Source organism: Homo sapiens, chromosome 13 (assembly GCF_000001405.40).
Source record: "Homo sapiens chromosome 13, GRCh38.p14 Primary Assembly".
Lineage (NCBI taxonomy): Eukaryota > Metazoa > Chordata > Mammalia > Primates > Hominidae > Homo > Homo sapiens.
Window position 1 is genome coordinate 68,619,300 of NC_000013.11, and position 72,089 is coordinate 68,691,388.

Here is a 72,089-nt window from a genome sequence, read left to right on the forward strand (position 1 = left end):
CATTCCTAGTCTCTGATAAAGTAGACTTTAAACCACCAAAGATCAAAAAGGACAAAGAAGGTCATTACATAATGGTAAAGGGATCGATGAAACAAGAAGAGCTAACTAAATATATATGCACTACATACATATATATACTGTATATAACTAATATATATATACTACATATTACTATAATAGTATATATATATATACTATATATAACTAATATATATACTATATATAAAATGAAATATATATGCATCCAATACAGGAGCAAAGCATAAAGCAAGATTCATAAAGCAAGTTCTTAGAGACCTACAAATAGACTTAGACTCGCACACAATAATAATGGGAGACTTTAACACCCCACTGTCAATATTAGACAGATCAACAAGACAGAAAATTAAGGATATTTAGGACTTGATCTCAGCTCTGGAACAAGTGGATCTAGTAGACATCTACAGAACTTTCCACCCCAAATAAACAGAATATACATTCTTCTCAGCACCACATTACACTTACTCTAAAATTGACCACATAATTGGAAGTAAAACACCACTCAGCAAATACAAAAGAAAGGAAATCATAACAGTCTCTCAGACCATAGTGCAATCAAATTAGAACTTGGCATTAAGAAACTCACTAAAAACCACACAACTACATGGAAACTGAACAACCTGCTCCTGAATGACTACTGGGTAAATAACAAAATTAAAGCAGAAATAAGTAAGTTCTTTGAAACCAATGGGAACAAAGACACAATGTACCAGGATCTCTAGCACACAGCTAAAGCAGTGTTTAGAGTGAAATTTATGGCACTAAATGCCCACAGAAGAAAGTGGGAAAGATCTAAAATCAACACCCTAACATCCCAATTAAAAGAACTAGAAAAACAAGAGCAAACAAATTCAAAAGCTAGCAAAAGACAAGTAATAACTGAGATCAGAGCAGAATTGAAGGAGATAGAGCCACAAAAAAACCTTCAAAAAGTCAATGAATCCAGGAGCTGGTTTTTTGAAAAGATTAACAAAATAGATAGACCACTAGCCAGACTATTAAAGAAGAAAAGAGAGAGGAATCAAATAGATACAATAAAAGATGATAAAAGGGAGATCACCATTGATTCCACAGAAATACAAACTACTATCAGAGAATACTATAAACACATCTATGCATATAAATTAGACAATCTAGAAGAAATGGATAAATTCCTGGACACATACACCCCGCCCCCCAAGACTAAACCAGGAAGAAGTCAAATCCCTGAATAGATCAATAATGAGTTCTGAAACTGAGGCAGCAATTAATAGCCTAACAACCAAAAAAAGTCCAGGACCAGATGGATTCACAGCCTAATTCTACCAGAGGTGCAAAGAGGAGCTGGTACCATTCCTTCAGAAACTATTCCAAACAATAGAAAAAAAGGGAATCCTCCCTAATTCATTTCATGAGGCCAGCATCACCCTGATACCAAAACCTGGCAGAGTCACAAAAAAAAAAAAAAAAGAAAGAAAGAAAATTGAAAATTTCAGGTCAATATCCCTGATGAACATTAATGCAAAAATCCTCAATAGAATACTGGCAAACCAAATCCAGCAGCATATGAAAAAGCTTATCCACCACAATCAAGTCAGCTTCCACCCTGGGATGCAAGTCTGGTTCAACATACGCAAATCATTCAATGTAATCCATCACATCAACAGAACCAATGACAAAAACCACATGTTTAGCTGAATAGAAGCACAAAAGGCCTTCGATATAATTCAACACCCCTTTATGCTAAAAACCCTCAATAAACTAAGTATTGATGGAACGTATCTCAAAATAATAACAGCTACTTATGACAAACCCACAGCCAATATCATACTGAATGGGCAAAAGCTGGAAGCATTCCCTTTGAAAATCAGCACAAGACAACGATTCTTTCTCTCACCACTCCCATTCAACATAGTATTGGAAGTTCTGGCCAAGGCAATCAGACAAGATAAATAAATAAAGGGTATTCAATTAGGAAGAGAGGAAGTCAAATAGTCTCTGTTTGCAGATGACATGAGTGTGTATTTAGAAAACCTCATGGTCTCAGCCCAAAATCTCCTTAAGCTGATAAGCAACTTCAGGAAAGTCTCAGGATAAAAAATCCATGTGCAAAAATCACAAGCATTCCTATACACCAATAATAGACAAACAGAGAGCCAAATCATGAGCAAACTCACATTCACAATTGCTACAAAGACAATAAAATACCTAGGAATCCAACTTACAAGGGATGTGAAGGATCTCTTCAAGGAGAACTACAAACTACTGCTCAAGGAAATAAGAGAGGACACATACAAATGGAAAAACATTCCATGCTAATGGATAGGAAGAATCAATGTTGTGAAAATGGCCATACTGCCCAAAGTAATTTGTAGATTCAGTGCTATACCCATCAAGCTACCATTGACTTTCTTCACAGAATTAGAAAAATCTACTTTAAATTTCATGTGGAACAACAACAAAAAAAAGAGCCTGTATAGCCAAGACAATCCTAAGCAAAACAAAAACAAACAAACAAAAAAACAAAGCTGGAGGCATCACGCTACCTGACATCAAACGATATTACAAGGCTACAGTAACCAAAACAGCATGGTACTGGTACCAAAACACATATGTAGACCAAGGGAACAGAACAGAGGCCTCAGAAATAACACTACACATTACAACCATCTGATCTTTGACAAACCTAACAAAAACAAGCAATTGGGGAAAGGATTTCTTATTTAATAATGGTGTTGGGAAAAATGGCTAGCCATATGCAGAAAACTGAAACTCCTTCCTTATGCCTTATACAAAAATTAAGATGGATTAAAGACTTAAATGTAAGACCTAAAACCATAAAAACCCTAGAAGAAAACCTAGGCAATACCATTCAGGACATAGGCATGGGCAAAGACTTCATGAGTAAAACACCAAAAGCAATTGCAACAAAAGCCAAAATTGACAAATGGGATCTAATTAAACTAAAGAGCTTCTACACAGCAAAAGAAACTATTATTAGGATTAACAGGCAACCTATAGAATGGAAGAAAAGTTTTGCAATCTATCCATCTGACAAAGAGCTAATATCCAGAATCTACAAGGAACTTAAACAAATTTACAAGAAAAAAACAACCCCATCAAATAGTGGGCGAAGGATATCAACAGATACTTCTCAAAAGAAGACATTTATGCTGCCAACAAACATATGAAAAAAAGCTCATCATCACTGGTCATTAGAGAAATGCAAATCAAAACCACAATGAGATACCATCTCACCCCAGTTAGAATGGCGATCATTAAAAAGTCAGCAAACAGATGCTGGAGAGGATGTGGAGAAATAGGAAAGCTTTTACACAGTTGGTGGGAGTGTAAATTAGTTCAACCATTTTGGAAGACATTATGGTGATTCCTCAAAGATCTAGAACTGGAAATACCATCTGACCCAGCAATCCCATTACTGGGTATATAGCCAAAGGATTATAAATCATTCTACTGTAAAGACACATGCACATGTATATTTATTGCAGCACTATCCACGACAGCAGAGACTTGGAACCAACCCAAATATCCATCAATGATAGACTAGATTAAGAAAATGTGGCACATACACACCATGGAATACTATGCAACCATAAAAAAGGATGAGTTCATGTACTTTGCAGGCACATGGATGAAACTGTAAACCATCATTCTCAGCATACTAACACAGGACCAGAAAACCAAACACCACATGTTCTCACTCATAAGTGGGAGTTGAACAATGAGAATACATGGACACAGGGAGGGGAATATTACACACTGAGGCCTGTTGAGGGGTGGCGGACTAGGGGAAGGATAGCATTAGGAGAAATACCTAATGTAGATGACGGGTTGATGGGTGCAGCAAACCACCATAGCACGTGTTTACCTGTGTAACAATCCTGCATGTTCTACAAGTGTCCCAGAACTTAAAGTATAATTTGAAAAACTGTAAAAATCATTTCCACATTTTATAATTCAAAACTATTTATTTGGGAATAGGTAAGTGTCTATTTTTTCCTTGGTTTTGTATTTAGTGTTTTGTGTACTTTGATTTTCTTTTCCTGTTTGTTCCTTTTATTTCAATCATTTTTTAAAAATAAGCAAATTTTTTCTTAGTTTCCACTAAACATCTTGATAGTAACACTTTTTAATCTCTTGATTTATTGCTAAGGACTTAGTACTGTTCGTGTTCCCCTACAATTCATATGTTTAATCCCTCATCCCCAGTGTGATGGTATTTGGAGATGGAGTCTTTTATTAGTGTCCTTCTAGAGATCCCAGAGATTGCATCTCTTCCTCTGTGTCTCTCTGTTTACCACGGAGGTGGTTAACCAATAAAATAAATTTTTAGACAAAATGCACAAGAAAATAAAAACAAATAATTTACACTGAGATGAACAAAAGTTTAATAACATATAAAAAGGAAAGTTTATACAATTTAGGAGATGGCTTTCTGCAAACCAGAAAGAGAGCCCTCACCGGGAACCAATTACCCAGCACCCTCATCTTGGACTTTCCAGCCTCCAAAATTGTGAGTAATAAGTGTTTGTTTTCTAAGCCACCTAATTTACGGTAATTTGTTATTGTAGCCCCAGATCACTAAGACATTCATTAATTTAAATAATTTTCCTGATATAAACAATTGTTTAATTTGTTTTGTTTATAAATCATTATTGAAATATCAGCTCTAAAATTATTTATAAATCTACAGATTTTCTTTTAACTTAATTCAGCACTTAAAAATATATATACAGTCAACACCACTTTCTTCCTGGTTCACTTAATTTTATTGTATTGTATTCCTTTTCTAATCTATTTAAATATTTTAGTTTGTTTAAATGACTTAAATGCTTAACCAGTATAAGTTCCAAGTGCAAGACTATGTAGGGGTAAGTAAAAGCCAGTTCATGATGCATACAGAGTGTGAGTAAAAACAACATTTTGTCATTTTGAGTTAAAAAGATTTGGGAGTTATATTACTCCCAAAGTTGAATGCAGTTGAACATAGCTAATGATGCTAAAAGTGTAGTTTAAATTGTAAATGCTTTTCCTCTTCTTTCTCTGTCTCTTCCTCATCTTTTTATTCTTTAATTTTTGGCTATTTATATCAGTAGGCTTTTTTATTTTATAGTCTGTATTTAGTTCTTCTAATGATTTTACTTTATCTGTCTCTTCCTCATTTTTTTATTCTTTAATTTTTGGCTATTTCTATCTGTAGGCTTTTTTATTTTATAGCCTGTATTTAGTTCTTCTAATGATTTTACTTGTATCTGTATTCTTATAATATAGTTCATCCTCATTTTTGCTATGCATTATGTTTCACTGCCTTGCACACACACACACAGAGAGAAAACACAAAAATTATTTCTGAATTCTTTATTCTTTTACATATAATACATTTGAACCTGCACTCATATCTGAATTTTCACTTATTGGAAAATATACACTAACATACCAACAGGAATAAGTAAGCAGCTCTTAGTTAATGCTGGTGGGAATGCAAAATGATATAGCCACTTAAGAATAGAGTTTGTCAGTTACAACACTAAATATATTCTTACCATATCCAGCAACCACTTTCCCTGGCATTTACTCAAATGAGTTGAAAACTTATGTCCATGCAAAAATTGAACATGAATGTTTATAGTAGATTTATTCATAATGCCAAAACTTGGAAGTAACCAAAATGTCCTTCACTATGTGAATGGGTACATTAACTTAGATACATCCATAGTATAGGTTATTATTTAGTAATAAAATAAAAATAAAACAAACCACAAAAAAGACATGGAGTAACCTTAAATGCATACTGCCAAGTAGAGATGGTAAAAATATCAGTGGCTGCCAAGGGTTGGAGTGAGGGGATGAGAGAGAATAAGGAAGTGCTGGATAAGTGAAGCACAGGGAATTTTTAGGGCAATGAACTACTTTGTATAATTTGTAATGGTGGATACATGTCCTTATAGTTTGTCAAACCCCATAAAATGTACAAAACAGTGAACCATGGACTTTAGTTAACAATAATGTATCAATATTGGCTCATCAATTGTAGCAAATTCACCACACTTAAGCATGATCTAATAAAAGAGGAAACAGGGAAGAGAAAAATGGTGTAAAGGAACATACTTTTGCTCATTGTCTTCCAAACATAAAATTGCTCAAAAAATCAATTCTATTGATTACAAAAAAATTCAATTCAACATGCCAGTGTCTTCTGTTGTTCCTCATCTACTCACCCACTTTAAAAAATAAAAATGCACGTGTATATGTTCGTATAAAGACATTATATGTATTTCTATATCATCATGGTTTAATTTGTTTCAATTAACATATTTCTTGAATCCTTTAAAGATGTTTAATTGCATTTTAAAGTATTTTACAAATAATTTAGGATATGTTTCAATAGGTTCACAATCAATAATATATTTATACAAGGTTGTACTTACCTGAAGAGTTTGAAGTTATGTTATATTAATAAAATAATTTTTAAAGAAAAAGAAATTTATGGAATATCTGGAATCTCCCAGCATATGGTCTCTAATACTTACATGGGTCAAACAACATCCAGGGGGTTTTCCAGCTATATGTGTATGGCCGTATCAAGGGCAAGAGAATTATGTTTCCTTTAGATCATTTTAGTAAAATTTTAGAAATTAAGTTTTTACATATTTACCTTGCTTCCTGTTCTGTCTTCTCAAAATACCTTTAGTTATATATGTATTGAATCTCGATTTTCCAATTTGTCTTTGTTCTACAATTTTTTAATCATTTATAATTCATCTTCATTCATTTTTTTGTCCACATTCCCCAAGATTCTTTCACATGAATGTATATCTACAATTGCATTTTTAGATGTCCCTACCCTTCCTACTCCCTTTTTTCTGTGACTTCTAATAAGTTATTTTTTCTTATTCCTTGCTTTCCTTATACATGCCAGTTGATGTTTTACCTAGTTCTGTAATTTTCTTTCTTTCTTATATATTGTAAGTAAAATCAGAATTAAAATGCAATATTTATTTACTAGGCTTTGGATTTCAGAGAAAACCTCTGGTCACATTTTCAGAGAAAACCTCTGGTCACCAAATGTATGGTCATTTTTAAAATTATACTGTTTATTTACTTCTTGTTAATTTTCTTCTTTATTTTACACCTTCTTTTAAACTGTCCTACTTTTGTATTATTCATATTCCAAAGAGGATCTTTTTTCCTGAGTTATTTGTAAACGAATATATTCTGAGAGGAGTCAGCAGAATGTTCCTGAATAGGCAGGTGATCTCCATAAATAAAAAGTGTGTTGATGGGTGTGTGTGTGTGTGCATGTATGCGTGTGTGTGTGTGTGTGTGTGTGTTGATTTTGCCTCTACTATCTGCTGATGAAAAATATCAGCAAAATAGCTTCTCATACATATGGATAACTCTTAATCCTCTTCTTCTGCTGTTCTCTGTTACTTCAGAGTAATATGAAATGAATCAGGTCCATTCATTCCGATCTATCTGTTCAAACAACAGACAGATCTGTTGTTTTTGTTCACTTTTTGTTTTCAGGGTGTGTCACCTACTTTGGAGAACTTACTTCACCCTCCGCCCCACCGCCATTTTATTATTTCTAAAACATAGGTGTCTACCCTTCATCATCTCTTATTACAAAGTGCATTTTTCTTCATTGAACTTGGCATTTTTCATTATATTCTAATGTTCAGAATAAGAGCTTGGCCTACTTCCCTTGAAGATGAAATTACTGTTCATATTCCTCTCATTTTTGACGAATTCAGAGAAAATGAGGCACTGCTATTGTTATGGCATTATTTTAAACTCAGAAATTTTATAACACTTAATTACATCTTGAAATGTTATTAGTTCTACAAGTTTTGGCCATATTTAAATACTCAAAATGTACTGAGTCCCTTCAATACACAAAGTATTCTGTGTCGTGAAAAATGAGTATGATACAATTCAATTCCTCAAGTTGTTAACAATTTTCTCAGTGAGAACACATATACATCTAATCACAATACATGTCAGAGTGTGATAAGGTCTAAAATCATAATTGATTAAGACATAATGTGATTTAGTAAAATAAAAAGATGACTGTTAAAGCTATCGTATTTCTTTTCTGAGTTATGAAATTATGACAGTCCACCATAAATATTCTTTTCAGTTTTTCCACATCAGATCTTAAAATCTTTCACTGTAGATTTACAGTGGTCTGGAAAGACTTGCTTTGTATTACTCTGAATACTGTAAAATATTCATGAATCAGCATTTTTCATGTTAAACCGAAGTTGTAAAATTGTCTGAACTATGGCAATAATTAATATCTTACTACAAAAGATATTTGTCTCTAACCCTTTAAGTGTGATTACTTTTATGTCTCAGCCATATGTTAGTAAGCAAAGATGGCACATATTTCCAGGTAAAGGACCATAATCAGTATTCGTTAATATCTTTAGCTTGTCACATAATAACTAAATGAGATTAATTTTAATGACTAAAATTTTAAGTCACTTTATATTGTGTTAAAATGTTTACAAAATGACCTCACAATTCTATGTTCTCCTTCAGAGTCCTCATGAGCAAATGTCTAAGCATGAATTTTGTTTATAGCCTTATTCTTTCATATAGTTACCTTACTGCCCAAAACATAGTGAACCTTTTTTCTCTGAAGACATATACAAACGTTCATGTTTTCTTTACTCAGCTAGTACACATTTTTCTCACATAGTTTTATATTTTTTCAAAGGTTTATAAGCATTGCAGAAGTATAGTTTATTGTTCTCTCAGTTCCCCCTACCCATATCAAGATATTACATACTTAATTTGCAAGATATTTTACATCATGTGTTTTAGGTTAAAGATCAGAGATAACGTTGTAAGTACATTATTCTAGAAAACAAAGACTGATACATCTAAGTAATCTTAAATTAATGTAAAAAATGAGGTGACTATAGAGAACAATGAATTTAATTTAATAAATACAGTTGTCAAAGGTGAATAATTTAGAACTTCCAACTCACTTTTTCTCTTAATTAGTAACAAAAATATAAAAGACTGTTGAACATTTCCTACATACTGTACTTAATGCTCAGAATAGATTTAAAAAAAGACAGAAACTTTCCATTTCTTATTAAACTGTAGAAAACAGATATAAAAACAGAAGTTTACATATAATTATTCACATACTTTCAATTGGGCAATGATGAAGTGACTTTTTAATCTTAAACCAGAAGAATAAACTGGGATTTAATGAAGAAAGATTTGGCATAGGAAGGAGGCAGATGCTTTCTAGAGAGAGGATATAACATAAAGGAATATTGGGAACAGGATGAAACTATTGATTCAAAGACTAGAAATAGATTTTAAAAAGGTGAATCCTACAGAGAAAAAGGCAATAGTCAGAAAATGAGTTTATATAAGATAGCCAAGGATATACCACAAAAAAGCATATATAATAATCTTGGACTGTATTTGAAGGGTTTTAAATTGGGAGGGTAACATTATTCACTGTTCATCATCCAAATTTAGAAACAAGGAGATTTTGAAATTGTTACTTTTGAGTATTATCAACTTGGAGGAACTGCTACTCTTTACTGAATCAAAGAACACAAGAAGAAGGAAATGTATGTGTGTGCATGAAGGAAAAGGTCTTGGACTCAATTTTAGAACATGGCTATTCAAAGAAGCCAATGAAATACTCAAAAAGAGATTTAATAAATAATATATTTAATGATTGGTTATTGAATTTTTGAGTTTTTAAGACAAAAAACATACAAAATAACTCTCATGAAGTTTATATTGAAGTGAAGGTAAAAAAACAATGAATAACAAAGTGAATATGTAGAGTGAAATGGTTGACTTCAGAATAATGCTGATTTGACATTTATTGGCTCATCTCTGCAAGGTAAGTCCTGAGATCAGACAATATGACTCACTCAAGGATGAAGCCTTAATACTGAGCTCTGTACATTTTTCTATTTAATATCATAATCAGTCTCTTAAGATGTTAAAGTTCTTCAGGATAAAAATTTTAACCACTGCTTTATTTAGGGTCTTGGAAGGAAATGCTGACACAGTTTGGGGGCAAAAAGAACCTTTTAGAATATTCCAGGGTAGGTTATTAGAACCCACTTTTCCCAAGTCAGGTCATGATAAGACTCAATGTTAATTATTGACTTCATTTTTGGCCATGAGGGGAGGTAGTGTCTCGAGGCTGTTATATTTTAGTTTTAAGACCTGGGCTCAGTTTAAATTGCACATTCTTTATGCATGAAAGTGATGTTCTACCCTCTAGCAAGGTGAAGATGCCACCTCAATAGAGCCAAAGGGTTCAATTGGTTCAGAGTTTAAATGTTTTTGAGCATATTCACCGGATACCACCATCTCAAGTCTTACAGACTCCATCTGGACATTGTGGTGTAAAAGGCTTTTCTAATGCTACTTTTTTAACTTTCTTTGAAATCTGGTTCTCACATGTTTAGGTTCTGGTCTTGATTTTCATTACAATCCGAATGTCCCATAGGCATTGTAATTGTGTAGCAGTCTTCCTGCTCCTTAACTCAGCGAGGTCCAAGTTCTTGTTTCATGACCAGGAAGAATTAGGCACACGGAAACTGGAGAGTGAGTGGAGTAGAATTTATTAAACAAAAGGAAAACACTCAGTGGAAAGGGGGTGTGGGCAAGTGGTTCCCCTACCCAAAGGTGGGAAAGTCTCCTGTGTGGCTGGGTCCGGGGCCTCGTATGGGCTCAGAATGGGAAGTGTGTGCTTATTGGTTTGTGAGTATGCAAAAAAGATTAAAATAAAGATACCACTCAAAGTTGGGCACAACAGTGTAGAAAACCAATTAGGAAAGGGTAGGTATATGTAAAATAGGTGAAGGGTGGGGATCAATCAGAGGAAAGTGTGTGAAACAGGAAGAGAAGTTCTCAGTCTGGTCCCAGGATTTAACCTGTAGCTTGGCTTTTAGGCTTAAAACTTTCTTCAGCTTGGAGGTGGGGTTTCACCACGGACCTGTCTCTAACTTCCTGGGCATTTGACTGGGCTGCCTCCTGCCACTCTCAATTACTGTATCCTTTATATTCAGAGCTTGGGTTCTTTCTTTAGTCATATCTTCCCTGAAACCCTAATAAATTTGACTCTTCTCCAAAATTGCCATTTACTAAGTTTCTCGGATTTTCCTATCTGAGAGTAAAACTTTGGCAGGATTCTACCACCATCTCAAAATCCAGCTATAGGATTCAGGTTAGGGAACAAGACACAGATATAAAAGTACTGTGTATGTGCGTGCTCCTTTCCCTTTCAAAATCTTTCTCTCCTCCTGAGTAGTTCAGATGGTATAATTTTGGGAGGCAGCAGGAATGTTGTGCAGGCAACAATTCAGATGATATCATATACTTTAAAATCTTCTTAAATATTGGCCCCTGCTTTTAAAATTTGGATTAAAATAAAAGAGAATGTTATGGAATAATTATATGACTTTTTTTGCTCCCTCTTTATTATCTTCTTTAACTGTTCCCTAGAGTAAGTCAGTTATAAGTGTGGCACATGGGATTTTAGTTTTTCCAAGAGTGTTGTTGTCACAAAATCCAGCAAGCAAAATGGCACATATTTTAGATTCTGAGATCAAAAGTAACCATCTGTGTTTGAAACAGAAATGATTCAATGTGCATGTTAATATGCAGAATAAGATATTATGCCTAGCACTGTTAGTAAATAATATTCTCAAAAGTTAGAGAAATAGGCTGGGTGCTGTGGCTCATGCCTGTGATCATAGCACTTTGGGAGGCCAAGGTGGGTGGATCACCTGAGGTCAGAAGTTCGAGACCAGCCTGGCCAACATGGTGGCAGGTGCCTGTAATCCCAGCTACTCAGGAGGCTGAGGCATGAGAATCGCTCGAACCCTGGAGGTAAAGGTTGCAGTGAGCCAAGATCACGCCACTGCACTTTAGCCTGAGGGACAGAATGAGACTGTTTCTCAAAAAAAAAAAAAAAAAAAAAAGTAAAGAAAAGAAAGAGAAAGAGAATAAGGGTAAGAGACGAACATGATGAACATTTGCATACTATTTCCTGTTAATATTTCACCTGAGTATGAGAGTCAGAGACCATTAAGACCACTAAGGAACTCTTCTAAAGGCAATAAACTTGAGAATACATACAGTTGGCACCTTGATTCCAGGTGAGGCCAGGATATGCAACAAGTATGTAGCAAATGCTCCCTAAATATGATGGTAGAGCAACCTATATTAAAATGGTGGTATAATGTGAAAACATGGAGAATAGTGGAGGTCAGTTATGAGAAAACTCATCATTTTCAAGTTATGCTCTAGTTGTATCAGGCTTCAGAGTGCCATAATAGAACATCCAGAATTTCCTGTGACTCAAACTGGAGTAAAAAAAAAAAAAGTTCAGAATTTTAAAGGATGTCTTGTTAAGTATGCTGGGGGTCCTGAAGATAGGAGGAGAAGATCCTCAGTGAATCAAATAAACTGTTCTCCTCAGGAGATCTACAGCACTACAAAGCTAGGAGGGGCTGAGTTCCTGTCTGCAGATAATCCATTTGTATTAATCCATTTTCTGTTGCCTATAACAGAATACTTAAGATAGGGAAATTTATAAAGAAAATGAATTTATTTCTTACAGTTAGGGAGGATAGGAAGTCCAGGGTTGAGGGGCACTTCTGGTAGAGGCCTTCTTCTTGGTGGGGACTCTGAAGAGTTCCAAAGTTGGCACAGAGCATCACATGGCAAGGAACCTGAATATGCTAGCTCAGGTTTGTCTTCCTCTTGTTATAAAGCTCCAAGTTCCACTCCCGTAATAACCCATTAATCCATTAATCCAAGAAAGAATTCATTCATTCATGAGGGCAGATCCCTCATGATCCAATCATCTTTTGAAGTTCCCACCTTTCAATACTGCCACATTGGGGATTAAGTTTCCAACACTTGAAGTTTGGGGGACACATTTAAACCATAACACCATTTTATTTATTTCAAATATAATAATTCATACTTATCTATACTAGGTTAGAGGAGAGCATAGAACCTTGACAAAATAGGACAGAAAGTAGGCATTCCCATTTTAATCACCAATATTTCGTATTTTTCATTGTCTTTCAGAAAAGAGAAACAAATCCTTCAGCTCAATCTTTCCAGGGACATTCTTAACACAAACTACATGTTGTATTAGGTCATGGGAATTGTAATAATTTCAAAAATTAGAATTTAAATAGGCCTAATTTATAAAATATTAAACAGGTAAAACAATTATTGCAAAACACAAGTAATGCAATGTCTAGGAATTTGTGCAAAATAGGTAGTTATAAAAAACACACATATATATTTACTATATATATACACATAAGTTGTATTTATAAACATAAATAATTATATTTAAAACAAACATTTGTACAAATTATAGTCATAATTTGTATTGCAGATTAATGAAAAATTATTATAAAATGAAACCTATGTACTTCATAAACAACTGTGCTCATTAGAAACAAACAACAAAAATATTTGTTTGTTTAATAATAATACTCTTTTTTTTGAGGTGGTATCTCATTCTGTCACACAGGCTGGATCATAGCTCACTGTATCCTCAAACTCCTGGGCTCAAGCAATCCTCTTTCCTCAGACTCCTGAATAGCTGGGACTATATGAGAAAGCCACTGTGGCCAGCTAAGTTTTTAATGTTTTGTAGAGAAGGGGTCTTGCATTTTTAACCAGGCTGATCTCAAACTCCTGGCCTCAAGCTATCCTCCCACCTCTGCCTCCCAAAGTGCTGAAATTATAATTGTGAGCCACCATACCAAGTCTAATAATAATACATTTTAATATTGATGGTAATGATGATGCATTTGTCGTTTAATAGAAAAAACTGAGAAAGAGAATAGTAAAATAATTATATAAAAATGAAATATGTTTGATATCATTGATTGCAGACAGAACATCCTCTTTACCACTCCATCAAATAATTTACCATAATAACAGATGCTTCAGCTATCTCTCTCCTCCTTGACTGTACACTTCAGAAAAACTGACTTCACTAACAACTTTAGCATTGGAATTACTATGAGATATTTCTATTTCTTTTCCACTAATTTGTTGCTGAATGGATATGTGACATTTCTGGCCAATAAAATGCTAAGAAAGTCACAGGAAAGGATGACTTATTTTCTCTGTCAGGATGCTATTGATTCTATTTGCAGTGGTTGAAACTGTGCTTGCTTTCTTCATAGCATTTGGGCATGAACTGAACACTAATAACGAAAGATGAAAAGAACGATGCTTTGATGAAATTATTGAATCAGTGAATCAACCTGAAGGTCACTAATTCTCAATAACTCTCAAGAGAGATTGTACATTTTTCTTAGTGTCTAAGCAATTTTGAATCATGTATTTTTCATTTTCTGCCAAAAGCATTCTAATTATCAGCAAAAAGTATTGAATTGAGACCAAAGTAAAATTAATTAGAGGACCAAAAAAGGTGATGAACATGTACAACAGTCAGACACGTGTGATAAACAATACAAATAAACAACCAATCAAAATAACATAAAAATGAGAGCAATATTATTTATAAATCCCCAAAATTGAGATGAAGAGAGAAAATAAAATCAGATATATGAGGAATATAAGAAATGTTAAGGGCATTCATGAATGCATACAGAGCTTAAAACATTTACCCACAAAAGACATCATGAATTGTATGAAAGGAACACCCGTCAAAAAAGAACACGGGACGTATTTCTCAACATAGTTTTCTTAAAATTATCACAGAATAGAAAATACTAGTCTTATTTGAATTGGGCATAACATAAAGGTTTTTTTCTCATATTTCATTCAAAATAACACAATATATGAAAGTATTATCTGTGTTGGCAAGAACAAGCACCTTAAAAAAGGTGGCGAAAATACCGCCAAGATAAAAGCAGTTCATGCATGTTCTAAGAAAGATTGGTATGATGTGAAAGCACCAGTTATGGTGATTATAGGAAATATTGGATAAAACACTAGTCGCAAGGACTCAAGGAGCCAAAATTGCATCTGATACCTGGAAATCATCATGTTTTTGAAGTGAACTTTGCTGATCTGCAGAATGATGAATTTGCATTAGAAACTCAAACCAATTATGGAGAATGTTCAAGGCAAAAACTGCCTGGTCAACTTTCATGTTGCATTGCATATGTATATTTTATTTTCTATAAATTATGATGTTTTGACATGTTAAGAACCCTTTCTAGCTGGAGAAGAGACTGCCCCTCCTGGGGCTAGTGAATTCTTAAGAGAGAGCAAAGAGCTTGTGAGCACATCTTTTTATGCAAACCAATCACTTCAGATTGGATAGCTCCAAACAACTTAAGTATCTCTCACACACCACACCAATATCACCACTACTCTTAATTCTTTCCAGGACCAGGTGCCTGGCAACTAGAGTTTACTGGAATTATTCAGACTAGCCAATCCTAAACTGTTTGTTCTGCCCTGTCACATTTCCAGCAAAACCCTTCCAAAACACTTTGGCCTAGATTTTCTTCTAACTTCTGTCTTTGTCTCCTGCCCATCCTGTTGTTTCCTGGGGGGCCCTATGTGGCCGCTTATCTTGGAAATGTGAGTAAGAAATAGAAGAGCCTTGGCAATCCTTGTATTTTCTCTAAAATTATTTGTAATATGGAGAAACATCAATATGTTAGTAATATTTAAGGAAAAGACAACCAATAAATAGTAATTTCAGATATTGAAATTAATAGAAACAGATTTAAGGAAGCTATTATATAACCGGGGAGGTAATGGAAAATATGCTTATAATGAATGAACAAATTAGATGTCACAGCAGAACAATAAAAAAATCAAAAAGTACCAAAATAAATTTCTAGAATTGAGAAACACAATAACTGAAACAAATAATTCAGAGTATGAATTTAATAGCACATTGGAGAAGAGTGAAGGAAATGTCAGTTAATTTATAGTAGACCAATAAGATTAATTCAAAATAGTCATCAGGGAAAATAAAATTAAATAGAAAAATAAATGAGGCAAGCCTTAGGGACCTAGAAGGTGATATAAAAATCTAATGCAATGGAATTAAATGAAGCAGAAGGAAGAATGAAGTAAAGCAGAGAAAAATTTGAAGATATAGCAATTAAAATTATCCAATTGTTTGAAAGCATAGTTCATAAAACAGATTCATAAATGACTATATTAAAATTAAGAATTTAATTTTTCAGAAGAAAGCCTAAGATGGAGAACACTATCTATAAATTGGTAAAATTTTGTTAAGTAAACTTGAGACAAAAAAATAAAAATAAAATAAAATTCCTTTCAAATAAGAGAAAACATAAATTGTCCATAGTTTATGAAAATGTATTCAAACTCATTTTTAATTAGAACCACAAAATTGTAAATAAAAAACACAATGGCTCCATTTCATACTTAACAGGATAACAAAATCTGATGTCAGTTCAATGAATTTCTGTTTCAGGGAGACCTATTTACATTTGATTTTTTTTTTTTTTTTTGAGACAAAGTCTCACTCCGTTGCCCAGGCTGAAGTGCAGTGGCGCGAGCTCGGTTCAGTGCAAACTCCGCCTCCCGAGTTCAAGAGATTCTCCTGCCTCAGCCTCCTGAGTAGCTGGGATTATAGGCAGTGCCACCACTTCCGGATGATCTTTGTATTTTTTGTAGAGGTAGGGTTTCACCGTTTTGGCCAGGCTCGCCTCAAACTCCTGACCTCAGGTGATCTGCCCATCTCGGCCTCCCAAAGTGCTGCGATTGCAGGCATGTGCCACTGTGCCCAACCAATGATGTTTTAAGTAAAATTCAGGATTATAAATTTAGAAGACAGAGGAATGCGACCAGGAAGGGCCATCTTTGGGGGCTTCTTAGTTACTGGTGAAATTAAGAGGGATGGTGTTATAAAAGGGAGATGTACAAAAATTAATATAAGAAAGCATATCATGTAGCTCAATAAAAACATAATTTAAATTCCTAGTATTTATAGCTTTGAACAAAGTTTAAATGTCTGTATAATAAAATTTAAATCATGGCAGTAATGTGTGCTTTTAAGCTATGTGGTAGATTTAAGAGAAAAAAACCAATTTATTATTTATTATTGATATACCTAGGGGAATTTCATTAAGTTTTTACAATGCTTAAGTAATAATTATTTGAAAAACAATGTAATGATTTTTAAATTTTTTATGTAATAATTTGGTGGGTAATATTTTAATAATTGAATTTTTAATTATTTAATACAGTCATAAAGCCCTGCGTTAACCAAGACTAAAATCAGTAATAATTCTCTGTGTCAAAAAATAGCCTTTCAGTTATGTAAGGATTCTGTCAATCCCCAGATGTAGAAAATTCACCTCAAATACATTTTCTGGAAACTAGCCTCTGCCCCAGGTTTTTACAAACGGGTTAGTTTCCCTCCCAGGTCGTGCTATTCAAATGCTCTTACTTTTTTTTTTTTTTTTTTTTAATTAACAGTCCTAACTCGTCAAGAGAATAATGCCTTTTACTTTATTAGTGAATTTACTTCACTGAAACTCATACATTTATGTACAGAAAGCTAAGCTCAAAATACAGAAGTTACAACCACAATCAACATATGGATCACCAGACCAATTACTGGACCCTCATAGTGAGGGTTCCTTTATCTAGCTCTTAATCTAACATGGCCAGGGAACCATCATAATGCTGGGCAGAGTAATCCTAAACCACCACTGACACCTTTGTAGTCTTTCAGTGCACAAAATACACTGCATTGCTTTGAAGCTTGCTTGAATTTTGATTTCCTATTACTATGAACATTTTTCAGACTAGAAGGCTTCAGATGTCATTCTGTCCACATTTTAGAGTTTTTAGAGTAAACAGACAACCTAGGTCCATGTGGTGCAGCATCTTACAAGATAGGTTAAATTCTTCAGAAATTCAATTACCTTAAAATAAGTAACTTATTTATTAACTTATTTATAAATAATTACATCTTATCTTCCAAAATGAAATATTAAAAGTTTAAAAGAAACTGATAAAATATTAGATACTTCAAATTTTTTAATATTTTTCTATGGTCGAATAATTGTTTTAATGTTATTTTATACAAAAACTAATTTCAAAAATATATATTCTAAAATAAAAATTGTATTTATCTCTATATAAAGATAAGAATAATGTTATTATCTGAGCATTAAGGTGACACTGAAGTGGTAGTACACATTATTGCCAACACTTAGAAAACTGTGTCTACTATGTTCCACTGAAGTTTACGTTCATTTTTTCATCACGAAATAAATACTTTGTTTAATGTTAAATGTTTTGTAAGACCTTAAAATAAAAACTAGAAGATTATATTTAAAGTTCCAATTTTCAAATGAACAAATCTTCTGAAATTGTTATTTTGAATGCATAGATTGAAAAAATAAGATTAACAGTTATTCTGTTTGAAAATCTGATGAGGCTGATATGCAGTTGCTAGCCTCTAATTTTAACTAGGATGTTCCTTCTCATAAAGCAAACTCAATAAAATCTACTGCTTCATTTTTTTGTATGCGCAAGAAAAGTTGGATTTTTAAATGAGGAAAAATAATTGGCAGGAAGCATCCAAAAGAAAACGTATGCTTTATGTTTCAAATCATTGTTTATGGCACAATCTTCTTAAAATCACAACTTTATTTTGAAGTAGGTGTTGCTTCAGCTTAAGCAAGTTTGTGTTTTACAAAGATAGTGGTATTACGATGAACTTAGGTTTGCATGGTGAATGTTCACAAATACTATGTGAAGTTTTATACTTATTATGACTTTGAGAAACAAATTTGATGCATAATTTTAAAATAAATACATGTATTTGTGTTTTTTCTTTTGACTGTTAATCCAATTATTGCAAAATTGCAAAGCCTTAACGATAAAGCAAAAACATCTTCAACCGTATGATAAATGATAAAACCACTAAAACGAAAATCTTTGGATGAACCACCTTCACTCTATGGTCAGGATGCTCACTTCTATTTTCTCACATATGTATCCAGCACAGATAAGTAATAATTTCTCAACTTTCCTATTGGCACACCTCCTGGTGACCTGATTATTTCACTCATCTGAAAGTCCATATAGCATGAAGCAAGGAATAAGTGGCTGTATGGCTGTCAAGTATATCTGCAAAACGAAAAGGAGAGAACTGTCTAATGGTACTTCAATTTAATTAAAAAGCATCCTACATGCTGTCCTTGAAGTGAATGGAGTACTAACTGCATCTGGAAAAGGATAAAGGATACGAGAAGGTAGACAATTCACCTCTGATCATCTATCAGGTGTGGCAACGTGCTAATAAACTCTGCTCACTGCAACTGTGTCTCACGTACCATTATATGAATTTATGGCGGAAATTAGAAGCCCAGTGAAAACGTTTTCCCAGCTCCATTTATTGAAGAGACTTTCCCCAATATATGATCTTGGCACCATATCCCAGTTTATTTCATTCACGTATTAGAAGAATTTCCCATTAATGTTTTAAAGTCTATAAAAAATACTACACAAGATGTCAAGTATTCTATCTTTCATTGTGAACTATTTAAATCAGATTATCATTAAGCTTTATCATTAAAGCTTTCAGTTATTTTTACTTCAGACATGCAAAATGCTAATAAATTTGAAGTAAACGAAGGCATAATTTCATCTGTATAATTATTGCTTAATAAAAATCTATATATCTGAATAGAAAATCAAACAGAAAGACACATATTCAGAAATTAATATATTTACTATTTAAAGGTATCTTTTCAAAAATTTAGGAGTACTATCTACAGGTTAATATCTAGATTTTTAGTTTGACTCTGACTTTTTATTCTCCGTCTATATAAAAAGAGCTTTGTGTACTTAGGCATAATTTCTTCCTTCCTCGAGGTCTTTAGCAGAGGTTTGGTACTAGAAAGACATCAACGCATGAAAGCATAAGTACTTTAATTTTTTTCCCATGGCAATGCCCAACTGAAAGAAAGTTAAGAGAATGTAATAATACCTACAGATCATTGAACAGATGTACACACACACACACACACACATACACACACACACAGAATTGTCGCCTTTTCATTAAAAAAAAAAGTAAGAAGCCAATGTTAGAAGTTTAATATATGAAGAAAAGATGAAGAAAAGAAAAAGAAAGACTGAACATGAAAGAATCTGAAGCTATTTTTGTATATCTTAGGACATATTTTGAAAAGAGTGGTATAGCAACATCCACTATCAAATACAAAATGATTTTGAGTTGCAAGTAATCTTAGAAAGAAAAAAATATATTATGTATAAGACTGACCACAATGGTTTGAGTAGCACAGCTTACTATGAAGTTGATTCATAGTAAGGAATCAAGTTCCATGATATTAAGTGAACTAAACTTCAAAGGTTTAAGCTTCAAAATCCAATCTATTGAAGCTGTGGACATTGGGTAACATTTCACAAGAGCAGATTTTTACTAGAATGTTTTTCAGAATTTCAATCTTTTCTTCAGAAAGTTCAACATCTTTGGTAGTAAACTAAAGAAAATAAGCGGCATTCAATTTTGTGTTTAATAATTTATATGCCAATTGTATGAATCTTTGAGTATCATTCTTAAAAGGTAACATCAAAATATATTAGTAAAGATTATACATTTTCTGCATAAATTATAAATTGTTATTTTGACATTTAATGCCTGCAACTATGTATTTCTTCATAAAATAACACTTTAAATATGATTTCCTAGAAATGGATTTATAAAAGGACTAATCTGAGCCTTAATAAATAAATGACATAATGGTTTGTGAGATTAACATCCTGTGAACTTGAGGAATATATCTTTTATTTTAGTTTTATTATTTTATTTTTAATGATTAAAATCTAGTATATATCATAGAATGTAAGTAATTGAATAAATATTTGTTAAGCAGATTATTGAATCAACAAATGTATGTTACTTAGTATGTAGCCCTTAACACTAAATGTTCAAAAATGCCAATATCAGTTTATGATAGAATTTTAATATTTAAAAAGAAGATGATTTGGCTGAGTTGGCACAAGTAAGGGACTCATAATTATTTCTGAAATTATATCTCCTCCATTGTTATTGTCAAGATAACTTTTCTCTTACAAGATTATGCTTAGTGAAATTTATTTTCATTTTTCTTACTTTCAAAAAATGTTGTCAAATGTATGTCTGTCTCCACATTAAGTATATCATAATACTGATGGTATAAAACAAACACACACAAAACTGATAATCTACATAGCAACTTTACACATAATTTCATAATAAACTTTTCAAAATAAAGTATAAGCAAATCATATTTAATTTAAATGATATCTAATTTCATTCATAGTATAGTGAGTAGTTATATTACAGTAAAAAAGATATAATTTCACTATTCAGTTATATATTTCTGTCCCTGAGACATTCAATTATGAGTTATTTGAGAACATTTCATTCACAGAGGTTGGCCTCTAAGACTAAGGAATTGGTAAATACTGATGAATATTTTCTCCATTAAGATGGAGAGCCATCAAGGCAAAAGTTTGTTTTATTTTACTATTCTTTAGTTTTCCACAGAACGTATATTTGAGAAATATTTGTTAAGTGAATGAAAAATCATTAATTATGGTGAGCACTATAAAGAGATGTCAGTGATGAAATGACCACAGGATTTGATCTTGGAAGTTCTCAGTGACAAAGATGAGAATAATTTCAATCGAGTTTTGAAAATAGAAGCCTAGAAAGATTATCTTCAAAAAAGGAGGTTAGCCTAAGAAGACAAAAATAATAAATAACAACTTTAATACATTTTCTTCTAAACTGATACAACCCAAAAATATTTCAAGGCCGGGCGCGGTGGCTCATGCCTGTAATCCCTGCACTTTGGGAGGCGGAGGTGGGCGGATCACGAGGTAAGAGATAGAGACCATCCCCGCCAACATGGTGAAACCCCGTCTCTACTAAAAATACAAAAATTAACTGGGCGTGGTGGCGAGCGCCTGTAGTCCCAGCTGCTCGGGAGGCTGAGGCAGAATTGCTTGAACCCGGGAGGCGGAGGTTGCAGTGAGCCGAGATCGAACCACTGCACTCCAGCCTGACAACAGAGCAAGACTCCGTCTCAAAAAAATTAAATTAAATTAAATTAAATTAAAATTAAAATAATATTTCACTCATATATCTAACTCCAAGAATATTCCTTATTCCTTCTGCATAGTGTACATTTAAAATAAATGTTTGAAAACTACTAATTCATCAACATATACATTTCGGAGTGTTACAACATCAACATTTCGGAGTGTTACAAGCTATTCTCTTCAAATTATCGTAATTAATTATAAATGTGTAATAGTATTCCCATTTCACTTCTAATGAAGTGGGAATTAATCTCCATTTTTGCTAATGGCATTGGAGGAACGAATCAAATGAATTGCTTATTTTATGTTTTAAGCAACCTATTCCTAGTGATGCATATTGTATTCCTAGAGTTTTCAAATCCCTTCATTCATAATTATATTGTTATTCTCATACTTGTTAAGAAGTATTTATATTGTATTACACAGTTTTGTCTGTTGTAAAACAGACATCATATAAAAATATTTACGTATAATCTCTCTATGTCTGCATTTTCTATTTCTGTGTATTTATATTCTCTTATTATATTTACTGAGTCTGTCTTTTCACTTTTTTCCTTTATTATGATGCACATTTTTTAGTATCATATATGTAGACTAAAAAGAAAAAAGCAGAATTAAGGCCATGCATTCTTTTTTAGTGTATCTGGTGACATTTTCTAATAATTTTATTATGTAATATAATACATTTATCTGTTATTATAAATGCTGTATAGTATTTTTATCCAGTAGCTTTTTATTTTTCAATCATTAAGAACTCATTTTTAATTATTTTGCATTAAAATGGGGAAAAGTGAGCTGTAAAATATATCCATCAAAAAATATTGAGATTTCTTTTGTAGAGCTATGTATTTTTTTTTTACATATTCCATTACATGGATATATACGTATTTATCTGGCTTTACACAGTCCAACATTACATTAAAAAATAGACATTTTAATTTTACAATCTTGAACTCCAGAGGCTTTATTATGTAACAAAAAATTGTGGCATTATAAAGCAATCAATTAATAGACTATTATCTGGTGTCTATGAAAAGATTACTAACAGCATAAGTAAACTATCATCTTTCCAGTAATATCATTCTCCTCTGGAAACACCTGGTGCAAAAATATAATTACCATTAATGAATCTCAGGGAATATGCTAAATTTAAATTGAAGTAATCAAATTTTCTTGCTCAGTTGATAATATGTACTAGTCAAGCATCAAGTATGTAAAAATTTTGTTTTTCAAAATTGCAATAACCTCAAATATACACAAGAGCATAAGCAGAGTAATACATGCACATTTTTTTGTTTTGGTTTTGGAGCTTACATTTTTGCTATTTTATTGACTTAGTGGCAGAGGATATTCAGATGATAATATTGAAAATTTTTAAATAACTAAAAGCTATTTTAGTACCTTAATTCCTATCCAAAAAATTTAGTAGTCAGCAATGTACCTTGAGCACAAAATCAATAATGAACTAGCACACCAAGTAATATTTATGTATATTCACAATACATAATTCCATTAACATTTGTTTCAAGGATATTTTAAGTAACATTGATTTTGTTTCTTATTGAATCACATTATCAAGTTTACCAAAATAAAGATATTGCACATTTCAGCTGATAAGAACAGTAGTCAAATAATTATATGATGACAGTATTTAGGCTCATTTATAAATGAGGTATTAATGTTCACCTTCAACTGTGTTGGATGGGTCAAGAATAATGAAAACTGAGACTTTGCCATCAGTCTAAGAGTAGTGGATGTTACTGATGACCTTCCTAAGAGAGTATCAGTGGAGTGCTGCAAGTGCCAGCTTCATTCGTATTGGTAGAAAAAAAGATTAAGAGAAAAGATAGAGGAAATGAGCTTAGATGGCACCTCGAAGATTTTTGTACTGTGGTTTTGGTTGTTGCTTTTTGTTTGCAAAGGGAAGGAGAAAAAAAATACAGTAAAGAAAGGTGAAGACTGTTCATGAGTTTATTTATTTTTAAAATTGAAAAAAAAACTTCTTATTGAATATGTGAAAGCTTCCAATAGAATGAAGAAAATGATGATACAAGAGAGGAACTGAAAAATTGTCAACATGCTTGAGTTACTTAAGGAGGATACAATTTTTATATACAAATGGCATTAAATACTCTTGTAGAAATATAGAGAAACATGGAGAAAATAGTAACAGGAGAAAAGTCAAAGTATGGGCTTAGGTGCAGGTGGGCAGATGCTGTGAATGGAGCACGCAGAGGTCATCTCCTTGTTTTATTTCTAAGGGAAATGGAGAGCAATGTCAAAGTGGAAGCTCAGAATGTGCAACAGCTTGGTGGAAATTAAAGGAAAAAAGAAAATCCCTTAAACATATCCAGAAGAGTGGGATAATAAAAAGAAGTAGGGTAGTAAAGGGAAGTAGGGCAGTTAAGGGGCTAGAGACATTTTAGTAAAGCATTAAGGAGCACACTTAGGTCAATTAGTATGAATTTAAATTGGCTCCATTACTATGGCTTTGTATTGTACTCTGGCTGTAATTAGCTATGTGGGTTCAGACATGAAACAACCTGAGACTGGATTTTTGTTTGGTCAGAGTAGCAAAATGAAGTTAAAGGAGACAAGGGAGTGAAGGATATGTGCAAGGTTCTGATAGGCTTCTAGATTCAGGTGTTGCTACATCGAATTAAGTGACCTGGAGCCATAGCATGTGATGTCCAGAGACTGGAGTGAGTAGGATCAAAATTATAGATGCCAAGATATTTCCAGTATTATTTACATGACTACAATTAACAAGAAAATTTTGACAGGAATGGTGTTGAAGAGAGTGGGAGTCGAGCCAATGCTGAAATCTGTTGTAATATCTACATAAAAGGAATAAACTCATATTTCTTCCAAACTACTTTGCTGGTATTAATATTAGCAAGCTCAATTCTCTAAATACTGTGGTAAATGTACTATGCTTTGACGGTACATTACTATACTATTGACTGATTATTTATAGTTCCCTCGTAGTAATGCAGTGAGATAAAAGGGGAAATAATGGTGTTTTTTCCCCTTTTTCTTTGGAGAAACAAGGTCCTTTTTCCTGTTTTTTTTTTTTTTTTTTTTTTTTTTTTAGAACTGAGACATGAGTTTTCCTTGGGATGTTTGAGGACCATTCTGCCATTGACATCCCAGAGTTTAGTTCCTTCTCGACATTCTCGACATCCCAGAGTATAGTTTCTTCACTGGGATTGGTATACAAATGTTAAACAAACAAAAAGCAACAGCTAACAAGCAGCTAATAGGGATTCCTCATGCACTCTCCAGCTGACAGGATTTATTTTTGCCAGCTTTGTAGTTGGAAAAGACGGGTTTCTTCCGGAGGCTTTGCTGCCTGTGCCTATTAAGCAATTCCAGGACTCAGGCCCATCCTTGGGCCAAAGGTTTAAAAAAGAAACAAAAGAAGACAAAATAAATCGCCTCAGTGCTGTACAGGTCTTTCTTGAGGTTTTGAATCCCCTTTCAATCCACGTGCTTTTGTTTATTTTTCAGAGTCCTTGGATAGCTGTTTTTATATATTCTGTCAAGAACTTTCCATTGTAATCTGTGGGAAAACTAGAATTGAATAGGTCCATCTTTAACAGCACTAGCGTTCCAAGGTTGCACTATTTAATTGATAAAAATGAACTTATGTTCAAAGGAAAAAATAACCACAACCAATAGTAGAAGGGCAATTGAGTTTTCTTCGAGAAAAAATTTGCTGATAAAATGAAAATTTATCATATAGATAGCATATCTATTATAGATAGCATATTAAAGAATTAAAATTTGTTTTTGGCCTATAATTTCAGGTTAAATTATAAATATATATTTTCATTATTGTGAGTTATTAAAAATAATATGTATAATCTCTGACATTTAGATAATCTAAAAGTTGTTTTTGTTAGTTTTGTGTAATTAGTTGTATGCAAGAATGGAATACTTTTTTCTGAAATATATTTTATTAGATAGTAAATGCATGTTCTCTTTTGCTCATTATAATACTTTATAAGATTAAAAACTAAGGTAAAATAAAATTGAAGTAGCTCATAATCATTCCTATGGAATAAATAATAAAACACTCATGAGAAAAAAATTACCATGTGCCAAGTAAAATTCTATGACAGCCTCAGTAGGAAAGAAAGGAACATCATACTCTTTATGAAATAAAATTTCTTCTTATGTGATGTCCTGAAATTTATTTGTTTTGGCACCTAATAATGTTGTAATCTATTTCTTGACTGAAATATGGTAGCCATCTAATTTAAGTAAAAACTGCCAACACTGAACATTGAGCATTTAGTTTCTACTTGAAACCATGCCAGATAATGTGTATGTGGTGTGTGTGTGTATCCGCACATACAAAAAGAGAATCATTTGATATTGTATCAGAAATGTCCAAGTGTGCAAGCCAAAGATAAACAGTACAGTGACAAAATTTCTGTATCATTCAATGTCATATGCCTTGGCTGCAGCATCCCATTAAAAGGCATATAAATTATTGTCCAGTTTTACATCAATGGTTGGAAATAAATTACTTGCACATCTCTTGTGGATTAAGTTATCTCTATGCCTACATATAAATCATGCTGAAAGAAACCAAATTACCCCCAAATGCACATAGACCCATATTCTTCATTCATAATAACACACATTTCATCTACAGACATTTAATAGTGTAGTGCAGTTAATATGTTTTAAAGATGACCCTATAACACTCAGGATTATTAACTACAACAAATCTGAACAGCAATTCAAGGTTGCTAGTTTCTTGTCAGTATAGTAGATCATTTTAATTCAAGATATACCTGATACATTTCAGCTGCTCCCTGCTTTTGAAAGCCATTTCCTCTACTCCCTCCTTTCAGGACCAATAAAAGAAAAAGAGTCAGACTGTTCGGGTAACTTTAAATTAGTTACTCCAACTCTAGAGTGTTTAAATCTATCCTGGTTTAAATATATTTTCAGCTGCTTAAAACTTATCTTCTACTACATGTTCCAACTTTAAAACTCACAGAGTTAGTTTTGGGAAGGCATTATAGGATTTTTTTTTTAAAGTAACTCAGCCGTGATTTTGCAACTGAATTTCGATCAGAACTGCCATAATTGAACTAAATATTGCAGAGAAAGTATTAAACAAATACAAAAATTTTGAAAATGATGCATTCATTTTAAGTTACATCAAAGACAAATAAATTAAATGTTTCCAAATATATTTGCATTTGTCAAAATTGGAATAAAAAAGCTATGGAAATAGCATTTATAGAACTGCTTAAATAATAACGCTAATAAAGATAAATAGAAATAATAATAAAAATAAAAATATGACCTTAATTGAGTAAAGGCTACTATTACCAGTAGAAGTTTTGGTGAAGAGAAGACATACTGCAATCCAAACATATTCCACCCTATACATAATGGTGATTTTTGCAAATCACATGCAATCAGAAGAATTCATTACATCATAAGAAAAAGAATTGAAATGTTAATTTTGACTCATACACACTATAAAACTCATCCAATACTAACGTTACTAAAAATTCAATTACTACAGAGAATCACCAGATAGAGGCAAAACATTCTTTTCTTAGAGAAGTCCAAGCATCTCTGATGCTCATATTTCCCATATTTCCCACCAAAAAAAAAATGTAGCCTTTTGCTCCAGAATTATGGTCCATTATTGTTTTGGATTAAGGCAAACAGTTTTGAGCAGAAATAATACTAAAATCAATTTAAAATTTAATATATTTTTTACTTTCTGCTAAGAGATCAAGTTGGGGATCATTATCATGTTTAGAAGTAGATTTTTGGGGGTCATTCATTACATCATACAGAGGTTCCCAATAGAGGTGAATAGGCTACAGCTTGTGTTTAACTCTTTATTTCCCAGTTTTGATACAATATTAGTATGACAACTACAATCTACATGTGGATTTGGTTAGGACAAAAGCACAGGAAAAGTGGTGGGTTCAATAAAGTAGAATAGAGGTAATAAAACAAATGGTTATTCTCCAATAAAAGCAGTGGAAAGGGGAAATTTAAAGTATATATTCTATTATTTATATCAGTGTTACACTAAATATGTAATAATGCATTACAAATAGGAAGGATGCAACTATGAAAATCTGGTCATGTTCAAAAATGCATACACATACTTATGTGACAAGTAAGGCATATGTATTTTAGGTGACAACTTTCTTCCTCATAAATGTCCACATTTATCTTCTTAAGAAGATCTTACTTCAATAAAGAAAGAGTTTACCAAAAAAATCATAGAAGAAAATACTGTATTGAAGATGGGAAATTGTAAACAAAAACACAGAATTTTCTATGCTTAATATGCATCTCATAATACAAATAAGTGGCAATTTCAAAGACATAGAGTTAGGTTGGTGTGGAAAACTTCAGATTATTAAAAACCACAATGCAAATAGAATAAAGGAAATGATAATTTCCATAAGAACAGATTGCTAAATGCTTTATATTAATTATTGAGATGTTAATACAGATTCTGTAATGTTTGGATAATATACGCATTGGGAATTCATTATTTACTTGTTATTTATTGTCTTACATATGCTAGCTACAGAAATTATACAAACCTTCAAAATTTGGCTATTTATTCTGGTCATATAGGAGGTTATTTAAATGAATCTTTTTTTATGTGTTTGTGTGTGTGTATACACGTATATAATATAGATATACATGATAGATATACATCTTAACATACATTTTGTCTCTAACTATACACAGTCTGTTTCACAAGTTCAAAGATGTGTCTTTTCACATTTTAACAATTTTGAAAAATTTCCGTATTGTAAAATGCTATTAGAATATACCTACCAGCCATTACAAGGAAGAACAAGTTGTGAGGAAGAATACGACCTTGTTGGATTACTAGACACAATCTGCTCTCAAATGTAAGGAATAATTGTTCATGTTATATAGAGAGATTTTAAAACAATAATGATAATGACTAAAAGTGAGTCTGTTTCCTGTTATCATCATGTACAGGTAATTCTAAACAGTCAGTGATAAAATATTACTTGCTGAAAAAATAGACACTCTGCCAAAAAAAAAACTGCTCTTTAAAGATTTATGGATGTATTTCTAATATTTAAATTATTTTAAAATTTAGTATCTTTTGTAAATCAATTTAATTATGAACGTTATTATCATCAAATTGGAAATGCAGATGAAACTATAATCTCCAGAAACAATACTAATCATTGAGGCTGTAAGAGACAGAAATTATCAGTGTCCAATTGTTGATAATTAAGTAAACCAATGAAATCACAAGTGAAGAACACTAACATTCAAATTCTTATTTTGACATTTAGAAAAAAGTGAGGTTCTTCAAAATAAGTATGAGCTTGCACAAAGAGTAAAAACATGTTACGTTATAGCACTTCTTATTCTTTTTCATTATAAAAATAGCTATTATAAATTCATGTATTTCTCCAATAGCTAACGTGAAAATTTCTTTTGTTGCTTAACAAGCTGTTTATAATAAATGTAACAATAGGTAATTAAATTGTCTCTTGGTCTCACATCTCTCAATTTTACACAGAAAAAAAATAATATAAAGACTGACTATGAGAAGTTTACGGCTTTATGTCTCTAAGACACCTTTGTACATAAAATTAATTTTCGACCAAACAATATATTATAAAGCATGACAACATCATTATTTGTATTGTTGCAGTGGCTTATATAGGCAAACTTCGTAAAAAAAATTATTGTGTATCTTCATATAATGACACCTGTGTAATACATAATGCAACACCCTCTATATGAAGAAATACTTTCTTATAATGGGAACAAAACATATATATAACTTCTAAAAGTGAGTCATAAGTTCTCAAAGAATAAATAATATTTCCAAGGGATTAAAATGGTAAAATCTAACAGAGATAATTGAACATTCAAGGGCATTTCCACATATCTTCTGAGCAAAGAAATGCAATCAAACACCACCATTTCCCCAGATCTTAACTCTAGATAAACTCCTTGATGCTAACTTGAGCAATCAGAATAAACAAGTAAACTGAAATGAAATAAAATAAAGAGCGTAACAGTTAATGCTAAGGGTCTCATTTGTTTGTTTTAAATATTCAAATACTATCTTTTATATAAAAAAACCAAAATAAGGAAAAACTCCATAGATAGAAGAAAATAAACCATCAAATCATAAATAATATTTATATATGATTTTTTAAATGTTTATTATATTTGTTTATTTTCATTGATACATATTAGATGTTCATATTTTGGGGGTACATGTGACAATTTGGTACATTTACATAATCAAATCAGGGTAACTGGGATATCCATCACCTTAAATATTTATAATTTCTTTAGGAACATTCAAATTATTCTCTTCTCTATTTTGAAGTCTACAAACAACTATGTTAACTATAGTCACCCCACTAATCCTCAAGTTTTATTTCTTCTGTGTAAGAGTATATATTTACCTATTAATTAACCTTTCTTTATCTATTTCCTCCACTCTTCTCCACCCCTCCTGGCCTCTGGTAACCAGTAATTTCTCTCTTCAGGAGATACACTTCTTAAATCTTCCACATATGAGTAAGAACATGCAATATTTGTCTTCTTGTGCTTGGTTTATTTCACTTACCATAATGACCTCCAGATCCATCCATGTTACTACAGATGATAGGATTTTATTATATGTTATGGCTGAATTATATTCCATTGTGTATATATGCCACATTTTCTTTATCCATTCACTCACTGATGGACACAGATTGAGTCCATATTTTGCCTTTCATGAATAGTGCTGCAAAAACACAGGCACGCAGGTATCTCTTTGATATGTAGATTTCCTTTTTTTGAATATACCCCCGGCAGCAGAAGTGTTCTTTTAAAAATTCAAGGCCCGGCGCGGTGGCTCAAGCCTGTAATCCCAGCACTTTGGGAGGCTGAGGCGGGCGGATCACAAGGTCAGAAGATTAAGACCATCCTGGCTAACATGGTGAAACCCCATTGACACTATATTCTATTGATATCTGGACTTTGGTATTAAAATCTAACAATATGAAATTTTATACCTTGAGCATTCATATTAATTCTCATAAATTAATACCATATACAGACATACCTTATTGAATTTTGCTTCATTTTACTGCACTTCACAGATACTGTGATTTTTATACAAATAAAAGGCTTGTGTCAAGCCTGAATCATACAGGACTATCAGAATTATTTTTCCAACAGCACATGCTCACTTCATGTTTCTGTGTCACATTTTGGTAATTCTCACAATGTTTTAAACTTTTAAAATAATTATTATTATAATTATTATCGTGATCTGTGATCAGTAATCTTTGCTGTTACTTTTGTAATAGTTTTGGGGTGCCACAAATCATGCTCATATAAATGGCCAGCAAACTTGATGCATAAATGCTGTGTGTGTTCTGACTGCTCCCTCAACGGGCCATTTCCCCGTCTCTCTCCCTCTCCTCAGGCCTCCCTTTTCCCTAAGACACAACAATTGAAAGCAGGCCAATTAAGAACTCTTCGCTGGCCTCTAAGTGTTCATATAAAAGAGTCACATGTCTCTCACTTTAAATAAAAAACTAGAAATAATTAAGCTTAGTGAGAAAGGCATGTTGAAAGCTGAGACAGGCCTGAAAGCTGGACCTCTTGTGCCAGTTAGCAAAGTTCTGAATTCAAAATAAAAGTTTTGAAGGAAATTACAAGTGCTACTTCAGTGAACATATGAACGATGAGAAGCCAAAACAGCCTTGTTGATCATATGGAGAAATTTTAGCGGTCTGAAGAGATCAAATCAGCCACCTAATCCAGGGCAATTCCTGACTTCAAGTCTCTGAAGGCTGAGTGAGATGAGGAAGCTGCTGAAGAGAAATTGAGGCTAGTAGAGAGTTGGTTCTTGTCGTTTAACAAACGGAGCTATTTCCAGAACATAACAGTGCAAGGTGAAGCAGCAAGTGCTGGTGTAGCAGCTGCAGCAGATTATCCAGAAGATCTAGCTAAGATAATTTTTGAAGGTGGCTACACCAAACAATACATTTTCAATGTAGTAGAAACAACCTTCTATTGGAAAAAGATACCATCAAGGACTTCCATAGCTAGAGAGGACAAGTCAATTCCTGGCTTCAAAGCTTTAAAAGACAGGTGGGTGTGGTGGCACAGGCCTGTTGTCCCAGAGGGTTGAGGTAGAAACACTGCTTGAGCACAAGTGTTCAAGTCCAGCCTGTGCACCATTGCAAGACCCCATCCATTAAAAAAAAGTATTCAAAGAACAGGCTTCAAAGGACAAATGACTCTTACAAGGGACTAATGCAGCTGGGGAACTTAGGTGGAAGCCAATGCTCATTTATCATTCTGAATAGTCTAGGGTCCTTAAGATTTATCCTAAATTGACTCTGCCTATGCCCTAGAAATGGAACAACAAAGTCTGGATAACAACATATCCAATTACAACATGGCTTATTGAATATTTTAAACTCGCTGTAGAAACCTACTTTACAAGAAAAAAAATTTCTTTTAAATTATTATTGCTCATTGACAATGCACTCAAGAGCTCTGATGAAGAGGTACAATGAGATGAATGTTGTTTTCTTGCCTGCTAACACAACACCTTTCCTGCAGCCCATGGATCAAGGAGTAATTTTGACATTGAAGTCTTATTAGTTAAGAAATATAGTTTGTAAGGCTATAACTGCTATAGATAATGATTCCTCTGATGAATCTGGGAAAGTAAATTGAAAGAAATTAGTGTGACTCACTTTCTTGCAATATTTGCTTTTTTGCAAGTTGTCTGGAAGTGCACCTGCAATATCTTTTAAGCTATCTTCTGTCTATCTATCTATATCAGTCGTTCTAACTAATATATATATATAATATTTATGCATGTGATAGCAGTGTAAATATAAGTAGATTAATTCAACAAACCCTCTCTAGAAGGCTTTAATCTTCTTAGATTCTGTTCTGTTTTCCTAAACACCAAAATTTATCTTCCAAATTCCAGTTCTCTAACAATAAGAAGACATTTTTCACATTTCTTTAGTAACACTTTCAGGAATCTGACAAAATGTAGTACATGATCTAGTAATATCTTCAATATTTTAGTTTTACAGGAATTTGGTTCTTTCGACCCATAGTTTCAGAACATTTTTTTAATGGCATGTGCTAAAGATACATTTCAACCTCTGGTTTTTCTGTATTTACTGAATTATAGTTGAGAAAAATAGGTTAAGAAAAAAAAAGAAAGTATTAAAGTTGGAGTGGGTTGTTGAATCAGGCATATCACAGGCTATCCCAGAACAGGACCAACACTTTAGGAAAGTGGGTGATTTACACTGAAGAAAGTCATAAGTGCTAAATCTGTTACTATTTACCTCAGCTATCTGTCCTCTTTTTAAAAAGGTTTGCTTGAGTGTGAGGCATGCTTATGTTGCCAATGGTTGTTCTCTATCCAGGTTAGTTGGCTTCTTTTTGACTGTGTTTTCCTTTGAATTTAATTTTTTCTTCTCTACATTCATAGATTTTAAAAATAGAAACTGTGATTAATAGAATTGTAATGCTTTAAATTTTTTTCTCTGTGGTGGTGGTGTTAGTAGAGGTGTGTTGCTTGCATGTACGCATGATTTTCTAAAATGAGTTTACAATGATATATGTTACCCATTACTGACTGAGTAGCTATCTTGGTTTGCAGATCAATGGTCCCAGTATCATAGTGCTTTTGTTCATGTAACCTTCATTTTACTTAATAATGGCACCAAAGTGCAAGAGTAGTGATGCTGGAAATGTGACTATGCCAAAGACAACTTGCAAAGTGGTTCCTTTAAGTGAGGAGGTGTAACTTACCGACTTAATATGGAAAGGAAAACAATTACCTACTCATGTTGCTAATATCTACAGTAAGAGTGAATTTTATATCTGTGAAACTGTGAATGTTAAGAATATATTTGTCCTCAAGGTCTCCTATACATGCAGTGGATTTAACGTACCATATGATCCAGCAATCCCATTATTGGATATATATTCAAAGGAAATGAAATCAGTCTGCAAATCCAAGTATGTTACAGCACTATTCACAATAGCCAATATATGGAGTCAACCTGAATGCCCATCTCATGATTAATGAATAAAGGAAACATTATATATATATATATATGGAATATATATATACACATAGTATAATACAATGGATTATAGTTCAACTGTAAAACAGGATAAAATCTTGTAACTTGTGGCAACATGGATGGATGAACCTAGACCACATTATGTTAAGTGAAATAAGCCAGGTACAAAGAGACAAACACTGCATAATCTCACTCACATGTAAAATCTAAAAAAGTCAATTTCATAAAAATAGAGAGTAGAATAGTGATTATAGTGATTACCAGAGGCTGGGGAGTGTAGGGGTGTTGGGGGAACTGAATAAGGTTGACCAATGAATACAATGTTACAGCTAGAAAGGAAGACTAAGCTTTGGTGTTCTATTACACAGGAGGATGACTATAGCAAATAACAATGTATTTTATATTTCAAAACAGCTAGAAGAGATTTTGAATGTTTCTACGAAAGAAATAATAAATTTTTAAAGCAATGGATATGATATGACCTCAATTTCATCATTATACTATGTATATGTGCATTACCACATCACATTGTACCCCATGAATATGTACAATTATTATGTGTTAATTATAAAAACATTAAATATATTTTATTAAAAAAACATAATTAAGAATTAGCATGAACAGGCACTGACCTTTTTGTGGTGACTTTACACGTAGCTATCTGGACCCATACAAGAAGAATAATGAGGTTCACATTAGCATATCCTTATTTTAAAGAATCATCTAATATTAATCATATTTATGTCCTTGAAAGTAAATTATAAAAATAAACTATAAGTTTTAAATATGGATCTTTGTGAATTCCTAACAGAATAAACTAATGTAAATTAATGTAATCAAATAAATTTAGTAAAACTGATGCCTCCAAATACATACTAAAATTTGAAAAAAGTCATAATTTTAGCTTTCAGCCTTTGGATCAGAGAAGGCCAAGGTGCATCCTTATTTGATTGCCCAATATCTAGCTTCATGTGACACCTCCCGCCTCCACAATGTCGCCTAAATTCAACCACAATGAGTTCAAAGTCACATAACTGAAGTACTCTGGTGACAAAGCTGGTGCAGCATCTGCCCTGGCCCCCAAGATCAGCCCCCTGGGTCTACCTTCAGCAAAGATTGGCAATAATATCACCAAGGCAACCCATGACTGGGAGGGTCCGAGGATTACAGTGAAACTGACCATTTAGAACCGACAAGCCCAGATTGAGGGGGTGCTTTTTGCCTCTGGCCTGATCATCGAATCCCTGAAGGAACTGCTAGGAGAAAGAAACAGAACATCAAACATAGTGAAAAGATCACTTTTGATGAGATTGTCAACATTTCCCAACACATGCATTGCTGATCTTTAGCCAGAGAGTCTTCTAAAACCATTAAAGATATTCTCGGTACTACCCAGAATGTGGGCTACACCACTGTTGCTGCCACCTTTATGGTATCATAGATTGCATAAACAGAGGTATGTGCAATGCCAAGGTATGTGCAATGCCCAGATAGTAAGATATAAGGGAAATATCTCAACAAAGGTTCACTTGACAACCAAAATAAAACGAAAATTAATTGTATAATCATAATTTAAAATGGGAAAGAAATCTTAGTTAAAATATATCCAGTAGAGTTTTAATTAAAAATTATAAAGTTCATAATCTCAAGCATTAGTTGGCTTGATTTGCCTTGTATATAACTGTTATCCTCAGACCTTTCCACTCACTGGTTGCTTTGGTGATATTATCACCACCCTTTCTTTGCTAAAGGTAGACAGAGGGGGCTGACCTTGGGGGCTCAAGCAGTTGCTGTACCAAGACCGTATCATTTAGAAACAGATACAGCCTTCTTATGGAAATTTTTACCACATACTCTAATTTTAGTGTCCAGTTTTGTTAGTTTATAATTATATATAAATATTTAAACATAATTGTATTGGTCCGTTCTCACGTTGCTAAAAAAGACACACCTGAGACTCAGTAATTTACAAAGGAAAGAGGTTTGACTCACACCTAGCATGGCTGGAGAGGCCTCAGGAAGCCTACGATCGTGGCAGAAGATAAAGTAAAAACGTCCTTCTTCATGGGGTGGCAGCAAGGAGAAGTGCAGAGTGAAGGGAGGAGGGGAAAATCCTTTGTAAAACCATCAGGTCTTGTGAGAACTCACTCACTATCACAAGAACAGCATGGAGGTAACTGCCCCCATGATTCAATTACCTCCCACCAGGTCCCTCCCACTACACATGAGGATTATGGGAACTATAATTCAAAATGAAATTTGGGTGGGAACACAGCCAAGCCATATCAATAATATTAGTTTATAAGTAAACGTTCCTTATGTGAAGAAAAAAGTTTTACCTGAAAATACTATTATTTTAGATGTCATTGATGCCTTAAAATTTAGATGTGTACAAGCTTATTGTTGTTTATGAATTATAATCTTGTTTCTACCTATTCAGTAAATTTAACAAATCTCTATATTAGTTCAAATATATTTTGACTTCCTCTCATATTTAAGTTATTATTAAGAAATTCAAACAACATTTGAAATTGAATCAATACTGTATCTATAAAACATATTTGAAAAAATCTGAGATTTATATATTTTATATTTTTATATTAACTTATTTCCCATTTCTAAATTTTTTTTTCCTGAGGAAAATGGAATTTGTCACAGTTTCCTTTTAAACCAATGATGTCCTTGCTAGGTTAGGAGGTTCCTTGAAAAATAGTAGTCATTATGTGGTCCATAAAATATACATCTCACTGATGCTCACATATTCGTTCCAAAGACAAGATAAAATGTATCTACTGATAGGTAGGCATGCTGATATTTCTTAAGTTCTGAAGAATAATTGGGATGTCTTCCCAGAATACAAAAATGAGAGAAGGGTGCCACTGACAAAAATAACTATATTCCAGTCAACTGGAGTAATTAGAGCTAGGCAGACAGACAAGGGAAGTAAGGCTCATAGGTAGGCAATGGACTAAATCTTTAATGGAGTTTTAGCAAACATGAGTTTTGGCTTTTGGCTTTGAGAAAGAGCAAAGGAAACTAATGAACTAAGTTAAAACTGAATGTGATGTGATCATAGTTTCATAAAAGCACTGTTTTTCCCACTCTATGGAAAATTTTAAAATGGGTGCACTAAAAACATATGTAAGTCTGTTAGGAAGATTTTTCTTAATGCTCCGAGTGGGAGGTGAAGATAGACCCAACTGGAACAGTATTGGGAGAGATCTCTAATTTTAGGAATCTACAGACCAAGGTAGATTTCTCATAATTACTCTTTAATTCATGTTTTAAGTGCACAAATATTACTGAGTAGCATCTCTCAATTTGACAACAACAGAGTATCAAAATATATTTTTACCAGGTTGTGCAGTGTGGTTCATACCTGCAATCCCAGTGCTGTGGAGGGCTAAGGCTGGAGGATTGCTTCAGGCCAGTAGTTTGAGACTGATCTGCACAACATAGCAAGGCATGTTTATACAACAACAACAGCAACAACAACAGCGACAACAACAAGCCGGGCATAGTGGCACACATCTGTAGTCCTAGCTACTGGGGAAGCTGAAGGAGGAGAATCACTTGAGCCCAGAAGTTCAAGGCTGCAGTGAGCTATGATCACACCACTGCACTACAGTCTGGGTGACGAAGCAAGACACTGTCTTTAAAACAAACAAGCAAACAAAAAAAAAAACCTTAACATTTGAAAGCAAAAGCCAATAGATATGCCTTATAGTACAGTCATGTAAATTACGGCATGTGAGGTAAAATTTGTGACAATAATCTTTTCCTTAAAAGACAAACTGAAAGTTGCAGTGATCTTTATCTCCAGGATTTATACTGGTACTCTGGAAAAATACAGCAAAGAAAATTAATAAATCAGGTATTGTTTAGTAGAATAGTCTTATCTTCCAATGATAAGTAAAAGCTATATAATTATCTCTACTTATGTGTATAATTTTGCCAACTGTTTTAAACATTTGATTTAATCTTTTATTTTAAATGAAATAACTACAAGTTGTTTAGTATTCTAGTGCTGTACACTGGCTACTTTTTTGAAATACTCGAAAAAGCTTTTCACTCTGGAATCAATTTTTAAATTGCCATTAAAATTTTTCCTTTCTTTTCACCTAGTGCCTTATCATGGTGAAAGTGTAGAGAGGGAAGAAGCATATCAAAGACCAAATGACCTTGTTCATAGAATTGGTTTTTCTAATCTCCAAGGTGTAACCCCTTGCTTAAACTCACAACTTTCTTCTTTCTCATATAAACAATTGATTTATTTTTTTCTATAAAACATATCTAAAAACACATATTCAATGATCAAAGCTCCTCACTTTGAAAATATTCTTCGTTTTTATTCCAGGTTATCTAATATTTATGGTGATTTCTTACCTATATTATGTCTACCTTTGGGGAAAATATCAGAATTTATTTGATGAACTAAAAGTTTACTGATGATTGATTATATGAACATTTAGTAAAATTGTGGCATTTTATCAATTTTATGTACTACCTCTAAGCAAGGTATTTATGTTTCTTGAAAATGAAAAAAATCATAATTCTTAAAAGCACCTTCAGCATCGTTGTTGGCTTATATCACATTTAGTAATAATATTAATATTTTTAAAAGCATACTTATAAAGTGTTGTTTTTTAGAATGAATGTCAGACTATATCCATATGCACTCTTTTGTTTGTATGCCATGATATTTTAATTCTTACTACTTTGCTTGTGCCTATGTTTTTTCCATAGACATAACTGGGTACTTCAGAGTCTGATGGAAGGACTCTTTTGTTTGTATTAATGCTTGTATTCCACAGGTAGATGTGATAATATGTGACAATTTTACACTCACCTTTCTTATTAAAAGTACAATACTTTACTATATTTGACCCAATTATTTAATATTACATATTGCTTCCATGTGACAAAAATATTTTGCAACTTTTTATCCTTAACTTCATCAATATCTCATATTACAGAGTATTTTACTCAACTTAAAAAATAATTTTGACTTTTCTTTCTGTTTGTTCTTAATCCTTTTTAAAGTGACGGCCAACTACCCAGCACTTTGGGAGGCTGAGGCGGGTGGATCACGAGGTCGGGAGATCCAGACCATCCTGGCTAACACGGTAAAACCCCGTCTCTACTAAAAGTACAAAAATTAGCCGGGCGTGGTGGCGGGCACCTGTAGTCCCAGCTACTCGGGAGGCTGAGGCAGGAGAATGGCGGAGGCGGAGCTTGCAGTGAGCCGAGATCGCGCCACTGCACTCCAGCCTGGGGGACAGAGCAAGACTCCGTCTCAAAAAAAAAAAAAAAAAAAAAAAAAAAAAAATAGTGAGACACTAATATTTCTTAAAGTACCCACAGGATATCTTTCTGATCTAAGAGGGACTTCTGCAGCTTTAAATGATAAACCTATTGACCGTTTTATCTTTAGAGTGTATTTCTTTGCATCATTTTACTTTCCTCCCTTCTTCCCCCAACAAATACACTGAAAATTATAATTAAGTAAATAATGTTCCTTTCAGAATCATCAAGTAGTGTGATTGAATGTGTAAAGAAAGAGATGTAATCCTATCACAAAATCTTTGCCAGGATCTCCTCCTCTCCAGCTTTCTGTCTTACCATTTTGTTGTCAATTGCAGTGCTCTTTCTGTTGTTTATTTTATTGTTATTCATACCAATCATCACTTTATCATGTACCTTAATTTACTTATTTGTTGTGAATATTGCTTATTTCCTGCCTGTATCAATGTGAGTGTAAGTGTCAAGGGGTTGCAATGCCTTAGTTGCTTTATTCATTTGTCTAGCATACAGATTGTGTTTTATGCTCAATATTTATTGAATTAATAAAAGCATTAGTGCTCCTTAAACCTTCATCAACTATGCCTCTGATGATCAACCCCATAATGTGCCTGTCATACCTATTCACGTATGAATTTAAAAATGAGCAATATTCAGTCTCAAGCTAGGGATCTATTAAACAATACAGAATTAGTTGTAGCTTAACTACCACACACATTAATTGAGTCAATTACAGACCAAACTGAACTAATAAAAATTTTTAAACTCATAGATAAATGCTGATACTTCAAAATAAAATTAGAGAGGAAAATGTTACTGTTATTTATGGAGCTTATATCAAATATGTAAACAAATTTTAAAAGTAATTAAAATTTAACCAAAAACAACAGGGTTTTATGGAGTACTGTGCTGGAGAAAGGGGAGTCCACTAAGAGGGAAGGTTGACACTCAATACCTCTCAGAGAGGGACATGTAATCAGGCAATTAAAATGGCATAGTGTAACCATTTGAGATCACATATGTAAGTAGGGCCAAGTTTATAATCTGTTATAGATCCTGGTAAAAAAAAATGTCGATATTATTCTAAGACTACAAGTAGCATAACCAGCACACTTAGCATCTGTTTTGTTTGTTTGTTTTTTCCACTCAAGAGAACTCTCTATTGAGCTCTTTCTTTGATTTTCCAGTTATAGAATACTAAGTATCTCTCATTCTCTTCAAACATGTGAATCTCAGTTTTACTCTCAGTTTTACCGACTCTCAATTCACGCAAAAAAATAGACATCAAAAGAAAAAAACACTTAAAATATTTCCACCATCCTAGGTTTAACATCTGGGTGACAAAATAATCTATATAGCAAACCCTCATGACACAAGTTTACTTATGTAATAAACCTGCTAAAGTACCCCTGAACTTAAAAATAAAACATAAAAAAAGGAAAAAAAAAGTGTTTCCACCCAAAATTACAAATAAAATGTGAATTTGCAGTTATTCATATAAAATAATATAGTTTACAATATTAACATAATGTTACAATAAATATTATGCCTATCCTTCGTATTTAATACACTCCTGGCCTTGCAGAGTTCTGCACTATGAACTATTTGTCCTCATTTTTCTAAATGTCATTTTTGGAAAAATCACATTATCACCTGTATGCTGAGCTAGTTATCTCAATTTAATCAATGCATCAGTTGTCATTCTCATTACAACCACTTTGAAGACTTTTAAATCAACCAATCATGAAAGCCTAACTCTCTCTTAGAAATCTTTTCAATTTTAGAATCCACGTTAGAACTTCCAATACTGTATTTTGGGACCTATGTATTACAAAGGAAAGCATGTAAATGTAAGTTGAATGAGCCCCATATATAGCTCAAGACTGCTACAATGGATATTTTGCATATTTCCTGAAATATCCATAGCAAATACTATTTTATTAGATGCTCAGGAGGTTCAGCTGAACAAACCACTTTCCATGAGACATTGCTCTTATATCTCTCTTTATCTTCATCTTAGAAGACACTTACCTTTTAAATATATCACACCATGGGGACAAATTGTGAGGGAAATACTTGCTTTTTTCTATTCCAGTTAATCCTGAAGAAACATCCCTCTATGTTTTCTTTGTTGTAAAATTTGAATATTTCTACTACTCTTCTTATATTATTATTCTATAAGGTATTTGCTGAGATACTTCTCACCACGTTTTATTGTGAGATCATGGAATGTGGAAGCTGGGTCTTAACTCATCTCCATATTCAGAGTACCTGTTGAGTGTTTGGTTCATGATGAACAAGTAAACATTGAACAACAGCATTTTAAACACATTATCTGAAATTATATTGCACAGTGTTAAGCCCAGCTTGCTTGGTCCATAATTACCCAGAAGCACTAAAAATGTCTTAATCCTCCAGCTTGTGAAATAATAGCTAATATTTTTGCATGCTTAAGTTTTATTCCATACATGCATCCTAGGAATTTTGTTAATTATATCTAACATGAATTGTGCATTTTATTGAAATACGTCGAATACATGTTGTTCATTTTGTTGAAATATATTAAAGGAATTATTATCAGAATATTCAGATGCCAACCAATCACAATAAAAGTTGTTGAGTTGACCTATTAACAGTTACTCAATCCATGTCTTTGTGGAACTTGTTGAACATCAACACTTCCATAAAGTATACATAATGATATAAAGAAAAAACTTATAGTTAATAGTATTTCTATTTAAATATTTCAGTCTTAATGACATTATATAATTCTACATGATATTGAAAATGGGGAAGTCATGAGTCTTTTCCAAAGTAGTTATACTCCCTTGCTGTCCTTGCTTAATCCAATGCATGCTAATTTTTTTTTTATTGTGGTAAAACACACATAGCATGGAATTTAGCATTTAAACATTTTAAGTGTACAATGCAGTAGTGTTAACTATATGCACATCATGTACAACAGACCTCCCAAAATTTTTCATCTTACAACACTGAGATTCTATAGCCATTGAAGAGTGAGTGCTATTTATTTTTAAAGGAGAACAATGTCATCTCAAAGGCCTGCATAGAAAATTGTTTTCTCCAATATTCAATTATTATGTTAGCAATAGTTATTTTTCATCTGGTACTATTAACCATCCCATATTATAGCAACAGGAATTAAGAACTGTCATTCAACATCAAAATGTGATTTCTTAGGACTTTTACTATTTAATAATTATTATGCTAAATAACTATTAATACTATAAGGTAAATAATAACTAACTATATATAGAAAATAAAAAGAAATTATTGTTAATGACTAGCAAGTAGTTAATAAATGTAATAACACTTTAAATATATTTGCTATAAAGTTTGTAAAATTTGATATTTAATTAAAGATAGATGCCTCTGGATGTCCAACAAGATAGTAAAGTTTTTAAAATTTTTTAAGGTATTCCCATTAAATATATTATTTTTTTTTAAAAAAGAGAATGTTTGCAAAACTGTATAGTCAAAGTGATACTTTTCTGCTAATTTTTATTGATGTCAGAAGAGATTATAGAAGGCATGAGTCCATTTTTAGGGGTAATCAGTGGATGGAATGAGCTCTATCAAGCTTTCATTTTTGGTCCAGGGATCTTGCAGTATAAAAACTGTGAAGAAAATGATGATATTTATAAAATCGTTATGAAATATTTACTGCCTGGAATAGTTTCCCTAAACAGATATATGAATACCAGAAAATATGTTTTGCAGATCCCAAATAACGGGATTGGCTTTCATTAAATGTACTACCAAAAAACAATCTACTTATCTTGTATAAAATAATTTTTAATGTTGAGACCAAAAATAAAAGTAATTATCATAGCTAGGTCAACTGTCATTATTTTTTCTGTGATAAACAATGTATATTCATATATTTCTCCTTATTTCACATACTTACATATTTCCATTTCAGTTAAATTAATTTAATGAGCAAACTAATATACTTTTATGCCCATAAATCAAGACATGAATATAAATGCCTGTAAATTCATACACATAAGTGTTTCTATACATGCAACAATAATGTATATATTATTTTAACATACAAAGTTGCATTAGTGTATATGTATGTGTATATAGTTAATATATATGATTTATATTCATATTATGTATGTTTATGCATATGCCACTATATAGCATCCCATAAATATATACAATTATTATTTGACAATTACCAATAAAATAAAATAAATATTTGTCAAAAAAGATATTCACTGGGTGATGTGTGTGTGTTTGTTATTATTACAACAAGAAAAGTACAGCGTAAATAATAAAGGATACATTGTGATGTCTGATTCCTAACTTTGATACTTCCTGTAGGGCCTTGGAAAAGGTATTATATCTATTTGTTGTTTCCATTTTCTCATCCAAAAAGATGAAGATGATAATAACGGCTTACCATAGTATTTGTTCTGAGAAGTAATTGAGCTATGCCGCATTAGTTCTTAGTAAACTGACTGCCAAATAAAACCTATTTAATACATACGTTTTTACTATTATTTTAGTCTTTTTCATATGTTGAATGTAATCAGTAATATCAATATTTGGCTTACATGATGCTTTAACTAAATAGTGTTTATATAATAAATAAGAATTTTTTGTTGCTTCTCATTAAATGAAACAATAAAACCATCTATTTCTAATTGGTTTACATTTTAAAAACTAAATAATATGTAGACAGTGTTAGAAATATTTATATGTACTAGCATATAATTTCCAAATCCTAATATCTCTTAGCAATATTTTCAAAACCTATACATTTTCTAAAATAGATAAGTATTTCTTTCTTCTAAAATGGCATGTTTACAAAATGTCATAATAGTTATTTATATTAGTATTCTATTAATGTCTTCTGCCATCACATAATTTTAACTATTCAAACTATTTAACTTAAGAACATAGAACTATATTTGTGTGTTTTTAAAATTTCTGCTTCTTTGTCTTAAAATCTATAAGACATAAATGTTTGAACTCTTTATAGGACATTTTATTATCTTCCAGATTTCTAATATATTTTATAATATTACTTGTTTAGCAACTTCAGGGAAATACAAAGGTAGTAATTAAACTTGTCATAAATTTAAGTGCATTGAGATCTTTCTATTGTTACTCCATCACGTAGGTGTATAAATGACAGTAACTTTTCTTACATGTAGTGACCATAAGAATTACAGAACCCTACAAGTTGTAGAATCAATGTGAAATGTTGGAACCAATGTCCCTTTGGGCCTAATTTTCCTTTCTACTTCCCCTTTCCCCTGACTTCATACCTACCCTAGACTATGACATTTACAAGGAACTTGTGAAAAGTGTCCAAATACCACAAACATAACACAAATAATGAGCTATATATACAGAAAGTTTTTACTTGTTTTGCAGGTGTCATGGGACTCTAGAAACATGGTCACATCGAAGTGAATATACTAAACCACTAGTTCATCATGCTGCATTGCACGAAGACAAGCATTTTAAGTCTATTGCTTTTCATCATTTAGATGTGCAGTCATTGTTGGTGGTATTGTCAAGAGATTAGCAAAAATAATTATGAGTGAGATCATTTTAATTTCTTCTTTCTTTCCATTTTCAGCTTTTCTTTGTAAAAATGGGTTAGCTTTGTGAGAAAATTAGTAAGAACCAGTAATGTGGATGCTACTACAGATGTTACCATTTGGCATGAAGGTTGAGGAGAGGCATGGCCACAGGATTGATAATGTGTGGGGTTGCCATAACAAAGTACCACAGACTGTGTAGCTCAGGAGGGCATAAATCCCAGATCAAGTTGTCAGTGGAGGTGGTTCTTTCAGAAGCCTCTATCCTTGGCTTGCAAGATGACCATCTTTTCCATGTGCCTTCACACAGTCTTCCCTCTGCGTGTGTCTACATCCTATTCTCCTCTTCTTATAAGGACCCCAGTCATATTGGAGGAGGGCCCTAACCTAATGACCCCATTTTAGCTTAATTAGCTCTTCAGAGGGATTGGATTTCCACACATGAATTTAGGGGGAGGCGGGTAGACACCTGTGAAAACCAACATTGGCTTATCCTCCTGTATGTAAGGCTGAAGTTAAATTACTCATTGAGCAAAACATTGCTACTTAGAGCAAAAAGATTTGAAAGGGTGCTTCACGACTAACAACCTGTGAGAGTGGGAAAACTAAGACTGAGTTTAGAAAGTCAGAAAGGGAGAAACTTTTAGTTTAATTCCAGGAATAGGAGCAGAAAGTAAAAACCCATTAGGAATTATACTATAAATTAAAAATATAAATACTGCAAGACTGACAGAAGAGTCTAGAGAAGATTACAAATACTTCACATTTTCTGTGAAATTATAACTAATTTTCAATTATTGTAATAAGGTAAATATAATCATAATAAATAAGCTTGAAATTTATATTTCATAACCTATAATTTAAGCTTTCAGAAAGGTTAATAAAGGACTTCTTTCAGAGTAGATAGAAAGTTCAGGATTCAGAGAATCCTTACAGAAGTCAAAAATACCTCAGAGAACAGTGGCTCCGGTGGTCACATAAGAACCAAGAGTACAGGGATAAGTAGCTTACACAATTGTTAGTTTATAAACTCCCCTCTGTTAAAACAAAAATAAGTCATCTGTCATACTTATCTTTAAATCTCCCATTGAGAAACGTGAACACTTATAAGCAATTCTCAATGTGGATAAAACAATTTTTGAACAGCAAAATGCCACAAAAGATTTATGAGACAATGGATTGTTTCTGATCCATCTTTTTATAATCAGTTGAAAATAACTAAAGGATTAAACAATTTAATAGAATGTGAATATCTGTAATGAAAATGGTAATAAATAAGAAAATTCATTGTTATAATATTATGTATATATAACTTAATTAGCATAATAGATGTGTTATACTGTATCACTCTTCTTTTCTAACGCTTTGTTGCAATAGTTTGAAACTGGTAAAAAGTAAGGACTCCAGAACTCTGTTGTCTAAGTTCCGCCCCCCGTCCATCACTTAAGAGCTATAAGAACTCAGTCATGTTACTCAGCCTCTGTGTTTTAGGTGTAAATGGAGGATATATTGGCAATAACTACTTCACAATGTTTTATGAAAATTATCTCTCTGTGATCTCAACACATTCTGCTCAAAGAAAAACTTGTTCATGTCCAAATTTAGCTATTTCCTCCAAGAATGTTCTTCTGGACCTAAAGTGTGACCTCCAAAGCTCAGTTAAGTGTACTCCTCTCTGTGGTCATCACAATATCATTTATCTTATAAGGCATTTATCAGATTAAATTGCAATTCCCTAGCAAACTGAGAGGTTGAGGAAAGCAAGTATTGTGGCTATGTGGAATAGTTTTCTATCTCCAGTGATTTGCACTGTCTGACACATGATAGGCAATCAATAAATATGTGCTGAATAATGTAATGAGTTTTTAAAATACATCTTTAAAGAATAACCTGGGAGCCTGAAGGAAACAATTCATTTTCCAGAATCAAATGATATATATATATGTATAAAGTATCTGAGGAGCAAGTTTTATTATTGTCTTTCCCTCAAGCTGGAGATATTAATAGCTATTTTATTATTCTACTAAAGAGAAAACTTCTTGGTCAGAGAAAATAATATCATTACAGAATTTGGTTTACTGACCGTGACTTGAAGATAAATAATGGAAGGGCGTTAACTAATTCAAATACAAATGCATTGTAAAGAAATATACCTGTAATTATATTCTAGAGATGCAATTGTCATTTATATTTATATGTAAATGGATAAGTAGGTTTAAAATAGAACTCTTGATTTTTGCCAATGTTGGTAACTATTGCAAATATTAAAAAAAAAAAAAGAAACCTGTCATTTAACTAGAATGTAACAAATACAGCCCCATGAATCAGAAACCTAGCCTACCACTTTGTTGCTAGTAGATACTGATCATGATTACCTCAGTGGCTTTTAAAATATTTTAATAGAGGCAATCATTTTTAAAAGACAATTTTTGTATATTTTGGAGCAGTTTTAGAGTCAAAGCAAAACTGAGCAGAAAGTATGGAGAGTTCTCATACACGTACTGCCCCCGTCACGCATGGATAGCCTCCCTGGATAGCAACATCTCTCACCAGAGTGGTACATTTGTTATAATCAACGAAGCTACGGTTGACATATCAGTATTATCCAAAGTTCATAGTTTACATGAGGATTCACTGTTGGTGTACATTCTCTGATTTTTTTTAACAAACGTGATAATATGTATCTACCATTAAACAGAATATTTTCTGTATGACTGCCCTAAAAATCCCCTGTGTTCAGCCTATTCATCTCTTCCTCCTGCAAACTCCTGGGAACTACATAATTTTTTACTGTGTGCATATTTTTGCACTTGACTGAGAGTCTTGCGTTTTTAACAGAGTTGAAATTTTTAATTTCAATGAAATTTGGCTTAACAATTATTATTATTTTTTTTTCGATACAGGGCCTCACTCTGTCGCCCAGACTTAAGTGCAGTGGCGTGATCTCCACTCACTGCAACCTCTGTCTCCTGGGTTCGAACCTCAAACTCCTGCATAGCTGGGATCACAGGCATGTGCCACCATGTCCAGCTAAATTTTGTATTTTATTAGAGATAGAGTTTATTAGAGACAGAGTTGTTGGACAGGCTGGTCTCAAACTCTGACCTCAAGTGATCCACCGCCTCAGCCTCCTAAAGTGCTGTGATTACAGACAAGAGCCACTGCACCTGGCCCTATTTCTTTCTTTTTAATTTTTTTTAATTTTAATTTTTGTGGGTAAATAATAGGTGTATATATTTATGGGATACATGAGATGTTTTGACACAGGCATGAAATGTGAAATAAACACAGCATGAAGAATGGAGTGTCCTTCCCCTTAAGCATTTATCCATTGAGCTACAAACAATCCAATTACAATCTTTATTTTAAAATGTACAGTTACTATTGACTATAATCATCCTGTTGTGCTATCAAATAATAGGTCTTATTTATTATTCCTATTTTTTGCACCTATTAATCATCCCCACCTCCCCTCACTCTCAGCCTTGTGTGACCAAATAACCCAAATATGTCATTTTGGACTTTAGGGAACCTAATATCCTGCTAAATCTTAAACACTGACAGCAATTAAGGTCTCGTCCTCAGGCACAGTAGAAGATGCCAATCAAAAGAAACTGCATTCCTGAGACAGGGGGCCAGCAATGAAAGCTATTCAACTCAAGGCTCAGGCACTATGGCAGAAGAGGTGGGCATGTGAGATTGTAAGAGCCGATATTGAGAGATAAAATAAGTTCAGTTTCTCTATAAATTAATCATTAATGTCAAAGGCATGCTTATATCAGACCAGCGTATGGGCCCCTTTGTCAGATTAACAAGACTTTCTTGAAGAATTAGCTAAATCCTTAATAGAGGTTATAAAGGTTATAAAAGGCTTATGGAAGTTTTATCTTATGGTAGAAATTAAAATTTATAGATTCTTTACAATTTCATTGGCTTCAGGCTGTTTTTGTTAAGGCTTATTGTTTGGAAAATTAAGTCTCCTCTCAAAGAATAAAGGTTTTTGCCTTTTTTTAAAAAAAAATCCTTGAGTTATCACTTTGGTTAAATGAATGACTTATTTTACAATGACCTGGGATCCTATTTTGTGATATCAAGTGTTTTAAACCTTTGATATTTGATAAACTTTCCAAAATCAAATTATAAATTATGTCTTTTTCTGAACTAATTAATTCTTTAAGATATTAGGTTCCCTAAACTCCAAAAATGATATATTTAATTTATTTTATATAAAAATTATACAGGAAGCATTGTCAAATAGGAAATTTTCTTTGTTTTTTGGAGGGCTGTATTTGTATAAATATGTTATTGGTATGTGTTTCAAAATTATGGAAAACTCCTGTAATTCTGATATGCCTTAGTGTACATTATCAGTAATAATTATGATTGCTATGTTAAATTATTGTGTGCCACAGATGTGAAAAATTTCCTTTTCAATGTGTCTTTCACTATGGCTGCCCTAAAACTTTTTGACATTCATGTACAATTGTATTGTTTTGGTCCTCTTCAGAAGGTGGTTTTATAATCACTTGTGAAACTCTGACAGGTGTTCTTGAATGCAGGTTTCTGATAACTTTGGAGATTGTGGCATCAGAATAGAGAAAATACTTTCAGGTGTCATGGGAGCTGAAATGTTCATTGATAAATGTTTCCTAGTGCCATATTGTGATAATTTCCTTTACTGATCTGCTTTCTGACACTATAGCTTACATTTTCAGTATTATTTTTATTTTATTTTATTTTATTTTATTTTATTTTATTTTATTTTATTTTATTTTAGTCAGAGAGTCTCACTGTGTCACCCAGGCTGGAGTGCAGTGGGTGATCTTGTCACTGCAACCTCCACCTCCCTGGTTCAAATGATTCTCCTGCCTCAGCCTCCTGAGTAGCTGGGAATACAGTCACAAGCCACCACACCTGGCTAATTTTTGTATTATTAGTAGAGACAGGGTTTCGCCATGTTGGCTAGGGTGGTCTCGAAACTCTGGACCTCAGATCATCCACCAGCCTCAGCCTCCCAAAGTGCTGGGATTACAGGTGTAAGCCACTATGCCTGGCCCCCCTTTTTAATATAAATTTATATAAATGATATTCTACAGTATTAATCTTTTTTTGTCCAGCTTCTGTCACCTATCATAAATATTTTCCAAATCATACATGTTGTTGCTGTGTAGTATTTCATTTTATGAATATATATTTGTTTCTTCATTAGCCTGTTTATTGTCATTTTGGCTTTATTTCCAGTTGTTACTATTAAAAAGATATGTTAATATTCATGTGCAGGTCATTGTAGTTGCATTTATTTCTCTAATAGGAGTGGAAAGACTAGGATATATTATAGGTAGGTGGTACAGATTGTTAAAAAAAACTGTCAAAATGTTTTAAAAGTCTTTGGAATATTTTATATTTCCATCAGCTGTATATGAAAGTTCCAATTCCTCAACATTCTCACTAATGCCTGATATGGTATTCAAATCATTTATTTATGTTAATTTTGCCTCATGTAATCTTATTGAACTCAGTTATTAGTTGGAGAAACTTTTTTATAGATTCCATTGCATTTCTGTGTATTAGACAATTAGATATTTCTATGTATTAGATAATTTCTCTGTATTAGATAATGTCAGTTCCATATAAAGATTCTTATTACTTCCTTCGCAATCTGAAGGCAATTTAGTTTTTTTCTTCCCCTATTGAATTGGCTAAAACTCAGTACAACATTAAACAGAAGTAGCAAAGAGAGATGTCATTGTCATACTCTTTAACTTTAAGGAAAAACATTCTCTTTCATCAATTAAGTAAGCTATTAACCTTAAGATTTTTGTATATTTCTTTTTATAGGGAGGTTACATTCCTTTTATACACAGCTTGTTCAACTCTCTTTTCTTTTTAGCTTGTTGATATGATGAGTTATATAGATTGATTTCAAATGTTAAAGCAAGCTTACATTACTGGAATAAATACCAAATATTCATTAAAAAATTTCAGTTTTTTGTTGGATTTTATTTGCTAAAATTTCATTTAAAATATTTACATATACACTCATGAGATAGATACTTTTTTGAAAATGGTGTCTTTGGTTTTCTTATAAGCATAATTTTGATTTCGTAGTAAGAACACCCAAAATCCATCGTTTTAATATTCTGATGGAGTTTGCACAGAATTGTTTTGTCTTTTATGTAGAAATTCAATTTTTAATAGACATAAAGCCACCTTACCTAATCTTAATTCTATGAATGTAATTAGTTTGTATCTTTAAATAAATTTAATATTTTTTTATTTTGTCTAAATGATAAAATGTATTTCCATAAATGTTTCCCAATATTTCTTCAACATCCTTTTAATATCTGGGGAAGTCTAGTGATACAAAATTTTATTTCTGCTAAGTTATTTATTCCTAATAAATTTAAACAGAAAATTATAACTTTTTAGATTTTTTTGAGGAAGTAACTTTTGGTTTTAACAACTTTTCTTTATTGATTTCTGCTTTCTAGTTCATTGATTTCTGTTCATAGCTTTACTAACTTTGGAAGACTATCTCTTTTTTGTTTCTCTATTGCTCATGAGAATTACTTTCTCCTAGTTTCTTAAACTGGATGCTGATGTCATTTATTTTCGATCTTCTTTAATTCTTATACAGAAACTTAGGATACAAATTACTGCTTCAGCTGCATCCCACAGTTTTTAATGTTGTGTTTTCATTTTTTATTCAGTTCAATATGCTATTTAAACTTCCCCTTGATTTCTTTATTTTATATATGTGTTATTTGGATATGTTATTTGGTTTCCAAATATTTGAAAATGTTCCATTGTTTCTGTTATCTATTTCCATTTAATTCTATTGTAAATTTGAATATTTAAAAATGTAAGACATATTGTATGTACGAGATATGATATGGCCTATGATGGTAAGTTCTATGGGAACTTTACACTATTCTGCTATTGCTGTGTGGAAGGATATAAATATAAATCAGGTCAATTTGGTTTTTAGTGTTGTTCAAGCCTTTTATATCTTTATTGATTTTCTGTCTACTTGTTCTGTCAATTAATAAAATAGTAGTGTCAAAAACTAAAAGGCATTTATGGATACACCTAATTTCGGTACTCTCTGCTTTTGCTTACTTTAGGCAATCCTTACTTTGCACATTTCCTGAAGGTTCAAATCATGATTTAGTTAAATAATGCCAGTCACTTGACAACTAAGATTTAGATTAGTTTTTTCATATGCCATTGTATCCTGCTGTGTTAAATTTTTTTGCCAGCTCTGAATTATTTATAGCTATTATTTCTTCACAAATTTTTTATTCTCTTCATTCTCTTCTTCTGACATTCTGACCAGATGTATAAATATTTTATCGTTCTCAGTATGTTTTCTGTCTTTCAAAATAGCCATCTCCATTTCTTCATTCATCCATAATTTCTTAATCCCTCCCTTTGAGTGCATAATTATTTTTTTCAAGACATACTTTACCTGCTGTTAAAACATTTATTATGTCTCTCTTTAGTTTCAGTAAGTATATATTTTTTTCTCCAAACTTTATCATTACTGTTTTATCTCTTGAGAGTTTTTTATTTGTTTGTTAGATTGCATCATTATTTTTAAAAATATTTCACACATACACTTTACTTCTTAAAACTAAACGCCTGTAGTTTGGAGTCTAAATCTGTTTTGTGCTGTGTCGTTAACTCTCTCTAATGTCGATGTATCTTCTTACAGTGTGTTTTTGAGCATGTTACTTTCTGTTTTAATGCAGTAGATTTAGTCCTTCACTACAGAAGATTTACTCTGGAAAAGAGTTGCTTCGAAATGTGTCAGTAGCTAGCAAATGCCACCAATCTAGGGCCTTCTCATTTAAAACCTAGCCTGGAATATCAAGCTGGGCTGAAATTTTACTATATAAATAAATAATCCAGTATTTAATGATAGTGTTGCAAAATTCTATCATCTGAACAATACAGATACTTAAAGTAGATGAAATTTAATTTTACATCTTTTCACAGTTTTTTCGTATCCTTTTTTTTTTAGAGTATTTTCCAGTATTTTATGACAAAAGAAAAGCCTCAAAGATGTGTCATATCCAAAATCTAGATTTATTCTTTTAGTCAGGTTGACCCTTAGAGCATTTATCTTCCATAATGATAGAGGAAAAAACCCTCATTGATATATCTCAAGTCAATTATTGGCTACCTTATTATTCAATTTTTATTAACTACAAGGAATAATAACTAGGAAGAGTATGTTGTCATGTAAAAACATTTTTATAATGCAAAAATAGGGATATGTTTGTTAATTTATGTTATGTATCTATTCCATAACATTACTTTTTAAAATTTGTTCTGAACATAAATTTATTAACTTTCAGTTTGGAAGTGGATCACATTAAAACCCCCTACCATATTGTATAAAGAACTTCCGCATAGTTCTTGTGACTTAGATATTTTAAATCATTTTAATTGACACATTATAGTCATCATTAAGGTGTAAAAAAGCACTTGTTAACTCAGTTTTAAGTATCCACAAAATATCATTGTGTCAAGACTTACAATTGTCTTTTGTATTCAATGTCATCTTTCTCAATTAAAATTATATAACTTTTGTTGTTCAGGTTTATCATTGTTTCTAATTATGCTGGACATTGTATTTTTATACTTAGATTACAATTTATATTATAAATCTGAAAAATACCTTTGTTAGAAAACAGATATGTTGTTTCCATTTTATGAAGTACAATTATTGACCCTACAGAGCTTTGAAAATTTAATTACACTAACTTACACATAAGTTTATCTTTCTCAGAAAATAGGGAAAAGTTTTATGGTACAGGTGTTTCTTTTCTTTTTCTGTAACCTAAAGAACCAAAAACAGAAACATATCTTCATTGATTACAATCAGTATTTTATGAAGCACCACTCTAATTATCTTAGTATGCTAAGCTTATTATCACTTCTCGGCCTTTTGGCTAAGATCAAGTGTGTGCTAAGCTTATTATCTTCTTGAAACACAGACGATGTTAAAATTGGAGTCAGGGATATTTTTCATTGTTATTGATTTTGAGATGGCATAAAACTGGTTGAAATCCTTTATTTCAGTGATTCTAACTCAGTGGTTTTTAAACTGAATGTACATATGAATCAAAAGTTGTGCTTAGCAAAGGGGCAGATCCCAAAATACCACGATCACAAAACCTTTATTCAATGACTGGGTGGAGGTATGGAATGTATATTTTTAAATGGGAGATTATTATAAAGATAATCTTTCAGATAACTAGTTACTCATTTCTAGTTTGTCAATATCCTTTTAGTTTAACAATCAGCACTAGAAATACTCTACTTTAGATATTGTGTTAGAATTTTTTTATACAGTGTAAATCATGCAAGGTAGATGTTTTATCCTTATGAAGAAACATATTTATTTTTGGAGAGATAGAAATTTCTGAACAGCAATGCAGATATTAACTGAGATTACAGAGAAAAGGTGTCTCTAGAATTTCCTTTCTTCTGATCAGGGTTATACATTCAATGTTACAATATACATATAACTCTTCTTTTTTTGATGCAAGGATGAAAGTATTAGAAGTAATCACATGCCTAACATTACCCAATAAGTAAATTTTAATATGGGGGATTTAAATATTAATTTATTGAATACCTTAAATATAAGGATTTTTTTCTCTCTAATATCCAAGTATTTGTTAACAAAGTTTACATTCGCAAGGAAGATTACTGTGGTAAGGCCACTCTATGTCCTGTTCTTAAACATTCAAGTAGAAAATTTTTTGATACACGTTTCTTTATCACAGAATTCTCTTCAGAATCAGAGAAAGTATAATGATTTTTCATGTGGAATATACGATTTTTGTTTCCATTTGCTTGTTGGCTAATACTGTTTGATTAAAACAGTACTTTACCTGGGACATAACAGAGCTCATCCTACCAAATCTTTGTGAAGGCAAAAGTCCTAAGCTTTGAGGCGAACTAATAACTATATCTGGTTATTACTAATAGTTAGACATAAAAGGAAGTCAACCATCTTCAGCAGATGTCGGTATGTATAAACATCTTCAAAGGACATCTTTATCATATTATTATAATATGCTATATGTTAGAAGCTCAATTAAATCAGATCTCTATGAAAATCCCTAATATTTTTGAACAGATAAAATATGGATTAGGGATCTCAGACATTGAAAGCAACCTACTAGTAGGCAACTTATTTCTATCTCTTAGATTCTACAAATTAATCAGTTTTATATACAGTTACAGTTTGAAAATGTGGGCACAAAGCACATGACAATTACTAATTCCCCTCTCACAGTCTGCCCATAAACATCTATGTCTCCATTGTTTTAAGGCCTTGACCAAGAATTACCAGTAAGGCACCTCAAGACCAAGATAGACTGTAGGGTTGGAGCAGAATATTCCCAAAGTTGACAGGTATGTAAATACACCCCAAGAGAAAATGAAAAATCACCATACATGTTCATTATTTTAAAATACCATTTGCTTTAATATAGCCTGGAAACCATGCCAATTAAAGGATGATTCTGATCCAATAATTCTTTGATGGATTTAGGAATTTGCATTTTTAAACAGTATTTAAATCCAGGTGGCCCTAACATTGGTTAAAAAAAAAAAAATGAACCTTGTTTTTAAATTTGGATACATATTGGACTCATCTGAGGTAAATAAAAAATGCAAATGCTAAACCTACTCTCAAAAATCTAACTTCATTATTCTGTTGGAGGATTATGCTACAGTATATTTTAAATATGCTAAAGCATATTTAAAAGCATATTTAGAGAAGCCGAAAGTGCAGACTGTTTGGAGAATTTGATACTTTCTTAACCAGCAAATGCTGCATCTACCCTTGTTTCATAGCTCTCTGATAGCAGTTACAAGCCTTACAGATTTCTGCTGTTATCTCATTTTCTTTGAAAAACATGCTTATAAATCACACACACTGACGTGTAAAGGTACTATGAAATAAATCAGGAAAATTGGGTTGTAATCAGAGTTCTGCACTTTGTAGAAGTCAGCCTTTCAGTGTCTCATTTTCTTCATATGTAAAAAAAAAATTAGCAGTGGGATGAAATGGTTCCTGTGATGCTTGGAAAAAATATATCTGTAATGAAAGGCCATTAAACCAATTGAGTTATCTTTTATCCTTGAAATATATCATTATCTCATTATTATATTAAATGTATAGACAGTGCCAAATGACTATTGTTAAAAATCAAAATACACCTGTGTCATTCAAGAAAGTAAATTTTAACAAACACTTTAAATATGCTTCCCTGCAGTCTCGATACCCACATTAATCTTTTTGTAAAAGAAGCTGGCTCATATGCTTTATGCAGTTTCCTAAAGTGGATGAATGCTAAAGGATAAATAAAGCTAGAAATTACAAAAGGTAATATTACAAATCTAGGAACAGAAAAAAGCTTAAAGAAATTTACAAGGAAGGACTGGTTTAAATAAGTTAATAACTTGGAATACTTCTATAATGTAAAATACCTTCCTTTATATCATCCAAATTTCCAGATGTGTCATGATAAATAATTATACTACAGCAGTATGATTGTTATTATAAGTACACCATTTATTCAACCAAATCATCAGGCAAATCTTTCATAAAGTAATTAAGTGCTGTTTTTGATTATTTCTCTTTGAAAGGTAAGGAATGGTGAAAACATATGAACACATTTGAAGAGAGCAAAAGAATACCTCTTCAGAAGAGAACAGTGTTTCCGATTGTTATATTTAGATATAATAAGAAACAGAAGCAATAGAGCAAATTAGACTCCAGCCCACGCTACTGGTGGAACAAACAAGTCAGGAGGGAGCTGGGATGCTAGCAGAAAAAGCAGGCTAGAAAACTTCATTAGGAAAGGAGGAGCATTAACCTATTCCTTGATTTTCTTTTTAAAGTTTCTGGAATGGAACAGATAGAACCATTGTGTTTACCGTAATCGCAGAAGTACTTTACCTGGGACAAAACACAGCTCATCCTACCAAATCTTTGTGAAGGCAAAAGTCCTAAGCTTTGAGGAGAACTAATAACTATGTCTTCTTATTATTAATGGTTAGACATAAAAGAAAGTCGACCATCTTCAGCAGATGTGGTGTTAACTGAAGAAATCGGTCAACTTACACTAGCAAAGTGAGACATGTGTTTAATAGTTGTCTGCATTTTCTATTGTGTAATGGGGTAGAGAACTATGGTTTTATTCATGTTAAAGAGAAAAAAATAAAGTTATATCTGTGGAGTATTTTTCTCCCTCCCCCCCTCCCTTCCCCTCCCCTCCCTTCCCCTCCCCTCTCCCCTTCCCCCTCCCCTCCCCTCCCCTCCCCTCTCCTCTCCTCTCTTTTCTTTTCTCTTTTCATAAAGCTACATTTTGGCCTGATTTCCCATGACCCTAGGCTTCTCTGACTCATGCAGTTTCTATCCTCCATGTGTTAGAACTTCCCCTGAAATTACTTATACATACATGCTAACAAAATACCCTTCATAACAATCAACTGAATGAAAAGAAGTGTTTACTTTCACACAGAACTGATTTTATTAGTTAGTGAATATTGTTAAAGGAATTGCAGGTTGGCATTTGAGGAATTCATGTCATATCACATGTAGCAAAAGTAACACCAGAACAAGCCAAAACAGAAGTTAAAAGTAAAACATGGTCTCTCTTCCCCAGTAATTATTACAATAATGACTGATATGGTTTGGCTCAAATCTCAACTTGAATTGTAGTTCCCATAATCCCCACATATCATGGGGGGACCCTGTGGGAGGTAATTGAATCATGTGGGTGGTTACCTTCATGCTGTTCATGTGATACTGAGTGAGTTCTTACAAGATCTGATGGTTTTACAAGGGGCTTTACCCCCATTTCGCTCTGCACTTCTCCTTGTTGCTGCCACGTGAAGAAGGATGTGTTTGCTTCCCCTTCTGCCATGATTGTAAGTTTCCTGAGGCTTCCCCAGCCCTGCGGAACTGTGAGTCAATTAAACCTCTTTCCTTTATAAATTACACAGTCTCGGGTATATCCTTATAGCAGCGTGAGAGAGAACTAATACAATGATTTCAGAAACTGAACTTGAAACTTGTTTTGGCTACCTTCTACTTTTTAATTCAGTGCCTGGTTTTACTTTTCCCTGGATAAAACAAATTCTTTTCTGTTTTTTATGCTAAGTAACTTGGTTATTCTCAAGGACTATGCAAAATGTGCATATGTGAAACCTCTAATGCACTGGGAAAAAAAGGGAGTAATATGGAGAGCATTCCATATAACAAGATTCTTCCCACTTAACACACATTTTGTTCCTGTTACATTAGAAATAATAGTAAAGATAGAAAACAACACATACTAGCATTAACAGACTCCTGTTCCAGCACTCATTCTAAAATAAAAGAGCTTTAACCTAAAGAGTTAGTCTTTACCTAGACACAATTGGACAATACAGTGCATGTTGTGTGAAACTGGATTATAACTCATTAGCTCATTCAAGCAGAGAAACTCATAGTTGATACCTAAGATGACTATGTTCCACCAAATAATTCAAGAAACTAAGTGTGGTATAAAATTATTATTGTGATAACCGAAACCTAGACTCAAAAATAATTACTTGTTATAAAATGTTAAATTTTGCAGGAAATGAATTTAATATTGAAATTAAGTTTTCTATAAAACAGTATCCAACATATTTTACAATTTGGGTGTTTTGATCAATCAGACAAAATGATGGTTGGCATGGAGTTAAAATACAATTTCTCATCAGTTTCAATATGTGTACAATAGGAACCACTGAAAAATAAAATATACTGATCATAATATAAACATCTTTTGATGATTCAGTGTATCTAAAACCTTCAATGTAAGATGAAGTTTATCAATATTACAGCACTAATGAAATATCCATGTTTATAAACCTTTTTATTGAAGAAAATTGGCAAAAGGTGTATTTGAAATTTATTTTGATTGTTATTATTCAAGGAGAGTTTGCAATAATGAGGCAGATATTAAAATATAATTGAAATTCTGGATTTTTTAAATTATTCAGAAATTAATAATACATTTATTTTTACTATATATTTTAATATTGAATCTTCCTTGAATTAAATTTATTAGTGATATTACCACAATGCATTTGATAGTTATTGGAATAATTTCCCTTTTATTCTTATATCTACCACATACTCATGATTATGATAGTACACTGGGGTTACTCTCAAGGAAAGTAATATCTGGCGATAATTTAGTTGAATTTGCAATACTATCAGTGAGATACACGATTTGATGAAAATAAGAGGAGAGGGATGTTCCCATTGCCCTCGCTCTGTCAGTTTGGTAGTTCTTGCAGAGTTAGACCAGCTACAGTATTCACCAGTTTTGCTACCAGTAAAAAATTGCTTGATTTGGAAAAGAGAGTGGAAAAACCAGATTCCCCTGGGCTTTGTCAGAAACAGTTGCATTATCAGTGTCAAATGAATTTGGAAGGCTAAAGTCTAAGCACGCTTGAGGTTGCAATTTTGGTTGGGGCAAGCAATAGGCTGACAGACTAATGAGAATTTTAGCAGGAAAATGAGGGCAATGAAACAACCACAGCAGCCTTGTTAAGCTCATGCGTACCCTGGCTGTCTGCATGCAAACTCAGAAGAGAACAAAAAATGACCTAGCAATTAACACATGCTTTCAAATATGAGGTTTTATGCACATGCACAGGAGGCATGGAGTGAACCTGGGAGAAAGTGAATCTAGGGCAGAATTGTAAACCACCTAAGGTTGTTTGGTTTTTGGAGTTTTCATAGTTATCAACTACTACACAGATACATGGACAAAAGATGGAGGCCATACTCAAAATGATCCCTAGGTAATGCAGACCAGAAGCTACGCTTAGGAAAGAGCAGGCTTAAAACAGACACACACACACACACACACACACACACACACACACACACACACACACACACACCAAAACTAAAATAGATATCAGTGGCTATCACAGTGCAGACAGTCTGTATAGAACTATTCTGACAAATTGCTAAATAAGGAAGAAAACAAATCAAATAGCAACAGCAACAGCAGCATCACCTAATGAGAATCAGAATCCATAGTTTTAATACACATTATCAAAAATACTCACTTTTCAACAAGAACAAAGGTATTGGATGTGCAAAGAAACAGGAGATTTGTAACATACTCAAAGAAAAAAAAAGATAATGGAAACTGCCAAGGCAGGGAGGACATAAGTGGCTATTATAAATATAGATGAGGAAATAAGGGATATAATGGTTTAAAATATAATAAAATAACATTGAAAATGGGAGTTTTTAAGAAAAAAATTTTGAAAATGAACCAATGAAAATTATGTCTTTGAAAAGCAAAATATATTTAAAAAGCCAAAGCATTTTTGAAATGACAGAAAAATCAGTGAGCCTAATGATTGATGTATATAAATTGTTCTAGTTGAAGAACAGAAAAATAAAACCAAGATGCCTAGAGAATTGAGACTAGAGAATTAAGAAAAACTATCAAGTATGCCAACATAAAAGTAATGAGATAATCAAGAGATGAGAAATGAAAGAAAAATATTTCAATAAACAATGGCCCCAAATTCTGAAATTTAATGAAGAACATTAGTCCATAAGTCCAAGAAACTTAAGAAACTCTAAGTAGGATAAACAGAAAGCAATTCACATCAAGACTACACACACCAGAGTCAAATTTCTGAAAACTGTAAACAAAATAATATTTTGTACTATGAAAGAAAAAAATGGACACATCTAGCAAAAGAACACAATAATAAGATTGATAAGTGATTTCTTATTTTTAAAATAATGAAGGCCAAAATGTATAATAAGATATATTCAAAATGTAACTGTATAAATATTTCATTCACAAGACAGAAAGAACCATACTAAATTAAACAAAAAACAAAAACAAGTTCCAAGTTTCTGAGATCTAAAAGGGATATAATTTAGATTAAAAGACACAAATAGGCCAGGTGTGGTGGCTCACACCTGTAATCCCAGCACTTTGGGAGGCCGAGGCGGGTGGATCACCAAAGGTCAGGAGTTTGAGACCAGCCTGCTCAACATAGTGAAACCCCGTCTCTATTGAAAACACAAAAATTAGCCAAGTGTGATGGTGGGCGCCTGTAGTCCCAGCTACTTGAGAGGCTAAGGCAAGAGAATCTCTTGAACCCAGGAGGCAGAGATTGCAGTGAGCCGAGATCATGCCACTGCACTCCAGTCTGGGTGACACAGTGAGAGTTTGTCTCAAAAATAAATAAAAAATAAAATAAAAGACACAATTAGATTAAAAGCAAAAGGATAGAGAAATATATACTATGCAAACAATAGAAGAGCTACAATGACTACACTATTCTCAGGAAAAAAATAGATTTTAATATAAGAATATTATTAGGGACAAAGAAGGATGCTTTATAATGATAAAATCATAAATTCATCAGAAAGTTATAGCAATTATAAACATTTACTCAATGTACAGCAGAGTCACAAAGCACATGAAGTAATACTAACAGAATTAAAGGGACAAAGAGACAATTTAACAATAATAAGCATTTCAATATTCCATTCTCAATAATGGACAGAACAGCTAGATAGAAATTTAGCAAGGGTCTGGGAGACTTAAGCAGCACTATTTAACAGACATTTGGAGAAAACTCAACATACTAAAAACTGAATAAACAATTTTCTGAGCACACATGGGAGACTCTCCAGTACAGGTTATATACTGGACCATGAAACAAGTCTTTATACATTTTAAAAGTTTGAAATAATACCAAACATACTGTCAGGCATATATAGAATTAGAAGGGATCGAAATCATGGGTAGTACTAAACCCTATATATATTTTGATTTTTCCTATACACATACCTACAATAAAGTGTAATTGATGCTTAGGCACAACAAGAGATTTACAACAATAATTTATAATAAAATAGAACAATTATAAGAGCATACTATAATAAAATTTATGTGAATGTGATCTCTCTCTCTCTCCCTCTCTCTCTCTCTCTCTCTCTCTCTGAAAATCATATTTTCAGTCCAACAACTGTGGAAAGCATAACCATACATGGGGGAACTACTGTACCATATAATCCAGCAATTCCACTATTGGGTCTATATTCAAAGGAAATTAAATCAGTATATTGAAGAGATATCTTCACTGCTATCTTCATTACAGCACTATTTACAATAGCCAAGGTGTGGAAACAACATAAGTGTCCACCAGGGATGAATGAGTTTTTAAAAATGTAGTATATAGACGCAATGTAATACGATTTAGCCCAAAAAAAGAAGAGATGCCTATCATTTGCAGCAACATAAATGAACCTGGAGGAATTTATGCTATGTGAAATAAGCCAAAGAGTCAAACCTGTGGAAGTAGAGAATAGAACGGTGGTTTTCAGGGGTAAGTAGTGGGTACAGGAATACTGGGTAGGTGTTGATTAAGGAATAATGAATTGACATTAGATAGGAGGAATAAGTCCAAGCGATCTATTATAAAACATACTACATATAGTTAATAAGATTGGACTGTATATTTGAACATTGCCAAGACATTAAATTTTAAATATTCTCCCCCTCAAAATAGTGATAAATATGTGAGGTAATGCATACATTAGTTAGCTAGATTTAGCCATCTCACAATGTATACATATTTAATAACAGCATGTTATACAGAATAAAAATATATAATTTCTATTTGCCAATTAAAAAATAAATAAAAGAAATCTGAAAAAGGGCAAACTAAACACAAAATAAGCAGAAGTAGTAATAAAAATTAGAGCAAAAATTAATAAAGTAGAAAACAAAATATAAAGAGAAAACAACGAATGCAAATATAGTTCTTTGAAATGATTTTTAAAAAGTAGGTAAATATTTAGCTAAACTGACCATGTAGAAAAAGAAAGAAAACAAAAATTACCAAAATTAGAAATGTGAGAGAAGATATACAAAAATTTAAAAGGCTAATAAAAGAACATTGTTAATTACTGGTTTCATCCATTAATACAGTACAAATATTTAAATGTCAAAAATTAAAATTTGTATAATACATATAATGTATATATGAATAATTATGTTTTGTTTTTTAGACTTTTATTTGTTTCGTTGACTGCGTGCACTTTGGGTTTTGCAATTTTTCTATGTTGGCCTCATGTATATGTATCTGTATTAATATATTATTTCTATTGGGCATAGTATGTATATGGTCATACATATAAACGTTCATACATGATTTCACTATATTTTAAGGAAGTAAACTCTTGGCAATTTGTTGCAATATTTTTTCTCAGACTGATTATTATTGGCTTTATAAACACATTTAGGTTTTATTAGACACACATATTTTCAGGATTTATTTGCATTCCATTTTACCAATCTTTTTGTTTAAAATATTTGTATTTTATGTCAAGTACCAAAGACTTTCCTAGGTCACACTTGAAAGTATACATTATCTTTTTTTATTAATATTAATATGTTTGTGTCTAACACATTACATCTTTACTACTTTTAGAATTTATGGACATATTAATATTTTCAAGATTTACTGCTTTGCTTTTGGTTTTCATTCCTTGCTTGTCTCTCTCCCCTGTCCCCCTGCTTTTTTTATTCCTAGTCTAATTTACTGATTGGCTTCTGGCCAATTCACTTTTTTGCCTATTCTAGTAAAGTACTTAAATTAGTCAAATCATTAAATTTACCTGGGTGGGCAAATATAGTACATCTAAAATGCAGATTTATAATGTTTAGACACACTGAACAAAAATACATAGACTGATTCCCTCCTTAGATGCTTCCTCAATTTATTCTTTGATCAAAATTATGTTCTGCATCTCAGATGTTTCTCAATTCCCTAGGTTTTTCATTAAAAAATTAACATATATATGTAGATATATGTACATATACAGATTGATATATTTTCACATAAGAAATCATCTTTCTTATTTTTAAGACCAACTCATGCATAATTAAAATTCACCATTAGGAAAATTATTATAAATTTACTAATCTAAACATAATTAAAGTCATTATGAAAGCTAGCAGTATCCTATGCCATGTAATGAGAAACAATTTTGGTTTTCCTTTCCATTTGGTGACTAATGTTAATAATTCATTTATTTTTAATTTGTACAGCTTTTTCCCTTTGGCTCTGACATTTTTAGTTACTAATTAGGAATTAATGTAAGGTGTGTGGGGACTTAATAAGGACTTTCATAATGTTGATGAATACATATTTGCTAGGAAATTAGTTAATATTATTCTAGCCACAGTGTGAATACAATCTGCGTAATCCACACATTGCCCTCATGTAGACACAGTCCTGATACTTGTTTCCATTGTTTCTTTAAAACTCAGTGAATCTGTGTTATCAAAGATAATTTATTTTCAAGTTACACACAATACCACACTTCAGAAATTAAATAGATGAGTGAGCATCACTGTTCAGGTAGTTCTTCAGATGGCAATTTTAAAAATTTTTTGTGGGTACAGAGTAGGTGTATGTATTTTGTGGGTACATGAGATGTTTTGATACAGTCATGAAATATGAAATAAGAACATCATGGAGAATGGGTTATCCGTCTCCTCAAGCATTTATTCTTTGATTTCAGATGGCAATATTTTAAAGAATTGAATCAAGATTTTTTTAGAGTACCGTATATTTTTCAAAATAGCATTTATAACTAATATAGTCTCCACAAACATTAACTTATCACCTTTAAATGTATAGCCTCTAATTAGCTATCATGTTAGCATAAATGTGATTTTCTTCTATTTTAATATAAATTGATTTTCCTTAAAACAGAACCTTATGTTACTACTTTATTTTAAAATTAAGAAATATAAAAATTGTTCATGTTTTAATAAAATTTCTGAATACTTATGAGTAACTTAATTTGATAGTGATTAAAGTTCGAAAAAAGCCATTTCATATTTGCACTTTATACATTTATGAATTCATACAAATTTAAAATAGTGTTGTTTTATTGCTCTTATAGTTTTAGATCACTAAAGATCATCTACATAAAAAGAAATGTATATTTATTAAATTACATTTTATTGTCCTACTTAATTTGTAAACAGAAAATGAAACCTGAGAGTATGTCTCAGTATATGATTTGGATTTGTCATGATGGTGACTGGTATGCTTTAACAAACAGAATCTAACTCCTACTTATTGGGAAGTAGGGCAACCACACTTCAAGATTTAATCATTTTAATTATAATATTATTTTAGCAACATTCGTTCACTTGAAAAAATGGATAATTGTATACGTTTGGAGATATTAATGCATATACAAGGGTTTGTGTTTTATATCAGTTTACATATATAAATCAATATTTTATAATATCTCTATTTGAGTGCCTATGTGTGTTTTTGTGCATGTGTGTGTGTTGCGTGCAAACTTATATTTGTATTAGGCAGCTATAGTCATCTGGGAAGCCTCCCAGAAGACATATTAAATATTCCTTAATAAATAAGTATGAGAAAATCCTTTGAGGGGATCTTTATATGCCTTCAAAATTCTTGAAAAAAAGGAAGAATCCACTGAAAATTATGCCAATTAGAATAATAATTAAAGTGACTGGAACTTCTCTTTTTCTTACTTTCATTTAGAATGATGCAAACTATTATCAAAAGTAGCCATTTTATTCAGTGCCATATGATTTTGTACATAAGATATGTTGTTATGCACAGCGACTCCCATGCTATACTATAAACAAGGTTATTGAGTTTGCATACTGAATGTCATAATGCATGTGCCTTTGGCTTTGGAATTTCTTTTTACACTAAACTCAAAGTATTAAGATCACTACACTTTGAAAAATATATAAGATTTCATTTTTTAAAAAAGAAGCAAATGCAATAGGTAAAGTGAAACAACCCTGATAATCTCAGTACAAATGTCATTGGCCAAGAAAATGCAGAGCAAATGATATGTCAACAAATCCACTGAAAAAGATTTTCTTTTAAGAAAATCCAGAGACTTTACTCAGGTAAATAGTTACAAGCTAGGGAGAAGCAGCCGCTATACAAAACAAAGAGAGAACAAAGAGAGGGGTTACAAGAGAGAGGTTACCTTTTACAGAGAAATGTTCCACCCAGGTTTTCACTCCGGTTCACTTATGCAAATACAGGATGCAACCTGCTTAATTATCATTGGTTAATGCTTTCTGAGTTCTGATTGGTCAAAACTTGCTGATTTCTGAGTGACTGATTCAGGTCAAAGTCTATTGGCTAATTCAGGGACATAAACAGAAAAGGACAGTTATAAAAATCTCCAAGTTAACCAAGTGGGGGGATTTTCCAGAAATGCAGAGCAGTGTGTTACCTCTAGTCAACAAATGATTGCTTTGCTCATTTAGGCCCAGTTAATCACTTAGGATCTATCTTGAAAAATTGGCTCTTTGAGGGTTCACAGGAATAACAATTAAATCTACAAAGAAATTAAAACTGGCTAGGGATGTAGAATGATCATGCTTCATAGTTTTAATCTTTTCTTTTTTTGTCTAGGCATAATTATTAGAAGAGTCTCTCTTACTTTCAAAAGTGTGCTAGTTTGAAAGACATGTTCTGTGATTCTCCTATATATTCTGTGACCCAAAATATCTGAGACAGGTCTCAGTCAATTTAGAAAGTTTATTTTGCCAGGGTTAATGATGTGCCAGTGATACATCTTCAGAAGGTCCTGATGACATGTGCTGAAGGTGGTCAGGGTACAGCTTGCTTTTATACATTTTAGGGTGACATGAGACATCAATCAATATGTATAAAAAGTGCATTGGTTGGTCTGGTAGGGCAGGACAACTCAAACTGGGGGCTTCCAGGTTAGAAGTACATAAGCGACAAAAGGTTGCACTTTTGAGTTCTTGATCAGCCTTCCACTGAATACACAATTTAGGGTGACTCAAGGAGTCTGCATTTTTACATAAACCATAGGGCAGAGGAAGGAATCAGCTATGCATTTGTCTCAGGTGAGCCTCAGAGGGATGAATTTGAGTTCTGTCTGTCCTTTTTTCACAAGGAATTTCCTTGGGTGAATTGTGAGGGAGGTATGTAGCTTATCATTGTAGCTATCTTGTTTAGAAATAAAATAGGAGCCAGGTTTGCCTGACATAGTTGCCAGCTTGACTTTTCCCTTGGCTTAGTAATTTGGGAGTCCAAAGATTTATTTTCCTTTCACAGCTGTTATCACCAATTTCTGGATAATAAAATAAATAGTAATTAGCCTCATAATGTACTATGTTTACTGTTCTAGTATTCAGACATTTATTTCAGAGATTTATTTCAGAGATTAGGTTTTTCCATATTTATTTAGAGAGTCATTTTCATTCTACAATTATAATTGTTTTTCTTCTTACATGAAGGCTGTATATTGAAGGAGATTATGGTAGGATAGACAAGAGTTGGATAAACACAGTCACTGAAAATGACCTCTGGTTAAAATGAATGTTGGAAAAAATTTTTAAATCATTTTGATAAACTTTTAATTCACCTTTATAGCTAGTAAAATTGAGAAGTCCACAGTGCTTACAAAGATTTCCAAAGAATGTTAAGGAATGACTAGAAATTATATTGTATTATATGGAGTAAATTTAACATTGTTAGGGAGAAAAAAAATCTGGGGCATGCATCTTTCTTCAGGGACTTAGTAGAAAACATTATCTTATTAGAAATGTGGTTGATAAAGAAATTAACATATAGGTGGAAAAATAAAGTTAGATGGTATTAAAATTAAATATGGTAGAGTAAAAGAGATTTGTACATATCTATAGCCTTCTGAGAAAGAAGGAATTAATACAATTAGGTGTAAAGATTGCCTCCAAACAGGAGAGAGCCTTCCTACTGTGACATGGAGAAAAGGATGAGAGAACAGGCATGGTTATATAAATTGTGTAATTGCAACACAGTGGGTTTTAGGAAATTTACGTAGGTAATGTTTTCTATTTTGTCTAGAAAATGAGAAGCCAGGCATTCTGTTTTTATGAAAGAATATAAGTTTAATAAGATAGTGCCAAAAATAGGAATAATTGTTCAAGGGTACGAAAGGAAACTGGTAATTGAGAACAAGTAAACCAATTAATGGGTGGATTGAAATAAACTTTTATGTTGGTTTTAGATAATTACAGTAAATGTTAGCATGCTTTGGGACTGGCTACATAGAATTGACTATTTTCCTAAAAGCAGAAATTATTTTTCTTGATTAGTCAATAAAACCTCATGTTCCTGAAGTAATATGTGAATAAATTTTATATCATCCATGTTAAATGGTAATAGTTAAAAAGTTGTAAAAACATGAACACAATTTTAAAATTATTTTTCTCTTTTTGCTATGTTGGAATAGTCCTATATAATACTTGTACATTGTTAATATAGGTATTAATTGTTTTGCCTTAAGATCTGAGGAAAAAAATTAGTTATTTTTTAAAAATTATCTGCTGCTACAATATAATATATTAGATCCAATTTAAACTGCATCTGCCTTTAAACATAGCTTGTTTATTTGAAAGCTTTTTCTTTACTGCTGTCATTTTGTATTAGGAGGGGAGGTGCATTAATTTAAGAGCAAATCCTTTTGTTCTGTCGCTTTCATGCTCCACGTCCAAAATCTCAACCTGTGGATTACAACGATTTCCCCCTCCCTCAGAATGTTTTCTTGTAACACAAAAAAGGAAATGCAAATGAAATTCGAAATGTCTAGCTGTTTAAAAACCAAAAAGAAACAGTTTGCTTCAGCTCAAAACATATGTGTTGTCCTTGAGTGAGGATTAGGGCAATTAATTTTGGTTGTTTCCCTTACCTGAAAAATCAATCAAGCAGTGATGATATCATCAGGTACATCAAAGGTTTTAAAGAAAACACAGTAAGCAAGACTTAATTATTGCACTCACACACAGGGGGTGCACTCTAGGAGCCTAAACTATAAGGCAGATTAATTTTCTTTCCCTATAGCAATTGCTATAGCAACAAAATCAAATTGTATGTTAGAACAAAAATCTACAAACTTTTAGGGCAAACAGTTGATACATTGCACTTGCAATTTTTAGCATGAAAGGATAGCCACCCAAACAAAGTGTTGAATGATTAGTTCCACAAAAGGTCTAGTTTAATGTACATTGAATAGATCTCTGATTGTTTTAAAAGGGGAGAATCTTGGAAATATCTTTGTTAATGTGCATCATGCAAGTCATTGCTGAGGATAGTATTTCTTCTATATAACAGAGTACAATAAAACCTTCTCTCCAGAGTTAATGAGATTTTGTAGACAGGACTTTTTAAGTAAGGAGTTCTCCTCTTATAAAAAGCTTAGTCTAGCAAAATAGAGTAATTCAAATTTTACTTTGTATTTTATGACGATTTTGGCTTTTATAATTTTTATGTATGCAATATATAAAATTAATTGAAGCAAGAATGTCTGTTATATGATTCATTTTATGTGATGCAGTTATACATATAAATAATAGACTATTGTAATATGGCACAATGGAAATTCTCTAGCATATTTGTAGAGATGAAAAATTAGTATTATTGCCATTTTATGTAATATATTTCTAATTTCTCTTACTTTTATACATAATTGTTGTTAAAATGTTAAATATATAATTTTTATATTGATACATTTTTAGGACAAAAATTGAATTTTGTAGTAATAAGCAGTCTTGGTGTCTGTGCTTTTGGGTCAAAACTGATGGACTTTGGAAACCAACTATGTTTGAATAATATAGGTTCTCTCTTAATGAAAGCTCTTTTCACTGACAATAAATGGTTGCATCTTAAAAAAGGTTCTCATTAAATATAAATAAATAAGAATTTTGCATGTAGTATTTTATTAGATAATTGATAAAATTTTCAAATAATTGCATGTGATTTGTTATAAGTAGCCAGATCTGACTTTTCAAACATTTATATATTTCTTTCATTCTTCCTATAGACTTCAATTTTTCTTTCTTTGGGATAACCTTCACATTGTATAGCACTTACATAGTTTGAATTAAATTCATCCCACTTCAGATCTAAGGGGGGCCCTCATTAGCCTACGAAAATAACTATTAATCCACAATCCTTGTCACCCAGGCAATCCATGGTTTGTTCCTGAACAGAGCAACTAGATTAGATAAGAATGCCTGTATCTATTTGATGCCATTTCAGCAAATACCAGGATTTCTGGTATTCGTTATTTTTTAAAATTACTGATTGGATAAAATCATTGTCCTTCATACCCCGCCCCCTGTTTTCATGGATGAGCAAAGAAGTAATGCCTCTGTCTTGGTTATACCTTGTAATAAGTATGGGCTCGCTACTGAATAAAGCTGCCATATTTACAAAGTGTAGATAGAAAACAGTAACACCCTGGGAAATGAAAGCATTGAATCATTCAGAACATTTCAGAAGCCTGGAAAGTTTTTAAGCTTTTCAAATATCTTAATTCTAAGTGTTTTAGCAACATGTGCCAGTAAATCCTACTTATTTAATGTCATTTGAGTTAGGTTTTGTGTTATTTAAAATGTATAATCCTCACTAATATAGACTGTTCTTAACTATTGATTAAATTCTCCAATTTAAAATTTTAAAAAACCCTTAGACTCCATATGTCATCATGACATGCTATATACAAATAAAGCAAGAATACATAAAATTGAACACTTGACTAACACTTAACATTTATTTATTTCAAAGTGACTACCTTCTAAGAATATTTTTAGATTATAAAGAAGTTAGATTATTGAAATAAACTGCAGGCACAAAACATTTTACTCGTTGCAAATTGGTATGACCACTCAGCAACTCTACTATTGGCAAGAGTATTAACACATTTAAATGTATGCTTTAATTTGTTTATAAAATCAGCTTGTCAACAAAATTACATTAGGTAAATGCCAAACTATACCCCGTCCAATTTTGCCACTCTCAGAGAAATACGCTATTAATAATCTGAAAAAAAGTACCAGATGATTTAAAATGCACATATGAATTGTTATTAATATTAGAGCTTATTATATGCAGGTAGTTTTAGGCACTGTGACTACCTATGAGTAAAACAGACAGTAGTTCTTGCCTTATTGGAACTCACTAGCCACTAATAATTCAGATATTTAAAAATGAGCAACATTGCATGTAATTATGTAATGACATAGTGCTTTAAAGAAGAGACTGGTAACATAAAGAACATAATTAGTCGCTTCTCTGGAAGATGGGAGTCAAGGCTTTTTCCTGAAGATATTATCTAGGCAGCAATCTGTGTGATAAATAGTCATTAGAGTCATGGAGTAGGTGTGGAGGAGTATAACGGGCAGAGATCAACATGGTGGGGACACTTGTGTTAACAAAAAGAGAATAATAGCTTCCCTTAATCAGGAAAATGAAAGAAAGTAATTAAAGAGAGAGCTTAGTAAGTAGTTACCAAGAGAGTTGTGCAAAATGAGACCTGAGAAGTGGGCAGGAGGCAGATCATATAAAGGCTCACAGCTTCCTTAGTTGTTTTTGCATTTTCTTACAAATCCACCATAAATTTATTAAAAGACTTTAAGCAATTGGGTGCTGAGGATCAAGTAAAAACATGAAGTCATTCATTAGCCTATTGGTTAGTAAGTAGATTTAAAGAGATTAGCAGATAAAGAAAAAAAAAAAATCCCAAACCCAACCCAAACAAAAACCTGTTAAAAGGCTTCTTACAAGGCATTAATCAAGTGCCATAGCTTAAAATAAGTACTGGTGGTTGAACAGAAATTAAATGTGTGTGTGTGTGTGTGTGTGTGTGTGTGTGTGTGTGGTGAAAACACAGCTAAGTAGAATTGCTGAGTCACATGATATGTGTATGTATAACTTTATTAAAAATTGACAAACTATTTTCCTGATGTGGTGATTGGTTCAATATTAGATGAGAGAGAGAGATTTGAAG

General features: G+C 32.4%; 2 pseudogenes; both read left to right on the forward strand.

The window, feature by feature from the left end:
* RPS3AP52 (RPS3A pseudogene 52) lies at positions 14,891 to 15,194 on the forward strand (annotated as a pseudogene).
* RPL12P34 (ribosomal protein L12 pseudogene 34) lies at positions 35,273 to 35,749 on the forward strand (annotated as a pseudogene).